Source organism: Takifugu rubripes, chromosome 11 (assembly GCF_901000725.2).
Source record: "Takifugu rubripes chromosome 11, fTakRub1.2, whole genome shotgun sequence".
NCBI classification, from domain to species: Eukaryota; Metazoa; Chordata; class Actinopteri; order Tetraodontiformes; family Tetraodontidae; genus Takifugu; species Takifugu rubripes.
The window spans coordinates 1,889,204-1,944,746 of record NC_042295.1 but is presented as its reverse complement, the minus strand read 5'-3'; the positions used below and the strand labels follow the sequence as shown (position 1 = coordinate 1,944,746).

Below are 55,543 nucleotides of genomic sequence, written 5' to 3'. Positions count from 1 at the left end.
GGCCACGCGGGTTCGAGCCTGCCGGGACCTGCCCCGCCGCGGTCTGAGGATTATCCAGAAACAGTCCAGGATGCTGCGGCTCGTTCCAAGCAACCTGCTCCCAACGCTGCCGCTCAACCTGGAGGTGTCCCCGTAGTTATCTAATCAAATTCCTAATGCGGGTAGCGCTAGTGCCGGGATGGTGGTTGTTGAGACATCTCCCGTGATGGTTCACAGAAATCTCAACAGGTTTCTTTTCATCCGCCAACAGAGCATATACTGGTAACAAAACCAGTAAGGTGGCACAAATCACTGTGTGGTAAGGTAATGCTAAACCACCCCCCCCCCACCCCTCTGTTTCATGTGTAAATAGATCTGCCAACTGCGAAGGTGGCGCTCCTGCCTGCGAGTCACTGATTTCCTGAGCTGAGCATTAATGGTTTTGATATAAACTTGTTATTTGGGCGGAAGCAGCACCTCATAAGGGCGCTCCCAGAAGACACGTCCGCCAGCAGGCCCGGTTCGTTGGGTCAACGAACCGGGCCTGCTGGCGGACGTGTCTCACGGGGGAGGATCCACTTACAACAGATTAATCACAGCATTTCTTAAGGTTGCGAGGTCACGCCGGCCATCCTGAATGTGTTCAGTTCCACTTTCCCGAGCCCAAGAACCGTTAAGCCCCTACCGTCCCTGGAGTGAAAGATATCTGCATGTGTGGGATATCTGGCTCTGAGCTGAGCTCAAATCAAATCATTCTTTATTTATAGAGCGTCTTATACAATCAAAATTGTTTCAAGGCGCTTTCCAGAATCCCAGGACCTAACCCCAGACAAGCAACACTGGCAAGGAAAAACTCCCCTCCACACAATTTTCACACAGCTAATATCACCCCACCCACCCAAATAAATCCCCACTTTATTTTGGACTGAGGTGACCTGAAAGACAAGGAATCGCTTCAGTTGGGATTCGTGGAAAAGGGCTGGGAATCATTAATTAATGCTTCATCTCAGGCTCTCCGAATACGTAGGAGTTTGCTGTTGTGTTGTCTTGTTTCTGGCCCTTCAGTTTGTTTATGTTTTGTACACGTGGAAATAAGAAGACCTGTTATAAAGGGACAGTTTTAGTGCTTGGATGTCCTTCCAGGCAGCCTACAACTCGACAAATGGCGTCTTTTCCCACAGCAAAGGCTACAAAAGCCTCCAGGAAGTCTGGGAAGGTGTGAAACACCGGGAATGACCGGCAACATTTGCATGGGAGAGGGTTGTTGTCCTCATTAAAACTGAAGCTGTTTCCCCACATTGATCAGCTGCTGCTGAACATCTGCAGGGGGATTTCCACCGGTGATGGCTCAGTGGAAGCACACACACCCGCACGCACGCACACACACACACACACACACACACACACACACCGTTTATTTTTGTGAAGATTTATTATTGTTTTTATGGCGTGGCTGCAGCCTCTGGAGCAACTAGAACCTGAAAAAAACGATCATGCAGTTTCAACATTAAAGTGGTTTTCGTTGGATGCTGGAAGGGGGAGCTGGGGGGCTTGGGGGGCTTGGGGGGGGGGGGGGGGGGGGGGGGGGGGGGTTACATTCCCAGCGCCGCCTGCTATGTTAGCGCAGCACCTGAGTTCCATCGTGCCTCCATTAGAGGTTTATGGTCTGTGGCGCCAGCTGAAATATCTCTAAATACCAAGTCGTTGTCCATCATTAGCATGAGCGCTACTCGCCTGTCTGAGGTGCGACTCTTTCTGATGTCCAGTCAGTCTTTATTTAGCTCCACATGACGGCTAAGCTAGCAGGAAGACTGAGGCCGTTGAGCTGTCTGGAGGCTGCAGGGCACCTGTGGAGTCATTGTCCTGCGCCTGAGCAGCTACAGGCTCTTTTGTCTCAACTTTGACCCCCTCGGCAAATCAGCAAATTTGGCCGGAACAGATTGGTTCAATTCGCTAGCCCCTTGCATACTAGCCTCCAGCATGTTGTGATAACACAGATGGAGACGCCTGGTGTGGTGATAAACCAGTGAAACCAAACAGGTTTGATCCATAAACACTTGACTTTCCCATCAGAAGCCATGAGAGCAACACGCCCACGTGCACTCGCGCCTGCTCTCGCCAGTTGCAACGGTGCTGCTGGGGCGACCCTGGAGGTAAACGGGGGCCCGAGCGGCGGCACGAGCTTGTTTACACTCAGAGATCAGAGCGAGCATCAGCAGACTGATCAGGTTTGGGTGGATCTTTACAAACGGCTGATGTCAGAGCCACATTCCCAGACTCTTTCACTTTAATGTGCTCGTCTGAGTCACAGGGGTGGGGGGGGGGGTCCTGTCAAAGGGGCTAACCAGCATTAGCGACATTAGCCGCTTGGGCTTGGACAACAGACGGCGCTGGCGTGTGAGGAAAATTACGTTTGCTCAAATCAATATCTCAAATCCCAGTTTAAACCACTTGATGGGTTCTGGGATGTTTAGATGGTCGCTCACCGCTGGGAGCTAACAGACGCGGCGTCGCAGAGCCGAAACGAACAGCTGGGAAGATTTCCATCACTCATCCAGTTGGCTCGTCCAAGCTTTTCTTTTGGGATGACAGAGAGATCCACTCAAGTTCTAACTGGAAGGGGAATGAAACCAGCACCAGCTGAATTCCATCAGGATTTTAAGAATTCCCTCCTTTTAAATCCGTCATCCTCCGAGGGTTTTTCACCTTCCCTGCAAAGTTGGCATTTACTCACCTACTTTAAGGTCAAAGCCGGAATTTGGAGCCAGAGAACGTTGCGATTGGAATGACTTTAAAATGAGCGAGAAACCGAGACGGAAAACCGTCCGGTTCCTCGGGCTCGTGCGCTGTTCCAACGTGCACATATCAATAGGTAAAAGCAAGAACATAGCAGGTGGAGACGTCGTAGCATAGAGGTCGTTTCTGGAGGCAAAAGAGAAAACTGAGATGTCTTTGGATCGATTTCCTTATAAAGGAGCTCCTCTGAAGTAGCCCAGGTGCTAGCATCGCTCACAGTTAGCGCAGGTTTCTAGCAACAATGGACTCCTCTGAAGGGATTGAATTCATCACAACCTCTTCTGGCCACCAGGAATCCGGAAGGTTGAGTGTGTTACAGAAGAGCGGTCACTCTAAGGATCGGATCGTTAGGGACTCGGCCCGGCGCTGACATACTTTCTATTCCGTACAAAGTTAGGAACTAGCAAGTAACGCTCACTTTAATCTGGGAATCCTGCTCAGCTAAGACTGTCGGCTCCCCCTAGTGGCCTGGTGCACTTTTGCTATGGAGTGAATTTGCTGGATTTCTCTCTTGCAGTTGTTTTCTTTTGGGGGGGGGGGGGGGGGGGGGGGGGTTGCTCTGCGATTGTAGCATGATTGCAGGCATCTTGGCCACCATACCTAGCTCTGGGCTAAGCCTTTTATTTTAACTGCCAAGCCGTACGTCAGGAACTCAGTGTTGAAAGAACTGCATCTGCTTTTGTTAGCGCCCTAGAACCAAACACAACGGGCTCTTTATGGGTATTGATGGTGTGACCCCGGTAGAGGGTCTGTGACCCCTCTACCGTCATCTGTAAGTAGGCCCGTGCTGGACCCGTCCATGAGTTCTCCTCTCCACCTGCCAGGGTAGCTAAGATCTCATTGTTCTCGCTTGAGCCACGTTCTCCCTTGGACAGGTTCTTCCTTTGGGGTGTAGTTCCCTACACCCCTGGACAGGCGTTGTGGACCTGCTTGTGTCTCGTGTAAAGCCTCGATGTTGGGCCCCTGCGGTTGGTAGCGCTAATCTTTCGTAGCCACTCTGGTGGCGCTACTCCTTTTCCCCAACATACACAAATGGTGTTAGCAGCTTTTGTTCTGTTTTGTGTCACTTTTACTTTCATTTTGCCTCCGGGGTGCAAACTTTTCACCCATGTAGGTCCAGGTGGGGGTGGGGGGGGTGGGGTGTGTGTGTCTGTGTTTGTAACCACAAACACGGGTCAGAACACTGACCTGATCCAGGGTGTGTGTGTCTGTGCGTGTTTGTGCATGTGGGGGGGTGCGTCTGTCTCTGTAGTCCCCCCCCATGGGCTGTTGTTGCCTGGAGATAAGGCATCAACGACTAGCTTAAGCATCGGACACCAAATATGAAAAATAATAAAAACCCAAGCGAGAAATCGTTAGACTCTGCGTGATGTGGAGAAGCTCTAGCTAGCGCGGTTAGCTCATAAACTTCTCTTTCCGTTACAGCCAGGACCCAAAAGTTCAACCAAAAGTCGTTAAAGTAATCTCAAATTTGACTCTGCCAAAAAGTGATGCTAACATGTTTGTGCACTTTTCACCCCGAGACATTTAATCAAGTTGTTCTAAAGTTATTGGGTAATGTGGTGCTATCAGTAGCTTTCATAAGGTCAATAGCTAAGCAAAGCTTTGCGGAAATGTGGGGGCGGCTTCAGTTACATGTCTGGATTTGTTGTTCTGGGTCGACTCTCACTGATGTCAACTTGTTTTTTCAACTTCTGTCTCGCGGATTAGCTTCCAATTAGCTTTGGGACCATAACCGTTAACTCTTTCCTGCATCATATTTTTTCAAAGTCACTTTTATCGGATTGACTAACTCAACAGCCGGACGACAAAGCTTTAGCTCCAAACGTCGATGCGCCGCGGCGAGGCTAGCCCCGCGCCACAGTTTTTAAAAGCCATAAAACAGGAATTTTGTCCACGATAAAGCACTCCATGAAGTTTTTACAGTGCTTTTTGAGCAGTAAATCTTGAGCCCAGCTTGACATTTTCGCCCGTCAACTGTGACTTTTACGAACTTTTTGACGTTTTTTATAAAAGTGGGACTTTTTCCGTTACCTGGAAGAAACCTTCATTGGCCTGCAGCCCTGGTTCCATCATGCGCAGACATGAAAGGCAACATTTGGGTCAGATCTGTCAGCCCTGGGGTCAAAGGTCACACAACTGTTTTTATTGGGGGGGGGGTTGTTTTAAAATGATTATTTTTTTAAATAAAAACCTGGTTCCTATTTTGCTTCTGCGAACGTTCCAAACTTCCCTCCTGGTTTTTTTTTGTTTTTCCCGAAGGTGTCGGCACAAGTCGGGCTCTGCTTCGTGTTTTCTCATCTGCCGGACCTGCATGTCGGGTCAGATCCGCCTGGCGTTGCGTAACCGCCCTGGATTTCTGCCCCCCCCCCTCCCCCTCATATTTGCCCTTTCCTGCAGTAAATCTGCTCCGAGGCCGCTGGCAGGATTCCCCGGAAAAGAAAACAGCCAGTTCTGTGAGACCGACACATTTTTATTAGGAACAGAATATGAAAATAAATCTAAAAAAATCGGACTGATAGAAGCTCTCCATCCGTTCAGTTCTCAAAAACAAAACAAAACACACTTTCGGAGCCACGAGGAACAAAACAGGATGAAATGCGGAATATTTACAGTTGGAAACCACGGAAACACTCATTATAGAAGGTTGTAGCACATTTCAGAGCCCATTGACAGATCCCTCCTGAAATAGTTCTCCTCCACCGGACAGGCGTAGGGATACTCTGTGGGGGTGTAGTAAGGCGTGTGGTCCGGGATGGAGAAGGCCTCCTGCTGGGCCGGCCAGCGGGGCGACAGGCAGCAACAGTCCTGCAGGTTGCAGTGCGGGTGGTGGAAGTGCTCCGAAGCGAAGCCGCCGTAGCCGGACTCCATCCTGGTGGGGGAGTCGTAGCAGGAGGAGGAGGAGGAGGAGAAGGAGTCCTGTGGGGAGTAGCAGCTCGGGTCCGCCGGGTTGCAGAACTTCAGGGACTCCGGGGAGGAGCAGGCAGCCTGAAAGAAGATGTAGGATGGTGAAGGCAGCAGCAGAGCGGCTTCAGCCCTCTGGGTCGGCTCTCCTCGCTACGGTGACCTCCTCTGGGGGGGGTGGGGGGGGGGGGGGTGTCACTCTGGATTTACAGGTGCTTGACCCCCGAAGAGTCGCTCTGTGATCTCGGACCCGTTTGTGTCCGTGGCTGCACATTAACGCAGCCGAGGTGCTGAAACCTCCGATGGCGAAGGAGGGAAACCAGCAAAGTGACACCAATAAAATCTCGTTTAGATGCCGCGGGATTTGGATTGAGGATCTCATTTTTGCACACGAGATGCCGCGAGATTTGGATTGAGGATCTCATTCCGGGGGCGCGCGCCTAATCTCTGGATTTTTGCACACCCTGCAAAGACAAGGATGCTGGAATATATGAAACGTGCACGTACCATCGCGGGTCCGTAGTAGTCTGCGTCAGAGGAGAGGCCGTGACACCAGGGCGACGCGGAGCCGCCGTATCCGCCCCCGCCGCCCTCCAGGCCGCCGCCGCCGCCGCAGTGGTCCCCCGCCGGCAGCACCCGGTACCCGGACTGGGGGAGGTCGGCAAAGACGCCGTCCTGCATCTGGATGCCGCACCAACTGTCAGCGTAGGGGAGCGGGGCCGCGCGCAGCTGGAGCGCACGCGCGTCAACAGCTGGCGGAGCGGCGGTGGGAGCGGCGGGAGGAGCGGCGGGAGGAGGGTCCAGGTCCAGGTAGCGACCTAAGCGGAGGAACAGAGTCCGTGAAGGCAGCGCAGCCTGATAGGCTCCCCTCTAAATTATGCTGAATTGGTAAATAAATGCATTTTGATGCGTTTGAGCCCCGATGTGTGTGTGTGTGTGTGTGTGTGTGTGCGTGTTTGGGGGGGGGGGGGGGGGGTCATCTGGATCTGCATGATAACACGGTGACATTTGAATGGACCTGTAAACTCGCCGCGTGATGCTGTGATGGCATCAGCGGCGCATTTGAATGTCGCCATAAAAGTCGCGCGGCTGTTATTTCGCCCGTTCAGGGTCCTTTTCACCGCCGGCGCGTCCACGTGAGTACCGGTGCGTTCGTCTGCCACACGCGCGGCTCTGATAGATATGGCTGGATCCCCCGGGATTCATGGGGGGGGGGGGGGGGGGCGAGGAGCCGTTTGACTGACGCGTATTCGCGCTCCGGTTCTGGGCTCGAATGTGGGGAGGTCGAACTTACCCGTGAATGTTGAGGCGCAGAGTTCCTGGAGCTCCAAGCATGCCTGGGATATCTGGGGGGGGGGGGGGGGGGGGGGGGGATAATGGGGGGGGTTTCTGAGTTCAGGTTGCTTCATGAGAAATAGCAAAGACAAATATGCGCTCAGATTTTGCGCCTCTCAGGGGCGGTTTAATGGTAAATAGAGGAGAGGAAGGGAGGGAGGGGGAGGGAGGGAGGGAGGGAGGGGGGACAAGGAGGGAGAAAGTTACCGTTTTGACTTTTTTGCTGTTGGCCTCGCGGGCTCGGTGCCTCTGCAGCAGCTCTTTGACGGTGGTTTTCACCCGGACGCCCTGGTACACCCTCGGCTTATCTGCATGAAGACAACAGCGCCGCCGCAGCTTATCAAACAGTCGCTGTCCAGGGACAATAGCGGGCACGCTGACGGCCTCACGCCCCCCCCCCCCCACCCCCCCTCCCCACCGCTCCTCACCCTCCTCACAGCGGCACTCCCTTTAATACCACAACGTGTGTTTTCTTTGAATTAAACAGATTTTCGTTTATCAATCCAAAACACCGAACTCATCCGCAGTGAAAACTGGAAAAAAAAGTGTGTTTTTGCACGCAAACACCTTCCGACATAATGTGGATGTTTTGTATCTTTATGAATAAAGTACATCTTAATCTTAATCTAAAAAAAAGAGAAATGAAAGTGAAATCTGGGGTTTGATTTGAGTTGAGCTGCGCGTAAAAGCGCATCGCCGTCGGGTCCCGGCGCTCCCCGAGCCGCGGCACCCCGCTGTTCCCGGGCTGAGCTGCCTGTTTCCGGCAGCGCCGCGCTCCGGCCGCGGTCCCGCAGTGTGTTCCCACCGCTGCCGGAGCGCGACCTGTGGCGGAGCCACGCTGCACAGTCCCGGAACAAAAGAGGGGAAAACCGGCGCAAAACGCCAAACCGTGAGTACGCATGAGTGTGTGTGTGTGTGTGGGGGGGGGATTCCCAAACCAGAACCAACCGTAAAAAAATACCACGATTCGGGCAGATTCGCAGTCGGGAATAAGCGAAAGATCGTTTTGATAAAAGGGGGGCAAAAATGCGCCGCGGGCGAACGCGTGGGACGCGCGAACAAAGAGTTGGAAACAGCTCGAGAATAAGCCGCTAAAACGTCGAATTGGTTGCTCGGAGTTTTAGTTGCACTTTGGCTCATTTCGACCGGGACAATTCCCACTAAAATCCCATTTTAAGGCGTCGCGTCACCCGGCGCCGCGAACTCGGACCGCGCCGGGACGATAAAGTTCGGGGTTTTTCCGAACTCCGAGACCTCAGCTTCTCTCGGTTAATATTCAAATCCCTCCTGCCCCCTTTTAATGCCCCAGTCGGGTAATATGGCGCAGTTATCGACGGCGTATTTCCTATAGGTGACTTCGATTAAGGAACTGGGAGACGACGCATAGGTGCGCGTAATGGGGGCCTGAATGCGTCATGTCAGTGACGAGCGTTTGGGGCAAAGGGGGGACACGAAAAAAACAAAAAGCCGAATCTTCTGCTTCGGAGATTCGCCTGATAAATATTCATATCAATTAATGCTGTTGGATGATTTGGGAGCGCGGCGGACGGCGCGGGGAGCTCCCGCCGCCGACACTTCCCCCCCTCCAGCGCGGCTCCCCGCGCCAGCGTCCTGGTGCGCGCAGGCAGAGCGCACAGACGGCTCCATCGCTGCTGTCACGCACTCTATTAAGTATTAGCATTAACCTAAGAGACAGGACGCGCGGCAGGTTTGAGCCGCGTCTGTGGCCAAAAAATCCCCCAAAGTGTCTGAGAAAGTTGCGTTAAATGCGTGTTTTAATGCGGGGAAAACCAAAGTGGATTTCGTCATACAGGAGCCAGGTGTCATTAAAGTGTACAAATGTGCGTCCTCGCGTGGTTAGGTTGTCTAAGTCTCCCCAGAAATGAGTTAAACTACAGTGTTAAAGTGGATTTCCAGGCAGAGCCGGCGCAGCCGTGCACGTGACTCGGCGGTGCGTCTAATTCTGCCTCTAATCAGCAGCTCTTTTCTCCGTTTTCTCTCTTTCAGCAACGGAAAATGCCGCAAAACACATTTGCAGGTGAAAATCCGAGGTCAAACTCACCAGACATGACGACTGAGACGAGCTGCGGGGACCTGGAGCAGACCTGGGAGGCTCTACAATGTCCTTCTCTGCCTCAGCAAAAATGGCCAAGAACGAAATTTGCGCAAAAGTCTCCAAAAATCTCGACACAAACGTCTTCCAGCAGACTCAGAGCATACAACAATATTGTAATATAGCTGGGGACATATTAGTTTGAGATTTTCTCCCTCCATGCCTACTATTTAAAACCCCTAGAACACAATGATTTGACAATGATTTGATTGCGCGTTACTTTCAATTTGAATATTCAGAGGCAGCGGACTTCTATCGATTTTTCATTAAAAATCACCACGCACGGACGTTGTTTAGGGTCTACTTTAATGTAATACAGGCCATTTTCACACTTTGACCGAAAAGAAACCGTATTTTGATCAATTTTATCCTCCTTTTGCAATATCAGAGCATCACACCCCCTTATTGAGCACTGCAGCTCTGGATGCGCCCTGAGCGCGTGCCTGGCACCGCAGCTCGCCCCAGATGTGCCAAGGCGCCCAGACTGACCGCTGCGCGTGCCCACATCACATTCCGGCATATTTTAAGCTTTAATTCGCAGAAAGACACATAAAAATGTGGGGAAAGTGGGCGTGGCATAGTGCAGCAGCCATCTTTGGGAGCGAAGGCCTCGAGCCGCACTCACCTGCGGGAGGCTGCGGGAGGCAGAACCCGCAGCCGCAGAGCTCCGCTGCGGCGGGGGACCGCAGGGAGACTGTGCCCGATGGGGACGGACGCTCCGCGGGACCCGGGTGGGTTCTGAACGGGCCCACCCGGGCCTGAACCCGCAGTGACCGGCTGACTGAAGCTGCCCCGCACTCACCTGTTTAATATTCCAGGGTTTAACGATTCCACCCAGTTTGGCCCTGATGACGGGTCCTAACGGGGCAAAACGCGTCACAATTCCAGCGAAAACGTTATTAATAAGTCAACTTTTATTGCAGCCACATTTGCATTTTATTTCAAGCAGTTGAAATAAACGTGACAACATTCATTAGGAAACAAACATCTGGACACATTTCACTCTTTAGTTTTCTCCCGTAACTATCACCCCCCCCCCCCCCCCCCCCCCCAGGTGGGTTCCTTTATTATTACAGACTAATTGAGCCGGCTGACGATGTTTATTTTAAAATAATAGTGTTTATTTTCTGTCTCTCCGCAGAAACGCACATTTCTCAGCCTCACCGCGGCCTTCCTGCGTCTCGGTGCGCGTGTGCGTGAGTGTCCGCCGCATCTCTGAGGTGAACACTTGCTCATCCGTCTTTCTCTGCTCTGTCCCAGCAGCGGAGACCTCCGCAGGACTGCGGGGCCGCTCCCGCAGCCGCCGCAGCGGCGCCCCCGTGCGGCCGCAGAGCAGAAGGCAGCGGCGACTCCAGGTTATCAGGTGATTAAACGCATCAAAATTCATTAAAAAATAATGTTTAACAGAAGCAGCAGGAAGAATTAACTTTACTTTTATCCCGACGTTTAAATAAACCGACTTTAATCACAATTTACTTGTATTTATTATAAGTTCTGATCTCTTCTAGTGCTCAATAGTGTCAAGCTGGGACTTTCTGCTGTTAATTAAGGTTAATCAGGCGTAATTAATCAGCTCGCTAAACAGGCAAATAAATCCCGTTTAAATTAAAATAAATGGTCGCCAACAAATGAAGTTATAGCAGAATTAAACTTTACAATTAAAAGTAGGGAAAAAGTCGTTTGTACAAATATTTACAGCCCTTTTTTTACAGCCCAGATTGATTCAACCTTTAATTGTTCTTTTTTTGCTGATATTTTCATCAAAATGCAATAAAAAAAGGGATAAAATGTTGATGTTGAAAACATCAGAAAATTCCAGTGATGGTTTTTGAGCGTTTGAGGTTCAGAACTGTTTTAATTGGTCGTTAAATCAGTTTTTCAGGTGTCGAAACAGCAGAATTTCCGATTTTAAGTCTGTCGGAAAACTTTTAAAAGTCAAAAAGGGAAGAAAAAAGCTAAAATCCCGACCCAACGCGCCCCCTCCTGCTCCTCTCAGCTTCAGTCTTTGTTACGGCGCCACCTGGTGGTCAAAGATGGAACTCAACGAATCCGCGTGAAATTAATTTTGGATTAAAACGAAAACAACAACAACGAAAAGATTATTTTTTTTCGTCCAAAACGAAGTCCAGATAACAAAACATCGGGCAGCTGTGGGAGTCTGTGTGGACCCCCCTCCCTGGTCAGAAGGCCCTCCTGACCTCGTAGGGGGACCAGGAGTTCATTCCGTCCTCTTTGGGCCAGCAGGGGTGCCCCTCGCCGTCGGCGCTGAGGCCCACCTGCCCCTCCGGCGTCTCCTCCGTCCCCATCTTGGACACGAGGTCTCCGATGGGGCTGCTCATGTAGGGGGGGCAGGGGAAGGGGGCGGAGGCCAGGGGGTAGGAGGTGCTCGGGGTTAAGGAGTGGTAGTGGGCATCTTCCAGGGGGTGCAGGGCGTAGGGCTGACCGCTCATGGAGGAGGAGCGGCTGGGGGAGCGGTACTGGGACGGACTCCCGGGGGGGTCTGGGCTGGACATGGAGGGTGGAACAGAGGCCAGGCTGGTGGGGCACAGAGGCTCCACCTGGGACACTGGCTCTGGGACTGACTGGTCCCACGAATCCCTCTGAAAAAGACCAGAAAACTGTGACGGGAGGTCCGACAAACCAAAATAAACAGCTGCTCCTTCTTCTTCTACCCCCCCAGACGGACCCGTCGTACCACAAACAGGTGCGAGGACTCTCCGACGTAGCTCGGCAGCAGGGACGAGAGCGCCGACGAGGGCAGGAAGGAGCCTCCGGGGGCGGAGAAGGCGGCGGTGCTGCGGTACTCGCCAAAGGCCTCTGGGTAGTAGCTGTCGATGAGCGAGGGGTACCCGCCCACGGCGGCGGACTCGCAGGACAGCGGTTTCCCTGCCAGCGTGGTGGAGTAGACGTCCGGCGAGAACTGCTTGTTGGAGAAGTCCGAGTCGGAGATGAAGGGGCGCCTCATGCCGTAGTAGCCGGGCAGCACGTGGGAGCCTGGAAGGAGAAGGAAGAACCGTCGTCATCGTAGGAGCAGGAGAAGAAGAAGAAGCCTCAAAGGGGAGGAGCGAGTCTGACCTGGAACCTGGACCAGGGAGGATGGACTGGGGGAGCCGCCCTGGGGACACAAGCAGAGAGCCGGAAAACATCAGCACCTTTCGGACTTCTACTCCAGAGCAGGGTCAGGCGGAGGGGTAGGGGCCAAAGCCACCCGTTACTATAGCAACCAAACCCAGATCTGGTTTTGTTTGTTTGCGTCAGTTTGTTTCAACTCTTGTACGAAATAAACTTTCCTTGTTCCTCGAGCTGCTTTAATCTGGTTTCTGGCGTCCCTCAGGGCTCCATCGGAGGGCCGGTCGTTTTCTCCACGACCTTCTGACGCTCGTTAAACTGCACGTTGCTGGTTTGTTCTGGACTCTCTGGGCAGGAAGTAGTTCTGGAGCCTTTTCTGATCCGTCTAGACCGAGGTCGGGTTTCCAAAAATCTGCATTTTGGGGGGGGGGGACCCTGGAAACCCTGATCAAAGGGCTCCTGGGAACGCCGATGTTCCACAGATGACCTCCGTCATCAACGGTCTGCTTCCTGCTGTGGAACCAGCTGCCCCCTCAACCCGGAGGGGCGGCGCTCCTCTTTGCATACTGCTAGCATGAAAGGGCCGATAGCACGGCCGCGGCGGCCGGGAGCTAACCAAATCCTGAGGGCAGAATTTGAATGTGATTTGCAGGAGCCAAGACTTCCTCCTGCGGCGCGGCTACGGCTCAGTGCGGCTCCGAAGGGAGCGTATGGAAATCAGCTCAGGACGTTCCTGGACCCTCCCGTTCCAAAGCTCTGAGCTCTGACCCCCCCCCACGCCAGGGGGGGCGGGGCTAGGGGGGACCAGATGTGGCGTGATGATGTAAGAGCTCTGCGTGCTGCCGTGTCCTCACACGACCGGGTCAACTCTGGTCAGGGTTTGTTCTCAGCTCAAAGCTCTTTTATTCCCTCACATTAAAGGTGCTAGCAGCTACGCCGCCGCCGCGTCACTAGGCCTCCAAATGGGTCACTGGTCAAAATGAGCTTAGCGCTAGTTCCATGTTTTTAATGCTGTTTTCCAACCTTAATTCCTCAATAATTAAAAAAAAAATGCTTCCTCAACATCTATAAAATTGTTAGCTTATGCTAATCTAATACCCATATGTATGATAGCTGCAATGCTAAAAGGTGGTTCGGAGGGCCGAAGCAGATGAGTGACTAGTGGGGAGACTCCGGCTAATTAAAGCTGCCGCTTGACGACGCCGTATATTAAACGTAGCGTGAGCTACCAGGGCTAGCTAATTAGCTCATTTTTGGCATTGATACTCAGTCGACACCTCAGCTAGCATTAGAGGTCAGTTGGCCACACACGGTAGCTCAGAACAGCTCCAAATAAAATATTTTGCTCCAGGAGCTCTGTGAGTGTTAGCATTAGGACTTAGCTAAGGGATAAAATTATGTTGTTGTTTTTTTAAAAATGATATATTTTAACCACCACGGACAGAAATCGTAGCCTGTTTATTTCTCCTTTGTTGTTATCTTTTAAGAAGTGATGCTAACGCTTAAATTACTGGTATTTGTTTTAACTGACTGAATTAGACAAGCTAATGTTTCATTGACGTTCTCATCACTAACGATCAAGTTCAAACATCTGGAGCTGTTGTCATCTCCTCTGTTTGACCCCTGACGGCCACATTTGCCTCCTTCTCCTCCTCCTCCTCCTCCTCCTCCTCCTCACGCTGGAGGTCGCAGATGAAGCTCGGACGGCGAGCGCTGCTTTGCATCAAAGGCTAGGCTACGCTAGATAAGGCCAATATCCGAGCATGCAAATCTTTTTGTCTTGGAACCAATAAAAAGACAAAATCAATGATCTGACAAGCAGCTGGGGCCGTTAGCAGGTGCGCCGCTAAAGCTAACAAAATGCTAAAGTGAGCTCACGTGTCCCCCGTTGGGGATGGTCGTGAACTGTGGTTTAACGTTTGAGTCTGTGTACACGAACCTTTCACTGCATCTAATGATATTTCCTTTTGTTCGCACTTGGCCCCGCCCCCTCAGGCCCGCCGCCGCCACCGCCGCTGGCCTGCGTAGCTTTAGTGTCGGCATGCCGACGCAAACAGAAGACAAACAGGGAATCTCTGTGTGTCAGAGGGCTTTTGTGGGGATGAAAAGGCCGTCCTGCTTGTGCGAGCGGGCGTCTACAGGCTGCGGTCGCCAGCGTGATGGCGTGCGTTTCTGTGGCAACAATGGGAGGTTTGTCCGCCGCGGGGACAATGCGAGCCGGCAGGTGCGCACGGATCAAACTTTGCATAGGTTGTCCATTCTTCTGCTCCCGTCCACCTCAGCCTTCCCACCCCTCCTCCACCTGCGGGAGCTCACGGCGGCGGCGGCGGCGGCGGGGAGCATTGTGCTCCTTTGTAAGGTCGGCGTAGGGGGCGGGGTCACGCATGGCTGCTCCACAAAACAAACCAAAACATCAACAATGGCGACACCAACGGAACGGCGAAGCACGGCCGCCGTGTTTGGCTTGGCGGGACAAAACGTGGGGACAGACGGACAAAAGGCGGCGTTTGCTCGCCGTGGCGGCGGCGGCGGCTCTTACGTTGTATCGGGGCCCGGCGGTCTGCCGGGAACGTTTCTCAGCCAGGAGGTCTTTGACCGTGTGCTTGACCCGGACGCCCTGGTAGACCCGCTTGGAATAATCTGGAATACAGAAACAGGCGGTGAGTCCCCGGAACAGTCGGACAACAGTCCGTCCAATTTCCCACAAACGAGTCGTCATTTGAATGCGCCACAGTTTTAGCGGCGTCCGGGAACGCCGGCGTGGGAATATCATGGAAATGCCAGGGAACGCCATGCAAATGGGGTCGCCGAAATGAGGCGGTTCACACCGACGCAGAAACCCGAGTGGATCCGACAAACTTCCGATCAATCCGGCAGATTAAGACCTCGACATTCCCAGCAACACAAAAATCAATAATCCCTGCCGAGAGTTTAAAAGCAAGAATTCCGAACCTCTTTGCCCGTCTTTACCTTTAAAACGCGAAAACTTAGCTGAAATTGGAGGAAATCATCAACGAGGACGGAAAAATTAGGAGAGTTTCCGCCCGTAATTAAGGATTAAAAGTAATCCGGGGCCTCGGGAGTTCCCGTTTTCCCTCCTGAGCTCCGGGAATGAATGAAACTCACCTGCCTCCATGGTCCTGGGCACACACACACACACACACACGCGCGCACGTGCGAACACACATCCACACACGCCAGCCTCTCTCTCCTCTCCCCGGCTGTGGTAATTCCCGGCGTGCAGCACCGTTCTGAGCGTGGCGCGGCGGCGGCGGCGCCTTTAACTCCGGCGTGAGGAGGGCGGCACTCCGCCGCAGCCGCCCGGAGGCAGCGTTTCAAAATGACCTTTTTTCCCCACATTTGTTTAATGCAAATCTTCGGTCGGGACGTTTCTTGATGATTTGCATCCGCAGTGGAGATTAGGAGCCGGAGGCGGCGAGAACGGGAGGCCGCGGCGCTGGACGGCAACAGGAAGTGATGCGCTTCGCCTTTGATCCCAGCGCCTGAGCCGCCGGGCTGTTGACGGATCGGCGCGATCGTGTTTACGAGTCGGTGCCAAAGACCCGAAAACCAAACAAGTGGCTTCGCTTCCGAGCTGGCGGGGACAGGAAGTAGCGCCATGCTAACTCGTCCTCCTCGTCAGCGCCGTCACCTCCACAACCTGCTGACCTTTGACACTCGTGCTGGTCTCATCAGGCGGCGGCGGCGGCGTTCCTCAACCGACACCATCAAAGACACCTGAAAGTTGGAATTTTACATGCGAAATGTTAGCAAATGAGAGAGAAAACACTCCCCCCCCCCCACTCTCTCCTTATTTACCTTAAAGTTAGCTGACAGCTGACGTTACCGCGCCGCTTTAATAGCCAAGAAATAACAATCACAAATGCCAAAAAGTGCTGCTCAGGTTGTGAGACGCTTCAAAGGTGACGGCAGGTCGGGACCTCTGAGCTCCTTTTATTCCTCATTTTAGAATAAATAGTTCTCTGTCACGCCACAGAGTTGGACTGTGACTCTGCCGCCCTCCAGCGGCGGCCTGCGGCACTACAGGTGCAGTACCACGGTTGTCCGCAAGAGGGCGCCAAGACACCGGCGGAGGTGGACTGGAGCGACTCAAGGAGAAGGCGGATGTAAACACAAACACGTGACAGGAGGCGGAGCCGCGAGTCGCCTCTATCAGCTGATCCCTTGTTTGTACATTTAATAAGTTTGTACATTTAATAAGTACATTTAATAAGTTTGTACATTTAATAAGTACATTTAATAAATGTGGCTGAACCAGCTCTTTATAACTACAGAGAAAACTAGCCCCACTGTGCTAACACGAGGGGCCGTTTGGCCCATGCTAACAGCTAACAGCGTGTTTTTGCCATTTAAACCCTCCACATGTGCAGCTTATAAACAGCGAGGTTATTTTGGTGTTGAGGGCTGATGTAATATTCCGCCCCCCCCCCCCATCTGGAACTTTCCCTGGAACTGCTAGCGAGGACCACACTGGCGGCGTTTGGCTAGTTACTCGACCTGGCTGCTGCCGGCTGACATCATGACACCGGCGGTAAAAGCCCTGTCCCTTCCAAGCATTCCGACAAAATAACGGAACAAGCTAGCGAAGCACTCCTCTGATGAGCTTAGCCGCATGACGGCAAAACTGAAGTCAAGCCCGCTTTTTTTCCCCCCTGCTAATTAGCTTCAAAAATAACTCTTAGACGATTGAAACGGATCGCCACATTAGCATCACGCATGGAGGATTGTTGGTATTAAATATGTCTCCTGTCCTTGAGGGATCCGACATGTTGAAAGACTCCTGAGCTACAAGTTAGCAGCTATAATAGCATTTGTTTAGAGGGCAAACATTCAGATAAATGGTGCAGATCCATGGTGGCTATAGCTAGCCAGATTCCCGAGACTCTCAAAAGTTTGGGTTAATATCGGAACCTGCGAATCCTCCGAATAATCGAGTTCGGCCGATTTATTCGAATGTTCGCTGTCGGGTGTTTACGTGAAGTCGTAACAGACGGCACCATCGAGGCTAACGGTGTTTCAGGACGCCGTCTTGGACGGCCAAGTGGAATTTTCCCTGAGAACAGAAGATTCCTTCTCGGATGGGGGAGGAAAATGTTGGACGGGATCCTTCCTGGTTCCCGTGTGTTTCTCCCACTAAAAGGGATTATTGTCCCTTCTATCTCATAGAGTTTTGCTATGTTTGCGAGGTCCGGCTGCTCCGGGCCTTCAGGATTCCTCGGGATTCCTGGAAGATGCGCTTTGCTGAGTTGGGTAACGCTAATGTTTGTTTTGGCACGTTAGCAAGAGCTGAGTGCCGCGGGGAAATAACCGTTTCGCTATTTCCATTCATAAACGTGAAAAAGAGGATCTCAATAAACATCTGGTGAAGGTGACCGTACAGCGAGGCTAACCGTCTCTAAAAGGCTAACGGCGCTGCAAATTAGGAAGAAAAACGACGTCGCTAAAGGCTAATGCACGTGATGCACAGCGCACAACAGGTGGTTGTCTGGTTAGCTAATGTGTGAGAACATTGTAGCTTGATGAAGCTTAGAGCACAATGCTATTGAACTGTTTCTGCTATCGTGCTAGCATTGTGCTGGATGCTAAAGCCTCTAAAGTTGTTTCAGAGCACATGCTAACCTGCAGTGACGGAAATATTAACACTCAGTAGTAACTTTTAGCCTCCGGCTCAACTCAGGAGTCCAGAGCGTCGGATTAAACGGCAGATTTGGCCCAATTAGCAGATTAGCAGCAGCTGTAAATATTTACGTTCACCTCTTGACCTCCTGGGTCTGGATCAGGATTCCAGCGGCGCCTCGCTCGGACCAGGAACCGCCCCCTGCTGGCAGATGGGCCGCTGCGAGGTCAGCGGGGGGGCGGGCCAGACGTCATCCAAGGCCGCAGCTGAATATCAGACCTGGAGGAATGTGTGCGAGGGTGAGAGGTGGAGCACGCACACACACACACACACACACACACACACACACACACACACACACACACACACGCTCAGGTCCACCTGTGGGAGGAGCCACCTGCACCTGCTTCACTTCCTGGGGGCTGAGTGGCTCTGACAGCTTCGGGAGCTCTGACCTGGGATCAGACAGAAATACGGGATTCAGGTGCTTCTAACGAGGTCGGGTGCTGATCCGGAACCTGATCAGGACTCTGGGAGGTCCGTTCAGGAGCCCTGACGCAGCTAACCCAGCTAGCAGCAGTGACGGCTGCGCGCTTTTGTTGTCCGGGTTTAATAAAACTACTGACGACGACCAGACTGACGCGAAAAGATGCTAAATTGGCCGTCAGTCGGTGACCGTCAGTCGGTGGATGTCAGTCGCTGGCTGTCAGTCGCTGGCTGTCAGTGGGGGCGGGGCCAAATGAGCCAATTAGCACAAAGAGGAAGGGAGAGAAAGACTGAAAAGAGGAGGAGAAGAATTCCGGGCTCTTCCGTCAACAGGTGGATTCTTCAGGCGTGTCGATCCTGCCGGGTTTTCTAACCCACCGGGAGCATTTCCAGCCCGGTGGGACAGAAACCCCGGCAGGATCCAGGACCGGGTTTGACACATGTGTTACAGTAAAAGCCGCCTCCTGGATCAGCGCGGCTCCCAGATGTGCCCTTCGAACCGTTCCGATGACGCTGGAAAGCTCGGAACGCCTCCGTTTCGCCGCTCAAACTAACCTCGCTCGCTTCACCTTTGATTACGCAACACCTGCCGGCGTGTTTTCAGCCTCGCCGCGGCTCCGCCCACATTTCTGCCTGTGGCCGCGTTCATTAGCAGCCAGCTGCTCCTGACCCAAGGCCGCTCCTGACGTCAGCGCCGCTGGCGGAGGACCGGCGCTCATTCCTGAGGAGAGGAGCATCCAGAACCTCCTCCTCGTCTGTTGTTTACGAGCTCCATCTGCTGACCCACATACTGAAGCAGGTCCAGAGCGAGAAGGTGCTGAAACGGTCCCGGGACGTTTGTGGAATTCTGAAGCGACCGGGATCGGGGAAAAATTCCTCCTTTCATTGGTTCATTTTCCCCTCTGATGAGGAAGTGATGTCGCTGTTTTTGAAACTGTCAGTTGTAGTTTCCCCTCCACAGACGCGCGACTGTAAACGGTTAACCGCGCTAGCATGATGTCATCGATGCTATCCTGTAGCTATGGATGGAAATAAAGACGGCTCGATGAGCACAGACGCGGCTAACGCTGGAAATATGACAAATATGAAGCTGTGGAGGAGCGCCAGCGCTACCCTTAGCGCACATTAACGATAAGCCGTTAGCAAACAGCTAGCAACCGCTCGCAGGCCCGGTAGCCTTTCGCAGGCGCTGTCAATCGGGACATTTTCCTCGTTAGCCTGCCAATGGATTTTCTGTCTAAATAAAGTTGTCACTATATTTTTGTACCACTGACAGTTAGCGGAGGCTAGCTAGCACATATGCTGGTCGACTGGAAAATGTCGCAGGTGTCGCGGGAGGTTTACTGTCGCCTTCCCAGAAACGCCACGGAAAGAGTTCTGGAAGGATGGAACAAAAACTCGTCTTATGTGAGCCGCTGGAGACGCTAACGGCTCGTCCAAGTACCACAGCGCAAGCCGAGAGATAGTCTCCGTGGCAACGGTGGGGCTTTTTTTTCCTGAAAGCTCTTTGGCTGAAATCCTGGACCCGTAAAACTCTGACTGGAATGTTTCAAAAGTGACTCATTAGCGTTGCTGCTGCTACGTAGCGCCGGGACGCTCTCAGAAGAATGCTAATACATTCCAGAGAAATTAGCTGTTTCCGCCCCCCTTTTCCGTTGTGTTACAGCAAACATGAGTCCGTCGTTGACTCATTCCCGCTCTTTGGAATCGGCGATGACTCAAATCTCACTGTTCCAACTTTAGCTTAGCAGAGTTAAGCTAGTAGTTTGGTATCAAACATTGGTTGTTTGTTGCTTGGGGGGGTGAAGAAGAAGAGAGAAAAAAACCAATAAAAGCTACATTTTTCAGAAATGCTAGCACACGTGCAGCCTTTAGCTTCAATCCCGACGTTCCAAACAGACGTTCCCAGAGCGTTCCGCACGTTTCTCCCCCCTTTTTTTTTTTTCTACATCCCAGGATTTTTGCACATTTAAAAATTAAACACATTTTCAAAGGTTCCAACAGCAGCTGGGGGCGGAGTCTAGACCGTGACTTCCTGTTAGCTTCTGAGGAAACTTGCTGGGGTCGTAACCAGATGCAGATCAGACGCAGCCGACACGTGTTGCTGCCTTTGAGGGATGATTTACGGAGCGGGAATACCAAGTTTCCAGGAAATCTGTTCTTTTTTAAATAAAAAAAAAACAAACGTTCTTTTCTGTGTTCTAAGTGAAGGATAGAAACAAAGAAGATCAAAGGGGAAAGACATCATTCATCTCTGCGCGGTTTTAGCCGCAGTTTTAACTCGATAGCGTCTGGCGTCAAATTGGCCACGTTGGCAGAGAGAAAAATACAGAAAAATATAGAAAAAAAACCTGTTAAAATAGCCGCTAATAGCACCTGTAGCGCCCCCGGTGGCCGACGGCAGCTATAACACCCGCTTGTTTTTACTTTTGTCACTCTAGTTTTGACCAAACTGGACTACTATCTAGCTTAGTCACCCCAGTGGCTGCTACAGTAGTAGCTTTAGCTTTAGCCATTAGCAAGGACGTTGCCTTTCAGAAATCCAGCTTGGCAACGCAGAGGAAACTTGTCTGAAGCTGTAATTTACGACGAGAACACGTCGCCCAAACGTCTCGGGGCTAAATTCAGCTGCTGGCTCGGCTTTAAAGGGAAGAGCGAAAGCGTTTGGCAAACGGCGGCGCCGCTAAAAAGCTTCACATTTTGTTTGTTGAACCAGAACAAACTGAGGCTCCGGCTCGGGTCTATGAGGGCTCACGTGGACAGCAGGTTCTGGGAGCCGGGTCCCCTAGAGTCCGGACCCTCTAGCGACCTGGCTCGGGAGCCACGGAAGCACCGGAATACCAAGCTAATGTCGCTAACCTGCACTGCCTGGACTTCTGGGACGGTAGCTAGCCGGTTAGCGCAGCATGAACAGAGCTCGGTACCACTTTCCCGTTTGGCTAAAACTGGGATGAGCTGTTTAAAAGCGTCCCGGCAGCCAACCAAGATTCCGGAGCCAAATTCCTGGGTAATAAATCAGGCTTATGTAAGCAGCGGGAGCGCCGCGAGACAGCCTCACGAAGCACGCGCTTCCCAAACATGCTAAACTGTAACCAGACTTCAAAGCCGCGACATTTCGGGATGTTGGAATCGCCAAGACGAATGCGAGGAGTGTCCGCGGCGGCGTTCCGTGTCTCCGGTGGAGCCGAACGCCGCCGCTACGAGGTTTCACCAGGTGTTAAAGTCTCCGGGCGATATTTAACGTCGGGCTAGGAAACATATTTCGTAGAGACAAAGTGGAATCATGGGAAAAAACGTTTCCAAGCTAATGAAGAAATCTGGGATGACTTTGGTCGGCTTATTAACGTAATACGCTGTTTAGGCGTAACGCACGAGATGGGCGGGGCCTAACGTAAAACCCTACGCCACCGTCTTGTGTTGGTAGCTACCGCGTAGCGTCATGCTAACCATGGTCAAAAATCCACGACACGGACGACACGGTTTTCCCTCGACTCGCCGCCTGATCACATGGTTCAGTTGCAACAGAGGATCCCCAACCCGCCACAGCCCGACATTCCCAACTCCGGGAATACCGTCTGTTCTTTAAAACTACGGTGACCCGTCGGTAGCTGCCAAGTAGCACCCTGGTGTCAGGAAGTTCCCCAGTGGAACGTTCCATCACGAGGGCAGGAGGGGTGCTGACAGACCTCGGAAATCCACGGATCCAAACAAAGGATCCCGGAGCTCTTCCCTGTCCTTCCCTGGCCTCCGGGGGCGTCAGCACAGCCTTCCCAGAGTGTTCACCTCCTCTTCCTTCCTGTAGCCGCTCCGCCGTGGGACGTCACGTGATCGAGGAGGATTTTACCCTGGAATGACGGCTGGATGTTCCGTGTCTGGCTAATTTGAGGGTTTTCCGACACGAGAGAGGAAGATTAAGGTCCGGAGCCGTAGTGGAAAGAACCAAACAGCCAGCACAAGTCTGGGAAGCTCATCAGGAATGAATGGAAACTGACATAATACTGTAAGTGAATGAAGTGGACGTGTTTGTGGTGCGGCACACACACACACACACACACACACACACACACACACACACACGCTGTGGAAAAGGGGGATGTCTGTCAACGCTGCCTCCACCTTGGAAAGTTAAAAACATAGATTTCGCAACGTCGGGAGCGTCCGGCCGCCCTGAGGTCATTCCGCCCAACACGGAGCTCCAGTGTCCGACTGGCGCCCGATGACGGCCGCCACACGTGGAACGTTCCGCTCGATCCGACCCCTACGTTGATTGGGAATATGTGACAGTCGTTTTCTTTTCCTGGCAGCTGGAATCAAACGCCCCCCCCCCCCAAACGTAAACAAGCTGCGAACGCATTTTTGGCTGCGCGGGACCGAAGCGAAGGCCCGGAGTTACGCAACGGAGCGGCGGCGCGTCCAGAGTCAACGGCGTTCAGCAACGCTCCGTCTCGGATCGTTACATAATCGGAATCAGAAATATTCTCCGTCTCCAGGGACGGTTCTCGGAAGACGGGCTTTCCTTTGATGTCCCTTCCTCGGCTCAACAAAAGCTCGGTATAAAGGGAGTAAATTAGCCCCATTAGCGACCCGGAATCCTCAAATCATCGGAAAATAAGAAGGGAAGGGAAGCCCCGCCTCCTGGTGGGCGTGGCGCTCTTTAAACTACATTAAAGTCCTTTTACCCATCAAAGCGAGTAGCGCATACACCGATAACGCTAAGCTTAGACCTAGCCGTTTTTGCCTGACACCAGATGCCAATGCTAGCGATGCTAGCCAAAGTCGATTAGCAAAGTTACCGAAAGCAAAGGCGGAGCAGCTGGAGGCGACCCGGAGCAATCGGATCAGCCTTTCAGGGGAAAATGGGTGTTGACAGAAGGTCAGGAGGCGGGGTTTAGCAGGGGGCGGCATGCTAGCGGAGTCGAGTTTCATCCATCGTTAAGTCGAAGCGATTAGCAGCTACGCAGAGTTGGTTTAGTCCGACTTGAACAAACCAACCGGCTCCCCTCGATGACCAAAGAGAAACGGGTTTAGACTAGTTTTTTATTTACATCTGGTACTAAAAAAAAAAAAAATGATATATTTATATATTTCAAAGGGAAAACAGGACATCAGAGCCAGAACACGATCAAAGAACAACCACAAAGTCCAAAATACAGAGTCGGCTTTTCAACACGATCCAGTTAAAACAATCAACACCACAAAGGGCTTGGCCCCGCCCACTTTTAAATACAGTATCAAAGACACGGAACACAACACCTGTCAGGTGGTCGTCAACAGTAGAAAGGATATGCAACAGCGTGTGAGTGTACGTACTTTTCTATAGATTTATATACAGTCACAACGTTGGCCACGCCCCCAAACTAAACGCCTCTATTCACATTTAACAAGAATATCGGAAGATGCCAGAAAACAGCAAAGATACAAAAGTCACCAAAAATACAGTGTGTATAGAAATATATACGCACACACACACACACATTTACATATATATATATATATCTATATATATATGCCAATATAAACAGCTACCGCGGTTTTATCTTCGGACTGGAAAAACGTTCTACAACATCGAGTTTACGCTAAAAAAAGGCATGTTCCGAAAACACTGCACACAAACGGGCAGAAGAGAAGGAGGCATGCTAACCGACGCTAACCCCGCGCCGTCAAACGCACATGCTTTAGCTAACGGGGGCGGAGCCTCTTTTGATTTGACCTTCCGTCACATTTCAAGGACACGAGAGAATACATTCGTCTTTTTTTCTTTTCTTTTCTTTTTTTATGAGTTAGCATCTCGACACAAACTTAGCGTCCATTTATTGCACACAGTGATTCACAAAAATAATCTGGGCACTTTTCTGACAAACAGCAGCATTTCTATATAAAAAAGGTTAGTTTGTTTACAGACATCGGAGAAAAATGGATGAAAAGCAGGACGTAGAAATGGAGGATAGAAAATTTTCTCGTTAAAATCGGCCATTGTGCAACTGGGGTCGATAGGTCCGTTAGCTAAGGCTAGCCTCTTAAACAACTTAATCCAACGATTATCTCTTTGATCCGTGTGCAACTACGGATTGCCGCTGCGAAATCCGACAATATTTGGTCCTACGGGAACGATGATTTTCTGCCGGTTAAACCGGGCAGCGCGGCACCTAGCGCCGGCGGGATTAAGACAGCTCTCAGTGAATGATGGGGGCAACGGCTACTTTAGCCTTTACGCTGCGAAAAAGAAAAAAAAAAACACGTCGCAGCTTTCGTGGTGCAAAACGTGACACCTAGCGGCTGAGATAGCTGCGCTGGCTTTAGATTTCTTCCCAATTTCTGTTAGCGATCTTCCTCGGAGGTTTTAAAACGCAGGATTTTCTTAAATGCTAGTGTCTTGTAGCTGCTATTTTTTTTCTCTCGCTATGCTGTGCAAATCTGGGGAGTGCAACGTCTTTTTAACCCCAGAAAATATTAAACTCGGGGTTAGCGGGGGGGTAAGCCGATGACCCCTAGCATCGGCTGCTAGCTGTTGCTAATGGAGACGAGGGATACCCAAAAACATGTGACGGTAATAATCATAATCTCAACACTTCTGACCACTTGAGCTCGTACATAAATGCTACATTAGCGTCGAGGAGGAAAACGCTACAACCTGGACGAGAAACGTACAAAGTTTTGATCTTTTGAAGCTAATTTTTATGATACAGATGATCGAGTCGACTCATTTCAAGTTTTTAAAATCGATTTAAGGGAAAGGCGAAAGGGGAGTGGCTAAAAGAAATGCACACAGCGGACGGTCGTACGCACAACAGCTGACAACCAGCATCCAAATACAAAACTAGCGACAAGTGTTAGCAGTATAGATAATAAAGACATTGAACACTTCAGCGACGCCGCTGACGGGAACGCCGTCCCGGGAACGCCGTCCCGGCCCGACCAGCTAGCGTCACCACGGGTCAAACACCACGATCACGTTGATTCCGCTCAGTTCGCAAAGACTCCGGCGGCCGCCTGGCTCACGCAGGAACTCTCAGGCACTTTGCTAAAAAAGGGGGTGGGGCTAACGGCCGGAGGCGGGCCGATCGCCGCCTCGCTCGTCCCACGTCCTCCCGTGTGGCGTGATTGGTCAGCGGGGGCGGGGAGGTGGCTGGGATCACTCCGCGGTGATGGAAGCCAGCTGCCTGCGCCGCCGCTCTTCGTCCGGAGAACTCGCTCCTCCGCCATTGTCCGTCTTGGCCTCCGCCGCCACGTCCGCCTTGGGGGACCCCTGGACCTCCAGGGGGTCCAGGGGCTCCGGCGAACGGAAGTCGGTAAAGTTCTCACAGTTCTGCGTGGAGGAGGAGACCTGGGCGATGACGGGCAAGTGGACCGAGGAGGAGGAGGAGGAAGAGGAGGAGGAGGAGGAGGCTAACGGGGCCGCGGCGGCGGAGGAGGCGGCGCAGCCGCCCGGGAAGGCGCTGGGATGCTGGGACTCCTCCAGTTCATACTGGACTCCCAAGGCCTCCTCCTCCTCCTGAACCTGGCTCAGGTAGTCGGGCACGAGGAAATCACTGCAAAGACGGAAACAATGAGTCCTTCTGGAACCCACACAGGCCTTTTTCTTCAGCATTTTCCCAGAAATATCACCCAAAACTATCGTTTAAATACGTTGAGGCCACGTTTAGGCCTCTGAGATGGTTTGAAAGCACCACACACACACACACGCACACACACACACACGCACGCACGCACACACGCACGCACGCACACACACACACGCACACACACACACACACGCACACACACACGCACACACGCGCACACACACACACACACAGGTGAACTAAACTAGCACTAGCTCCTCTGGGAGGCTAAAGCCGCTCCCCCTTTTCTCCCCGTTTTTCCGACAACTCCCAGACGCTCCTGACCGTTCCTGTTATATAACAGAGGAAAGAAGCAGCTCGTGGAAACTTTTAATTATTAAACCCCTCTGGGGCAGAGATGACAGCTGAGCGGCTCTGCGCGATCAGCAGCTTCCATCTCCGAGTCTCCTTTGTTTTATGTGGAGCTGAGAGGATTTTCCAGGCCGTTACGATCCCAGACCTGCTGCCGTAAAAACCCGGGAGTCGGCGTCCGCGCTCGAGCGCCGCCGACCTGTGAGGGCTCGAGTTGATTGGGAAGTGGAAAAGTCTGAGGAGCGAAAACACTCCCGGCTGTGCAGCCGCCGCGGCTACTGTTTAAAGCTAATATCGGGGAAAATCCATCTCCGTGGAGACAAACACACTTAAGGTGCATTAAGCTGCTGTGTGGCCAGATGCTGGAACACACACACACGCTAACGCTAAAGCACGTGTGACGGTGCCTCAAGTTTGATACCAAACGTTTGGAAGGATGCTAATGCCAAGACAGCTGCTTAGCTTAGCATAATGATGCTAAGTTTTTGACCTTCCCAGGTGGATCTGGACAGGCGGTTTAAGGGACTGAGCGTTCCTGACGGTGCATACTTGTTATATTACCCCCCGTTTATGCTATACATGCTAAGCTAACAGCTGCGTATTCCCATCCACCACCTTAATTTCCATCCACTTCCTGTAGAAAGAGAAAAAAGTGAAGCTGGGCCCTGGAATTAAATGGAATGAATGCAGACACACACGCCTCCACCTCCCGTCAGTCATCTCAGTCACGACAGAAGCAAAAGAAAGCAGAACAGAAGCAGCGACAGGGTGAAATGGACCCGCGGTTCTAGAACCCAGACTGCAGTAACGTTCTGATCCAGGTGGGATCTGAGTGAATGATGGGGGCCAGCGCCCCGTGACTCCTCACCTGCTCTGGAAGTAGTTTGCTAGTTCGGACGCCTCATGGTTCAGACTCCTCAGGTGTACAATTAAATTGCCAGAGTTGGTGAACATGGCCCCGCACGTTTTGCACTCGTAAATCCGCGGCTTGCGGATTATGTGTCGGGAGACCCTCATGTGGTGCTTATATTCACCGAAGGACGTGAATGTGGCGCTACAAATCTGGCACCGGAAACAGCGTTTACCTTCGTGCTTCAGCCGATGCATCTTTAGGGAGTAGGCCCGTGTGAATTTTTTCCCACAGCGGTCACACTGGAAAGGTTTAATGCCTGCGGGAAGATGGGACGGAATGGGGGGGGTTAGCATCCGTACAGCAGCGTGCTAACACCTGGTTTCCCAGAATGCATCAGTGCCCCTACAGAAACCTGCTGCACCACCAACGTTAGCTTAGCGGTGGGAACCGGCTTTGACGGATTAATTCCGGGGACCTACCGGAGTGAATGAGCATGTGCTGCTTCAGGTTTTGAATGCGTGTGAATCTGACTCCGCAGGTGGGACATTGGAAGGGTCTGTCGGGCCCGTTGGTGCTGGACCGGGCCGAGGGGCTGATGTACAGGTGATACGGGTACTGAATCCCTTCTAACCTGAAACACAGACGCCGTCAGAGTCAGTCGATCACAGCGGCAGGCAGGACTCACTCATAGTGCGTCGTCTGTTCTGGCACTTCAGGGGACGCCTAAATTTATGAGGCGTGGCTTCAAACGCCTGCTCGGGACGCACCTTTCGTCATCCTCGGCGTGGCTTCCGCTGTTCGGGGCGTTCTGCATGGAGGGCAAACCTTCAGACATGCCCTCATCCATCGATCCTGCGGGGAGGGGGGGGGGAGAATTAGTCAGATCGGCAGTTCAAATGCTGCAGTACCACCGGACACCTGTAGGGGGCGGTGAAACGCGGATACCTATAGACGAGGACTGCGGACTGATGAGGAGCTCTTCCTGGACCTGCTCGCTTCCAGGAACCGTCTGCTGGTCGCTCAGGGAGCTCTGAGAGGCACTGACCGGCTGCGGAGGTTCCTGGACCTCCTCGTCACTCAGGCGCTCCACTTTCACCCTCACGTCTTCCTCCTCCGCCGCCACCGGCGACGACGCCACCTTGGAGCTCTCGCAGGCGAGATAGTCGCCGAGGCGCCGCGCGACCACCACCTCCGACGTCCCCGCGGCGCCCTGATCCAAACAGCGGGGGCTCTCCGGGAGCTTCGCCTTGTCGGAGTGGAACCGCCTGTCGATGCCGAAGGGAAAGGTCCACGGGAAGGCCAGGGAGGACTCCATGGGCTGGGCGGCGCCGTCGGAGAAGGACGGCGAGGGGTTGGGGATCTGCGGGGAGGTGGTGACCATCTGCGCGCTGCATTTGAGCGGACTCTCGGGCGACGCCATCGTCATGAAGCTCTTGCGCTTCCGCCGAGACTCGCGACACACGGGGACGTTCCTCTCCATCACGCTGCAGTCGGAGGAGACGGGGGACACGCTGCCGTCCAGCGGCGTCATGGCGCAGTTGGACGAGGCGCTCTCCGCCGGCGCCTCGTGCGCCTTGTCCACCTCCATGTTGCCGTTGCTGCCGTTGTTGCCGCTGCTCGGGCTCCACAGGATACTGGACTTCATGAACTCCGAGCACGTGCTCGCCACCGCGAACATCTGCATGTAGCTCGCCGCCGCCAGGACGTCGATGATGTTCTCCGTGCTGATGGACAGCGTCGACGTGTAGGCGTATTCCAGCAGCGGAGCGAAGCCGCTGACGGTCACGTGGTGGAGGTCCAGCACGAACTTGTCCTCGTCCTCCGGCCGGCCCAGGAGCTTAGAGCGGAAGAACTCGCTGCAGCAGGCCAGAACCACTTTGTGGGCCAGGAAGAGCTTGTCCTGGACCCGGATGGTGACGTCGCACAGGTGACCGTCGTTGCGTAAGGCGTTGAGCTTCTCCAGCATCTCCTGGCTGTGGGAGCTGGAGCTGTGGGTGAAGGTCTTCGCCCCCATGGTGGAGTCGGGTCTCCTGTGAGCCGGAACCAAGTCCTGCAGAGGAGTTAGAGGAGGGAAAACTTCGGATTTACGTCAGATCGGCGTGGAAACAGAGACATCAGCCTGCGCCACATCGTCCCGCCGTAACGCTGGTGGGTGATGGACTGAGGTGCGCTTGGGGGGGAGGTTAAGAGAGGGTACGGAACAGGGGGGGGGGGGGGACAAAACGCCGGGTTACGTAAGAACAATCAAAGCAGATGCGCAGCGATGCGAGCCAGCCCCATGTGGAGGCCAGGGCACTACAGGATGCGCAGCAGCTGTCTGGACTCTCTGAGGCATGAGATTTTCCATCAAACAAAGGCTGAAGTGAGGGGCTCTCGCAGGGAGCGCTCGCTCCGCTTCACGCTCAGGCCCAAGGAAAAGTACACTCGCTTCCGCGCTGCCGCGGCTCAGCCAAGGGGGAGTGAGTTATGGATCAGGTCTGTGCGGGAGGAGCGGGAGGGGGGTTGGAAGCCCATCCAAAGACCCATACCTGACTTAAAGCCGTGGAGAAATAATCCATCAGAAATAACACACTTCAGACGGCGGACCTGTTGCCGCCCGGGGAACACAGAAGCTGCGGATTGTGAACAAGATGGAACTCAAAAGACATTCCCAGGCCCCAGTTATCCCATTAGCAGAGTCAAGCGATTTCAATGGTTACCTGGTGGAGTCAAACTTTATGGCGAGTTGGATTCCTTTTTTTAACATAAAATAATGCACATTTGCTGTGACACAAGTGGGCACCTGGTCGCTAAATAAAGGGAGTGACTTGATGCTGTGTTTAGGGAATAATAACGATCCATGGATTGAGTGAAGAAGCTTTAAAACACTGGCATGTTTGGGTCCGTGGAACTGGGAAAAGCCACCAAAAAGAGCCGTTTCGGGGGCTCGTTGGCAGGGAGGCGTAACGTTAGCCTCAAACCTGGCACCTCTGTTTCCATCATATTATGGAAGAATATCAGCGCAGATCTGCATCGTCACGCACTGAAGCGGAATTCTGGGGGGGACACGAGAGGACAAAGGCTGCACACGCACGTTTGTGTCACAATATAAAACTACAGGAAAGTGGATTTAATTTATTCACTCTAGCAAACGCTTGCTAGTCGTCACAAGTTGACGCAGCCGCGGAGGAGTACATCCGGTTGGCTTTCAAAATAAAGCTCACGTGACGTAAATGGCAAAGAAAAGCATTGAATTTTACTCTTAAACGTGTCTATAAACCCCGCACGTTCTCGAAGATGTACACACGCATACAATCTTAAATATTCCGCCTTTAAAGGGACACTAAAAGCGGCCGATTCCGCTTCGCTGTTTGGGTTTATTTTGAAGTCCCGTCATCCGAGTTTCCGTTTCCACCGCGGTGAAACCGACGCAGCTGTACGGCGGCTAGCCGCGGTTAGCTCCCGAGCTAGCGCTAGCGACAACGACGCACTTCGTCTCTTTGACAAGACCGGAACGCAGGCGACAACGTCGCCGAACGGCAGCGCTCGCATCTGGGATAACGCTGTCGGGCGGAGCCGGGGAAGGGGATTTACCTTCTCGGAAGGGGGCCAGTGGTTGTGTCTGGGCCTCTGGACGCTAACGGCTCGGCTGACAAATAAAGCAGCGGTAGCTGAGGACAGCGGTGCGCTCTGCCGCTTCCCTCCGATCACTCACATTCCCCCCGCTTCTCCGGCTGTCGTCCGCCCACCAGCCGCCAGAAACACCCAATTAACCCCGGGCCCAATTCACATCCCAACAGGTGCAGGTTGAAAGTTTAGCGGCGGGTTTGTTTTTCTTTCCATTCCTTTGTGCCCGCCGTTGTCCTTTCCCACAATGCAACGCGCGCCTCTAACGGTACCGACCCAGGAAGTGTCGCGTTCAGCCGCGACGGCTGCTCTGGAATTCCGACTTTTCCCAACAAATTGGACCATTCCCGTGGCGCTTCCCGCAGCTGTGCAACGTTTTTACACCATCCCCTACTGTTCTTCATCTTTAGGGATGTTGGAAAGAACCATTTTTATTCCTCTGGTGAAATCTGGCAGCACAGAACCTCATCTAGATTCGTTTTTCTCTTATTATTAAAGACCAATATTGATATTTACGCACCGGCCGAGGTCTTATCAAGACTGAAATGACAAAATGTCTCTCAATAAATGTAGATTCTAACCATTCTTTACCTTGCATTGGCCTCTCAACCATTATTGTCAGGACATCCACAAACACGGGGAGGACTGATGGAAGCAGACCACTCAGGCTTGTGCATCATATTGTGGGCCTATCTGTACATAAAAACATCTCCTCGGCCCACTCAGCTGTGAATAATCCTCCCCGCTGAGTGTGTTATTATAGGTTGTCTGTTAAAGACGTCTCAGCAGAGAATTTATTCCAGTATGGGAGCAATAAAACCCGCTTCACTCTGCATTTAAAAAGCTGGCAAACGCCCTAAAAGAATTCCACTTGTCTGGCCTTCATTGGTGGGTTTTTTTAATGGCCCGCGGTGCTCGTAAAACATGCGATGGACAAATATGGAAAACCTGAACGTTTGTCTGAACCGGCTGCTCGCAGTATCGCTGCCGTTGCCCCCGACCCACCAAAGTACAGACGATAAAGGATCAGGATTTGACATATATGTGTTTATTTGACCTTTCGTATAGACAAAATCTCAATGACAGCAGCCGTGATAATTACACGTCCAATGTAAAAATCTTTACAAAAATAAATAGCTAAAAAGGAAGCTGCAATTATAAAATAGTATGGTCCTTCACTGAAGGGATATCGGCCCGATGCTCTTTAGTTTTACAACAAATCAACGACAGGAATGAGGAAATCAAATATACACATCTGTGAAGTCTGGAAGTGAATAAAATTAATGGGCGTCTTTCATATACAAGAGATAATATAGTCCATCACTTAATAATAACACCTCCCCCCTCCATCAAAATGGTGCGTTCCAGTATCGCAACGCAGCTGAGACTCTGCTAATCCACCGGGTGGGGGGGAATTCACGGTTGTGGGGTTCCTGGAAATTATTGCGGCTAATTCCGTTAACGCAGCAGCTAACTCCCATAAAATCTACTCGTCTAGTTAGCTTTGACACGCTACAGTAGCCCTGACTACTGCCAGATGTAGCAAGAATGCTAGCGCCGAAAGTAAAACGGGGCGTAAAATATCGGGAATCAATCACACAAACTCATCTGGTCGACCAGTAAACATCTCGACGGGGCCCCGGTGGATCAGTTCGGTTTAGTTTATATGCTGCAGCCACGATTTAACGCAATTACAGCTAAATCCGAGTTTCCATGACGACACACAAGAGCTTATTTGGGTTGTGTTGGAGTATTGCGGCGCAGGTAAATGATCTCGTTGTGGCTAAATTAAAAGACTTTAGCCAGAAAGGTGGGAAAAGATTAGTTTTAGACGCGGGGCTAGCAGATAGCACATGTACATCCTGAGGTAGATCACCATTATTTTAAATCTCAATAGTGGTTGTCCAACGTCACCTGATGGTGGCAGCATATTTGGGTGAATTACGGACGGACCGCGAGACCATTGGCTCGCCGTCGGGGTCACCGTGGCGTTTCCGGGCCCGATGGATAATCCATCGCCGTCGAAACCGACTGGACGTAAAGTTCCCCGCACAGGCGTTCCTCATAAGCACTCGTTGTTGTGGCATTCCGTGGAGACCGGCTGGGGTTTTTTGTTGGGGTCGCACTTCTCCGGCTCGACGGTCTTCCCCGTGTAGTCTATGCAGAAGACGCTCCGATGGCGTTCCCCGTGGCCACAAGTTCGCGAGCAGGCCGACCACGGCCCCATCTGCCATATGGGGCAGGGCAGGTCGCCGCAGGCCTTGATGTCCGTGGGCTTCAAACCTCTGTCGCAATGGCTGGAGGAGAACCCCGCGCTGTCCTTGCATTCCACGTTCCTCCTGGACCAGCCGGATCCACAGCTCTTGGAACACTCGGACCACTCCCCCAGCACCCAATCGGGCACGCCGAACGGGTGGATCACGTGGAGCGACGGCGACGGGGCCTTCTGCTCCTTGGACTTGCTGAAGGTCACGTCTCTGGGGATGAAAAAGGTGTACTTGACTTTGGCGGGGATGACGTCGCCGGCGGTGGTCAGCAGCTGGATGGTGATGGCCTCCTTCAGCTGCCTGAAGCTCTGGATCCTCTCCAGGGTGGTGGAGGAGCCGCTGTACTTTAGCACCGCCCCCAGGACGGGAATGTCCTGCTCCACGGTGGAGATGGAGTAGTTCCCGTTGAGGATGTAGCTGCCGCCCTCTCTCTTGATGGCCAGGTAGTTCCCGTCGTGTTTGAGGCCGCGGTGACTCCGCTGTTTGATGTCGATGTTCGTGGCTCCGACGGGGATGGTGATGATGTCGCTGTAGCCGTAACTGCTGGGGAGAACGAGAGAGCGGTGAGACGGTAGCGACCCCAACGCTAACGCTAGCTACAGGAGGCGGAGAAGGTCGTCCGCGGCTGGTCGCTCGTACATTTCTTTGTTGTACAGGCCGGTGATCTTCCTGCAGCTCATCCCGCTGCCCCCACACTCCCCGCACTTGTCCACCCGTATGTTGGACCCGATCACCTTGTCGCAGCCCGCCTTCACGCACTGGCCCTGGACGCACACCGACGTGGTGTCGGGGCCACAGGTCGTCCCGTCGATCACCTGCTGGAGCAGGAAAGGCGGTCTGATCGGTAAAACTCGTTCACTCGGGACGGGTTCGCCTCCGTTGCCCGACTCGGGAAGCGTTACCTTGGACTCAAACACCTTGAACTCGCTGCTGCCTCTGGCTCTGCAGAAGAGTTTGCATCTGTCTCTGGGAGAGACGCCGGCGTACTTGGGGATCCACTCCTTCATGTGTCCGTTGTGGTCCAGGTAGTTGGGGCTGTTGTACTTCTCGCACTGCTCCTCCCTGAAACTCTTGGCTGGGGAAGAAACCAAAGGTTTGAAGTTGGCTATTCATCATTTTCCGACGCCAGCATTGGCCACTAGGGGGCGTCGTGTGCTCGAGAGATGATCTGTTAGTCGGGCGTGATCAGAGAAGAAGAAAACTCACCGCTGTGGTCGGGGCAGGCCTGCGTGTTGCAGGACTGGTACTGAACCCTCTGACCCTCGCAGTACTTGCCTCCGTTCCGAGGCTCGGGGTCGGTGCACTCCCTGTAGGAGAACTCCACCCCTCCCCCGCACGTCCTGGAGCACCGCCGCCAGGGTCCCCACAGGCTCCAGCCGCCGTCCACAACCACCTGCAGCGAACCAGCGAGGAGGGAAGAGGCAGGAAAAAACAGAGCGGAGCAGTCGGTCAGAGCTCGGTGCCAAAGGCAAACTCAGCTGTGCAGCCGAAACCACAGTCTGGGCTCGTTGGGTTTGAGGCCGCCGCCTGCTGGCACGCCGCGGCTTCAGGCTAAATCCGTGTTGAAGTTCGGCACGCGCCCGCTGTCTGCCCCTGCCCACATTCCTGCCACATGTGTCACTCACTGCTGCTGGAAGCTGCCGTGCTTTAGCCCTCAGACCCAAATTGAAAACGCGTGCTGCCCGTGAACGTGGGTGTCCCTTCCAGAGGGTTTAATGAATTTGGCTAAGCTAACGTCCCGACGGCGGAGCGTCTGGGTCCATAAACACGTGCGGAGAGGATATTAAGGCGGGCAAGCTAAACTGAAACGCGGAGATTTATAAACGCTCCTCGAGGAAATATAAAAATGGCCGGATTTAGCTTGGATTTAGCTTAGAGGAGCGCCACCACAGGTTAACCTATTAGCCGCTTTAACAGCTTTAACATCTGCAGCTCTGGTTCTCTCTTACCAGCGGCTGCATCACCTCCTGGGTCGGCGTGCACGCCCCGTGGAGGCAGGTCCTGTTGGGGCCACAGGGGGTGCCGTCAGCCCAGGGTAGGCTCCCGTTCCTGGTGAGGCACTGATGCGTTCCGTCCTCCTGGCACCACAACTGGCCGCACGCGTCGTTGTCGGAGTTGTTGGGACAGTGGAGGAAATCCTCCCCAAAGACCTGCTGGCACTGCTGGTCCAGGCTGTACGTGGCCCCCGGCAGCTCCCTGGGGAGGGACATGGTGTTGTCCGGGACGTCCAGCAGACAGTCTCCTGTGGACACGGTTAGCATGGTCAGAAACGAGGAGGCTGGTTTGTTATCTCGCGGCTAACGCTGCAGCGCTAACTCTGATTCCTCCCTTCAGCCTTAGTTTCAGTCAACAACGGTGACGTCAGCCGCTCGAAATGAGCGCGCACGTGACCTCCTGTGGAGGCCTCTTCCAGCTGATAGAGAACACATTTCACCGACAGGCTGTTGGGGGGGGGAGACAGGAAGGAGTCCGCGCGTGACTCAGTGGAAAGAGAAGGTTCATCCTCCGTCGAGCCGGGATACAAACAATGAGACGCAAAACACGACACGAGGAGAGGAGCCCCGGGGCGAGAGCGGCCATCCCCACAACCCCTAATTTAAGGGGCGTGGCTTGCTGGGGCAGGAAACGCCACAGTGGGAGGAATAAGAGTGTTTTATTCACCCCTGACTCTGAATCAGCTCTAATAACAGTGTGGAGCCGTGGCAGGCGGCCATGTTGACCCCGAATATTTCCTACCGTGTCCGTTGTCAAAGAACTCTGTGACGTAGAGGGCGCTACAGGGAGACCAGGGCGCGGTCTTGTTGAGGCTGACCAGCACAGGGGCCATCAGGAAGTGGCCACCCAGGTCCCCAAACAGCCTCTGGCAGGTCTTGGAGTCGTCGTGAGGCATGCTCAACACGTGTCCTGAACCAAAGGAGGAGTCGTTAGCCTCCACGTCGCACTTGATTCATGCTAATGTGGTGATAGCATCCTTCGCCCTCACCGAGCTCGTGCGCAGCCGTGAAGGCGGCCTGCAGGCCGTTGTCCTCGATGACGGAACAGCTCCTCTTGGGGTCGCACATCGTCCCCACGTCGGCGACGCCCAGCGTGTCGCAGCTCTTCTGCCCGCAGATGTCCTGCAACACACCGCGGGAAACAGTGAGAGAGCCGCGCTGACGTTAGCGTGACGCTGATGCGAGGTGCAAAAAGCTGACGAGTCCTTTTTATTTTTTTTTTATTGAAGGCAGCGACGGCAGATGTGCGCAACCACCGAAACGTGACCGCTTTTATTTTCACGCAAGAGGGCTCATAAAATGCGTGTTTACCCGAAGGGCTCATGGTTTCAATCAGCTCTCGAGGAGAAACTGTTTACTTGGAGGAGCTGCAGAGTTTATTAATTCACTTAGACCCTAATGGAGGCATGGACCAGGATGAGGACGTCGCCTGGCCGCCAGCTGCATCCCATAAACACTCAGCTGAGACAGTTTTTCATCCCGTTGCTGGAAACTCACGACTGAAACGGGTCTAAAGCTAGCGCAAGGATGCTACATGTCCCGTGTGGCGGCTGCAGCACAAGTAAAGGGTCACGCTAAGATTCTAGGACAAATGCTAGCCTAGCTGTAGCTGGGTAACTATGACGCTAGCAGCCCCCGCCTGGTGTAACAACCTCTCGGATGTTCCGTCACCAACTTTCCCCGCGACGGTCTGCAGCCACGCGAACATTAGAACGCTCGGTGGCTTCAACGCCGCCGGCGGCGGCGGCGAGTAAACACGGCGGCGTGCTCCAAAGAGTAAATATAGAAGTTTGGCGGCCAGCTGGAGGGAATGTTGCACGCATGATGAAACTTCCCGCCTATTTCTGTCCACTCGTTGGGATGACGTTAGCTCGGTGTCTCCGTTATGTTAGCATGCAGCGGTGGGGGAGCGGTCATCGGGGCTGCGGCCTCGCTGCATCTGGACCCGCCCCACCCGCCGCCACAGAGCGGCGTGACGCCTGCACGCCTTGTGGCGGCGTGCAGAGCTGCAGCTGCAGACGCTCCCGCAGAAATGCAGCAGTTTCCACTACAGAGCTGCAGGGTTGAATTTCACAACAGTAGCGGCGGCGGCGGCGGCTTACATTCTTAACCCCGCTCTCGCCGCACGCTGACCGTCTGACAGCGCTGGGGCTGATTTGTGGCCGCTGTAAAGTCAGCTCATCCGTGAGGAGCCTTCCGTCCTCTGAGCATCAAAGCGGAGAAGGAAAAACAAAGCGGCCGTGTGGCGGAGACGGTTTCCACCGTCGGACGCCGCCTCGACCGCCGTGACCCGACCGCTAAGTCGCGCACGCTTGGCTCAGCAGCAGATCTGGGGTCAGATCATCCAGGAATGTGGGACAAATAGGACGTTTGGTGAGTTGAAGCGCTGATAACCGCTTTAAAAGAACAAACCCGCCTGATTAAAGGGGCTAATTTATGGCCCGTTGCCGTGGTTATTTTAGTTCGTCTGGCCTCTCGGGGGGGACTTTGGCGAGCGGACTGATTTAGAGTCACCCGAGACTCGCGAAGTTTGTTTATCGGTCAGGAGAAATCTTTAAAAATCTGGTCCCGAGCTCTGCTAGCTAACACAGGCGACCGCTAAACAGCCTCTGAAGGAGCTTCAGCCTGATTGGTTGGAATTCTGAGGCCTTTTTCCTTCTGATTTTAACCTGAACGTTTTGCTGCCATCTGCTCGGTGACCTTTGACCCTTGAGCGGTTTGGCGTGGTGCTCGGCGGCGGCGCCGCTGCACGTTAGCGCGCGGCGGCTCACCTCTCTGGTGAAGAGCATGGCCGTGTCGTAGTGCTCCGGGTGCCTCTGGCTCGGGGAGTTGAAGAGCTGCTGCCAGGAGCAGAAGTTCCTCAGGGCCACGCCGCCGTTGCTGGAGACCTCCGGCCCGACCTCCTCGTCCTCCACCACCAGCATCTTCACCAGAACCAGGTTCACCGAGTTCTTGATGCTGGGGTGCTTGTACAGTTGGGCGGCCATGGACATGAGGGTCAGGATGTAGTGCTGAGGGAGAGGAGAAACAGATCCGGTTAGAGGTGGATTCTGAGGATTCTGAGGATTGAGGCGGTTCCGGATCACGCTGGCCTGTTCTAAAGCAGATCTGTTCCTGGTGTGACCCGTCTGGGTGGTTCTGGGAGGCTCTGAACCAGACAGAACTTTCCTGTTTTACGTCATGTTTCTGAGATAATGCTGTACGGAACAGACTAAACACGGGCCGAGCCTGGTGGAGCCAAATGGTGAGCAAGTTCTGAGGAATGCTGCAGCATTTTGCACCTTTCTACTGTCTGGTCTCCTCCTCGGAACCAGCCGACACCGGCGGCATTTTTCACCTTTCTACTGTCTGGTCTCCTCCTCGGAACCAGCCGACACCGGCGGGGAACCCAACGCGTTTTATGGGGGGAATAAAGGAAAAAGGCCGCTGACGTCGGCGGTATTTTTATCTTATCTGCCACGTTAAACCTGCTGAGGTGGGCCTCGGGCGCGTGCGCAGGAAAGAACGAGCTGTCTGACCTTTATTTCATCTCCATAGAAGTGGGTCATGCTGGGGTCCGCCACCACCAGCGTCTCGATGAACCTGGGCGCGGAGACGAAGCGCCTCCTGCGCGCCTCCCTCCGCGCGCCGCCGCCGCCGCCGCCGCGGCCGCGCGTCACGCTCCCCCCGCGGCGCCTCTCAGCCGCCGCCCGGTCGAACAGGATGGGGACGCGGTGGCTCCTGGAGAAGGTTCTCCTCTTGATGACGTGCAGCTGCTCCGCGGGGTCTGGCCGCGGCGCGCCGCGTACTTTGGGCTCGATCAGATACTCTGTCCCCCCCGTGATGAAGGAGCCGTGGATGCCGGAGCAGAGGCTGACGGAGACCAACGAGTCCTGCTCCTCATCCACGGTCCCCGAGTAGAAGCAGCCCCTGAGCTGCTCCGCGCTCTCCTCAGTCCGGTTCACGGAACTCCGCGGAACCGCAGCACCTGAGGCGCGGAGGCGCTGGATGGAGAAGGAAGGCGCCAGGAAGCTGGTGTCCGGGACCAGGTTCAGGGTCATGTCCTTCCCGAAGGCGCTGAGGAGGAAGCTCGGCTGCTCCTCGCTCCGCTTCCAGAGGCGCCCGCCGCCGCCTTTGCGCGTCCGCACAGGTAGAACATCCTCAGAGTCGAACGGGGCGCAGAGAGCCGCGTCCGTGACGCACAGCAGCAGGACGAGCTGCCAGGAACGCATCTTCAACTCGCTCTCAAATCGGCTCAAACTGGTTCCCAGTCTCGGTCCTAAAGTCCCCTTGTGTCGTACCAGTCTCCAACCCCGCTACAGTCTGGACACATCGGGGGTATTTATACTCTCTGCTCGTCCCTGGACACGAGGGAGTTTATTTTTGATACCCTCGGCTGCTGGAAACTCTCCTCCCACTCGCACTTCAGCAGATACTGGCGGATAAAGCGGATCCAATGAGGGCGGGCGACACTCCCCCCTTCTGAAATAAACCCGCTCCTATTATTAACCCAGCGGCGGCAGGACATCGACACCCCCCACCCCCACCCTCGCCCCCACACAATGGAACAAAAGTGCAGGGGGTGACCGTCACCGTGAACTCTGACAAGTATCAATCACATCTTTGTTTGGATCCTTTGTTTATTAGCAATAATAATGATAATAACAATATGATTATTATTATTATTATTATTATTATTATTATTATTATTATTATGTCATGTTTTTAAAGTGAAGTTTGTTTCCTGCTTTGTTTAGAGAAAACACCGAATATCTTGTTATAAACTTAAACTCTTCTTTTCTGACGTGAAGAATCGCGGTTGCAGTTCTACTTTCCCGCCGACAGGTGGCGGAAAAACACCACAGACGTGTTTGTGGTGTGACCCGCGGCCGCCGGCAGAGGGCGCCGCGCGGCCACATTTCCACATTTCCACGCTTTTGTTCAGGATAAAAATGCTTTTCGCGAGTTTTTCTGCCCTTTTTGTTTCTCTTTAACAGTCAAATTCGTAGTGTTACTGTTTTGTTGACGCGCGTGCGTGAATTTGAAGCTAAACTTTCATATTCGAATTGACACCCTTCTGTTGCTCTGCTCTGGGCGGGGGGGGGGGGGGCGCTAATGCCCCCTCACACCCGCCGCGCAGCAACAATAATATTTGGAAAGTTACAAGTGGCCGCGCGCACACGCGCCGCGACGCGTGACCAATGGGCGCGCTCTCTCTCCCCGCACGGGTTTCACCTGACACTCCCGGTTTAAAGCTCCGCGCCTGCGGGGGCTGCGGGTCAGAGCGGAGAAGGTGCAACATGGGAGAGAAACTGGGGGGGCAACTTTTCTGAGGACGCTCCGTGCGCGCCGCGTGCCCGCAGACCCGCAGACCCGCAGAGATGGTTCCGCTCGTCGGCGCCCTGCTGATCCTCACAAAGTTGCTGCTGTGTTGCGGACCGGTGCGGTGCCTGGAGGTGGATTTCTGCAGCCCGCAGCGGGCCGACGAGCATCCGCAGGGGCGCGCGGAGCAGGCGGGGGATGGGGGGGTCGTCTTCAAACTCCGAGCCTTCACGCGGGATTTGTACCTGCGCCTCACGCCGGATTCTGGCTTCCTCGCGCCGCCTGAGAGCCGCGCCGCCGCCTCCGCCGCCTCCGACCTGCGCGACTGCTTCTACTCCGGCGACGTGAACGCGGATCCGGACTCCTTCGCGGCGCTCAGCCTGTGCGGGGGTCTCAGCGGGGGGTTCTCCTACGACGGCATGGAATACTTCATCAGCCCGGGCGGCAGCGCGCGCGCCGCGCCCGGAGACCCCGCGGAGAGGACGCACGTCATCAGCCGCCGAGGACGCGTCGACCCGGGCGGCAGCGCGACCCGCCGGTGCGGCGTCGCGCCCGGCGGCAACTTCAGCGCCTCCCTGGAGAGGTACCGACACCTGAGCGAGACGGTTCTGGGGGTGGCGGGCAGGTCCAGGAGGTTCGCCTCCATCCCCAGGTTCGTGGAGGTCCTGGTGGTGGCCGACGAGTCCATGGCCAGCGCTCACGGGGAGGACCTGCAGCACTACCTGCTGACCCTCATGTCGGTGGTGGCCCGGCTCTACAAGCACCCCAGCATCCTGAACCCCATCAGCGTGGTGGTGGTGGGCGTCATGGTGCTGGGGGGGGCCGACAAGGGGCCCAAGGTCTCCAGCAACGCCGCGCTGACGCTGCGCAACTTCTGCTCCTGGCAGAAGAAGCTGAACAAGCACAGCGACAAGCACCCGGACTACTGGGACACGGCCGTCCTGTTCACCAAGCAGGTAGGGGGGGGGGCAGGGGGGGCAGGGGCACCTGGGCCAAAGACCGGGGCCTCGGGGGATCAGGAGGGCCTCCAGAGACCCTGACAAAGAGTTTTAAAGTTTAGAGGAACATGGAAAACATCTCAGTTTGGGGGGGGTGGGGGTTCGCATCAGGTCATGTTATGATTCTAACGTCCTGGTCCTCCAATTCGAGGCTTCAACCAGAACATCTGAAAACAGGTCCAATGTGCATCACCATCACGATAGCCGTGTCGGCTGCTAGCGTTAGCATCAGAGCCCGTTTGACGCCAGTTTTCCCAGTTTCTCCGACCGGGACTTCAGGAAAAGCAAATCCCAGCGACCAAGAGCTGGCTCCACGTCTCGCTGGTCTTCATCCACTTTGAGCTGTAAAGCTAATCAAAGCTAGTCCCGCGAGGCCGCCGGCCGGCCGGCTCTGCTTTCCATTAGCTCCCCTCGCCTCTGTGGTGCAGCAACACGCTAAAAGCCCCCAGTTCAAGGTCAGCGCTGATTGTCTTATTTACACCGAGGGTAATGATTCGTGGGAACGCCGCCGGTCCGCGCGGGACATCCTGAGCGCAGCTGTGGCGATGGGAAAACCGCGAGTGCTAACGGTGGAGGGCGTCCACGGAATGTCAGAGGACTTGGACAAGTTCCTCCTCTGCACTCGTGTGGAATTCTGACGTAAGAGCGAGGACGGTTCCAGGAATCTTTCCTCCGATGAGTCACGGCGGTCCACCTGGCTGCAGCCGAGCTAGCAGGGAGGATGGTCGCGCTTAGCGTTTCGCTAATAATGAGCGTTGCCGAGCAATTCCTGTGCTTATCATCTTATTTCAGAGCCCTAGCGTGTTGACTAATTCGCAATAATCGTGGAAAACGTAAACATCGAGCTAAACTTTAACATCTGCGCGTTAGCATGCCCGGAGCTTTAGCGGTAAGGACCTGTTCCCTCGTGTCGGTCTCTTTACCTAAACAACAAGAGGAAGTCCGCGGTGGGTCGCTCGGTATATTTGAAGAAGTAGCAACAATAAGCAAAGCGGAGTCCCATGTGCTTCGGCTTAGCCTGTTCCCGCTAAAGGTCAAGGTCAAACTTCAACCCTCACGTGTCCCCAGGATCTGTGTGGAGCCACCACCTGCGATACTCTGGGGATGGCGGACGTGGGCACCATGTGCGACCCCAAGAGGAGCTGCTCCGTCATTGAGGACGACGGTTTGCCCACAGCGTTCACGGCCGCCCACGAGCTCGGTAAGGAAGCGCGCTAACAGCTCACATGAGCTTCGCGCTAAGGCTCGCGTAGATCCCACGGCTAATGATTTCTACAGGTTTTACGCACGTGTACGTGCAAGCTAACGGGGTTGCTATCCAACGTCTCACGCTGAGCTAAAAGTACAAGGCTGCGGTTTTAGCGGTTTTAAGTCCGAACACTTGGACTTAATTGCACACACCTGATGTTCTGTTTACAAATTAGCATCCTAATTACGGGAACAATCAAAACTAGCATCTGTAGCATCTGGTCTCTGGGCAAAGGGGGAGATTTGGCACGGTTTCAACAATGCAGATGCGGAACCAACTAGCCAGCGCTAAAAAAGAGACATGGAAGTTTTTTATATGGTTAGACTATCCTAACCTTTCTATGTGATGCTAACATATAGCATATTATGGGTTGCTTAAGCTTTGTGTCATGGGGCAGTGATAGTTCCTGAGAATACGCTAACCCTAGCTCCTCGCTAAAATGCCAATTTCTACGCATTTTTCCCACTCCCTCTTTACGAAATGAAATTAAAAAAAGCTAGCGGAGCACGTGCGCGCATTGCTAAGACAACCCTCAAAAACACCAGTTAAAAACGCCGTGGTTCAGGGGGCTTTAAAATAACAGCAGGCCCCGGGAGAGCTCTCGGTTTACGTACGTTAAGTAATTACTTCTCATGATCCAATATGTTTAAACCCAACTAGACCCCCCCCCCCACCAGAACCCCCCCCACGAGATGATTTCCTTGGAACTGAATTCCCTGTTGCTCCAGAACGTTCCCATACGATGACATCAGCTCCAAATCCCAGCGGAGGTGGCGTTGCCCTCAAACACGCGCTGTTTCCCCGTTCGCTAATATTAGCATAGCGTCGGAATCTTGGGTGACCTCATGGCCTCGTCCCCCTCAGGACACGTCTTCAACATGCCCCACGACAACGTGAAGGCGTGCGAGGAGGTCTTCGGGAAGCTGAAGGACAACCACATGATGTCGCCCACCCTGATCCAGATCGACAGGAGCCGGCCCTGGTCCGTGTGTAGCGCCGCCATCATCACCGAGTTCCTGGACAGGGGTCACGGTCCGTAAACACTTCCTGGATTTGTCTCATCTGGTAGCAATCTCACTTTTAGCTAAAGGGTTAATTTTAGCTTCACCTTGAATGTGGTTAAGCGTTATTAACCAATTTCAGGAATTTACGTAATTTGGTTCGTCTTTGGGTCCAGGACTTGTTCTGTGGTAGCTTTAAGGTAAGCTAGCGTATATGAGACGCTTTGATCTGACATCAAAGTGTTTCTAATGGAAACATATAAAAGGAGATGATTCTGCGGAGGTTTCACGTCTGGAGCTCATAGTTTCAAACAGCGTTAGCGAGGTTAGCGGAGGAGCCGAGGAGGATCCGAAACCGTCTTTTCAGTCCAGTTCACTGTAAACAGACGGAGTCTCTGGTTCCAAACAGCACTTAAAATGGGACGTTTTTATGGGGACAAACTTCTGGATCGGATCTTTCTTCTCTTTTTTTCGCTGATAAACTCGGTGACACAAAGTCCTCGAGAGGAGCCGATACTCAATCTCTTTGGCAGCTTAGCTGGACCTAGCAGGAAAAAGCTAGTTATAAAGCTAGCTAGTAAAGCTAGTAAGATAAAGATCACTTTCTTAGCAGAGAAAGCTGAAACGAGGAAAGACTACCAGTGGGACCAGTATCAGGAACCGGGAAGTACCAGAGCTAGCTTATGTCAACCGTAATGACCAATGAAAAGTCCCCCTGGACTGACCTTTGACCTTTGACCTCTGCAGGGGAGTGTCTGCTGGACCCGCCCCAGAAGCAGCTCTCTCTGCCCAACAACCTGCCCGGGTTCAGCTACAACCTGCACCGCCAGTGCCAGCTGGCCTTCGGGCCCGGCTCCAAGCCCTGCCCCTTCATGCAGCCCTGCTCCAAGCTGTGGTGTACTGGGAAGGCCCAGGGCCAACTGGTCTGCCAGACCAGACACTTTCCCTGGGCGGACGGCACCGGCTGCGGGGACGGCAGGGTCTGCCACCGAGGATCCTGCACTGCCAAGAACAGCACCGCCCAGGCTAAGGTGAGATAGTGCCCCACATCCCTGTCCAGTCCTCCCAGTTTCACCACTGTCTGATGCCCTTGGGTTCTGTTTTACCCTGATCCAGGTGAACGGGCGCTGGGGGGCCTGGAGTCCGTACGCCGGTTGTTCGCGGAGCTGTGGTGGAGGAGTTGAGCTAGCCAAGAGGGAGTGCAACAGCCCCACGCCTGAGAACGGAGGCAAATACTGCTACGGCCTCCGTGTCAAATACCGCTCCTGCAACCTCAACCCCTGTCCGGACGCAGGTGCGCTAGCCTGGGCAACCGCTAACGTAGCTCCTCCCCATCGTGACTAGCAAATGAGGCAAAACCCGTAAATCCAGATACTTCTGGGCAACGGGGAGGTTTCTCGAGGCTCGTTTGGCGGATTCATCTGCTCTTTCAAACAGTTTGCAGTTTATTAGCTGACTCGCTTCCAAACAACAAGAGCTAGCAAAGCCCGGCCAAGATAGCGTGCGTCTGCCAAGCACGTGGGAGGGGCCCTCGCCCTAAAGACCGGTTGTACCGATTAAAGCGAAAAGTGATGCAAAACACGCTGGAATTGGAACCAAGTGTACAAGCTAGCCAAGAGCCAACAAGCTATCTGACCATTTGGCCACGGTCTTAATCTAATATGAGGTACGGAAAAGTCAGCCAGGGAATGTTTGCAGCGACCTCCGGGGTTAGCATTAGCTTTATTAGTTGGCTGGCTGCTGTGGCTCAACCAGAGCTGGTTCTTGTTCACCTCAGGGGAGGAACTGTGCTGTTCTTGAGGACACCGGAGAACACGTAGCGATTCGGAATACCCTAAACACGATCGCCAAATATTGCGTTACCCAACGTCGGCGTTTTGGGTTTTTTTTTATCTCCAGGTAAGAGCTTCCGGGAGCAGCAGTGTGAGGAGTTCAACGGCATGAACCTGAACACCAACAGGCTCGGCTCCTCTGTCGTCTGGGTCCCCAAATACTCCGGAATATCCCACAAGGACCAGTGCAAGCTAATCTGCCGCGCCAACGGGACCGGATACTTCTACGTCCTCGCTCCGAAGGTAAGAGCCCCACCGGCTAAATGTAGCGACGCAACACAGAGGCAGAAAGTCAAAGGCGTGTCCGACCTTGCAGGTGGTGGACGGGACGCCGTGCTCCCCCGACACGCCCTCCGTGTGCGTCCAGGGGAAGTGCATCAAGGCGGGATGCGAAGGCAAGCTGAACTCCAGGAAGAAGTTTGACAAGTGCGGCGTTTGTGGCGGGAACAACCAGGGCTGCACGAAGGTCTCCGGAATGTTCACCAAACCCATGTGAGTATCCGACACCTTCCGGCGGCGTGGGGGCTAGCCTGGCCTGGCCTAGCCTGGCCTGGCCTAGCGTGGTCGTGGTCGTGACGCTCCTCTTCTCGCCTTTCAGTCACGGCTACAACTTCGTGGTGACGCTGCCCGTCGGCGCCGCCAACATCGACGTCCGCCAGCGCGGCTACCAGGGAATGATGAGCGACGAGAACTACCTGGCGGTGAGGAACCGGCACGGCGAGTACATCCTGAACGGCAACTACGTGGTGTCGGCCGCCGAGCGAGACCTGCTGGTGAGGGGCAGCCTAGTCCGCTACAGCGGGACCTCCTCCTCCGTGGAGACCCTCCAGGCCGTCATGCCCTTGAAGGAGCCTTTGACCGTGGAGGTTCTGTCCGTCGGGAAGATGACGCCTCCGAGGGTCCGCTACACCTTCTACGTCTCCAAGGAGAGCAAGGAGGAGAAGGTGCTAAGGAAGGAGGAGAGGAGCCACAACAGGATCCTGGAGGGCGGCAACAAGGTGGAGCCGAAGATGGGGAAGAGGCCGGTCAGCCGCTGGGTGGCGGGAGGCTGGGAGTCGTGCACGGTCACGTGCGGGAGCGGCCTCCAGAGGCGGCCGGTGCTGTGCCAGAGCGCCGACAAGCGCGCCGCCATGGACTGCGACAGCGCCGAGAGGCCCCAGTCAGAGAGGGCATGTGGAGATCCGTGTCCCATGTGGACCATCGGGACCTGGTCCCACTGCTCCAAGTCCTGTGGGCGGGGCTTCAAAAGGCGGCAGGTGCGCTGCGAGACAGGAAAAGGTGTGAATCTGCCCAGAGAGCACTGCTCCTGGAAGAGGAAGCCTCAGGAGCTGGACCTGTGTTACCTGAGGACATGCTAGGCCAGGGGAGACACCAGGACCAGTATCTGACCAGAACCTGCCGCCCGAGGCCAGAACATACCTGGGTTTGTCCCGTGGTCAGACTACCTCCGCCGTGGCCGTCGGGCAACGTACGAGCAGCAACAGAATCCCGGAGCAGAAGGGAGAGAACTCGGAAGAGGTCGAAGCTCCGCGGATGCTAAACTGCTAAACTGTGAATCCGAGTACTGTAGCGGACCCGTCTCAGTTATATCCTTCCAAGATCACATGTATCCGATTTACTTGATCCAGTTTTTATTAACAGCGACCAAAAAAATCTGAGAGGATTTTTTTTTTATACAACTAGCTTAGCGCAGATGTTTACGTCTTCTATATCCTGAATGTTGGTTGTTTGTTTGTCCAACGTCGCCCAAGAGGTCAAACCATTAGCACAAAGTCTGTTAGCTTAGCAGCTGCAGTGGAGTCTCCTTGTCCTCATGCTAAGCCTGTTAGCTTAGCTCTCATTTGTCTATGATTGTGTTGCTAATCACAACAACAGTAGGTACAGACGGTTTCAGTAATCTAGATAATACATTAGCACAGAAATCACATGATACTTGATCCCAGGCTTGCTAGCATGGTGGTTGTTGAGTCAAGTAGCAACAAGCTAGCTGTAGCCTGGACACCTGTTTTTGCTAACGACATCTTGTTTTATGTTGAGGTTGTTTATACCTTCCTAACCTCTGCTAGCCTGAATGAAACTCTGTTAGCATCCAGCTAACTGTGGAGCACAAACACATCAGGTCTGTGTTTTTCCTGTCGGTTCTGGTTCTGAGGGTCCAGTTCCACCCCCTGAAGCTGCTGTTGTAGAGTCCGGACCACGTTCCCGCCTGTATACTATGTATACATTCATGTATGGAATAAAGTATATGCTGATCCAGCTCGTCTCCGGTTCTTCTCCTGGGACCCGACACGCATCCGTCCGCTCCGGTCTTGCTGATTCAGGCAGATCCGGCGGTCCCGCCGTTGCCGTGGCAACGCCTCCGTTAATCCAGGGCTCGCCCCCTAAACCCGCCCTATTGTAGGACGGACAACCCGACGGCACGGATGAGTTGGCTAGTTGGGAACGTTTGTTGCTAACGCCTCAGGTAGCGGTCCGATAAAGGTGGCTAACGAATGAATCGGGCCGCAGGTCTCCGTGACAACAAACATCTGGAAATGTTTGTGGCAAGTCCAGATTGGCCAAAGTGGGCGGGGCTACGGGCAGGTTCGGTGTCGACTGTGGCGAGGAGGCGGTCCGAGACCTTCCGAGGGATCCGGGATTCTGTTCGACCATTAAAACGGGTCTGGGAATGAGATCAGCCATGACGTCTCTGTTCCACCGGCCGCCGCCCAGCCGACCCCCCCCCCCCCCCCCACCAGTAAACCAGCTCCACCATCCTGGGCCCTTCAGATGGACCCGGTGGCACCCTGAGCGGATCAGAGGACAGGAGAGGGGGTGGTCCTCTCCGTGGGGCCCCTGGCCCCCCTCTACCACCAGGGACCAGTCCCCCCCTTCACATGGGTTAATGTTTCCCAGTTCCTGGAAACCAGTGAGGCTCCCAGCTAGCCTCTCTGGGGGGGCGGAGTCACCGAACAGCTGATTTACTGGCTGCTGCCACATCGCTGCTAACCGCTAACACGCGTAGCTTTAGACTCCTGGATTATTGGGACTGTTGCGGTTAAACTCGCAGCCACATCGGTGGAATCTGACGAGAATCGGATCAGATTTATTACCGTTAGCATTAGCAGTTTAGCTCTGCCTGCTGTTTATAGCAACTCTTCCTAAAGGGGGCGGTCCGGAGACGTCTCCTCGTTTATCTCCTCGCACATTTACGTCGGGAGCAGCGGCGTAAATCAGCTAACAGGTCGCGGTTATGGTGCTAACCGTGAAGAATCCGTCGCTTCATGGTTTCCAAGAGCTACCAAGACTACCGGGAACCAGCGAGCAACCATCTAAAGCTCATAGTTGATGTGTGAGGTCAGAGGTCAACGTCAGAGCAGGACCGTGACCTCTGGTGGCTGCTTAAGCACATTTTAACCCAGGCGATGTCTCTGCTAGCAGACGTTAGCATGCGTTTCCCTCCCACACGGCGAAAAAAGAAAACATAACGAGGCTAAATGGGGGTATTTCCAGCGCCTACATAGATTTACGTTGCCGTGGAGACGCTGCAAAATAAGGGCTGGGCGAGGTTAGCCGCTGCGCTAATGTTTCAGCCGTCATCCTGTAATGAAAAACAGGAACGCTACACTAAAAAAAACAGCTTTTCACTGGCGCTTTCATGCTTCCCAGGGCAGAAACGACAGTTTCACGATTGAGTTCTGACCCGGAAAAACACACGTCCGAGGTTCTGGGAGGTTCTGGGAGGTTCCGTTGCTAGCTGATAACGGTCAAGCTCCCCGGGGAGCGGCGCCGACAGTGAGTGATTCAAAAGCTCGCCCTTTGTTGAAGAGACGGAGCTGCGGAGGAAGATCCCGGAGCAGATGCTAGCACGAGTTAGCGCAAAAGCTCCTTCACACCAATGTAGAACACTAACGTCCTCCTTGCTCAGCAATAATTAACACGCTAATCAAGCTCACATCTCATGTTCTTTCCTCCCTAAAACTCTATTGCTATTAAAAAGCTTGGCGCCTGCTATGCTAATGCTAACAGTACTAATCTACTGCATCAGTGGTTTGTCGTGCGTAGCATCTGTGAGCAGATCTGTCCAGGGGGTTCTGCTTACTCATTAGCATCTGTCGCCGCGGCCGTAATCGCAGGTTAGCGCTCGATTACGTAACGCTTTTGTGTCGTTTCACCTTTAGCCACGCGCCGTAAACGTGCCGCTATTTAATAGCACGCTAGGATGCTCGGAGCGGTAACGAGGTTCTACGGTGGTCGTCTCATGCTAGCCGCCGTCTGTTTCCAATGTGCTGTGTATGAACACGAGGAGGCTTCGTGTTTTTGGTCGTACGAGGTATCGGGTGTCAGAGCGGGAAGCGCTGATGTAACCCGCGCGGCGGCGGCGGCGTGGTGCGCGGAGATGTTCCGCTAGCACCTGAGATGGTTTTGGGCTCTGATGAGTCACTTCGTTTAATGACTTTAATAATTAAAACCACAGCGACGCTCAGCTGAGGCTAATCCGGGGTTATTGCTAACAGCTGTGACAACTTTTCCTGTAAGAGACACTGAACAACGGCGCGACTTTAGCAACGAGAGTCCTGCCGTCATCCTCCGACGGCTCCCTCTGACCAGAAAAGGGAAAAAAGAATCTAAGGAACTATGCTAACGGGGGGGGGGGGGGGGGGGGGGGGGGGGGCAAAAGTTCAAATGCTAAGAAAGGAATTTGTTTGGATTTGCTACAAAAACCCGGTGAAGGAGGAAAAAAAGCAGCGTTAGCATTAGCTCAGAGTGTTCAGCGCCGCCAGCTGGGATGAGCTGAGAGTGAGCTAGCGCGGTTCCTGTCGCCGTCGCGGCTACAGAAGTGACGTCCTAGCTTGGACCAATGCTACGGTTAGCATACACACTATTTCAATGAGAAATAAACCACCCTTCCATCAGCCGTCCCTTGTTCTGTCCCGTGTTGACGTTGCCGTGGTTACGGCCGTGGGCCGGTTCCTGGTCTCTGGAGAACCGGGACCACTTTGGTGGCTCGCCATCATCCGTGCCCCCAAACCGCCGACTCCAACACGCCTCGTTAGCCTCGTTAGCCTCGTTAGCGACGTCCCGCTACTTCAGCTTTGATGCCTAATTTGTTTACAGGCCTGATTGGATCCAGTTGATCCCTTTAATGAACTTTGGCGCGAGGAAGCGGGACGCCTCCGTTAGGCCACGCCCACCACCAGCTCCTCATAGTCCACACAGAGTCGTTTTACTTCCTCGATGACGCAGCGTGTGGCTAATGTTAGCCATAAAAAACGCAATATCTGATCCTGCTAGTTAAAGCAAATAGGAAACATTAGCATACTCGCAGCATTAGCGATCGGCTTTAGCTTCGGATTAGGGTATTTTCTGAAGGAACGTCGTGTTTGTAGCTAACAAGCTATGAAGGATGAGGGTGCCGTGAGGAGGCGGGGTTAAGTGATGTGGGCGTGGCCGAGCCCAGACGGCGTCTCACAAGGCGATGAGCGCTAGCGGTCAGCTAACATTTGCTGGGAGGAGCCCCCCACCGCAGGGCCGTAAAGAGCGCTAACGAAGTACCGACGGAGTTTTTTGTAAAACTTTATTGAGCATTTTTACGAGTCAATCGATCCTGTAAAGAGCTTTAAAGGCAGCTAATGTCGGCCGCGCTGCCGTCGACACCTCCGTGCTCCAGGTCCAGGACCTGCTCCGACTGGAACGTGGCCCCGGGGGGGAGGGCGGGCGACCTGACCCCCCCCGGGGCAACAACTTCCAGAGTAGAAGGAGGCTAGCGTTGACGTTGTGACGTCCATCAGTCATACGGCTGCTTGTAAAGTAGCGACTAGGACCAGGCCTGTGTGTGTGTGTGTGTGTGTGTGTGTTTGAGTGTGTGTGTGTGTGTGTGTGTGCGTGTGTGTGTGTGCGTGTGTGTGTGTGTGTGAGTTCTCGCTACACAATTGCACGCTAGTATTTGCATGCGCGGCAACACCTGGTCGACATTTGTTGTACAATCAGGCCTCACGTCCTGACTTAGCCTGCTGGGCTAGTAAACAGCAGGGGGGGTTAGCGGTTAGCTTTTACAGCCGCCACCTGCTCCTCGCGGGCGCGAGGCGGACCGCCCTGTTGTGATGTCATCGATGAGGGTGTCCTCGCGGAGGGGTCAAAGGTGACGTCCAAGTTTGGGATGATTTAATCCACAACGTCCTTTTAGCCGCAGCAGCGCTAGCGAACGGTCGGTATTTCGGGAAGAAGAAGAAGCGCCGCTCGAGGCAACACTCAGACGTCAACGATGTTTGCTAGCTACCCGTCAAAGCCGCTGACTGACGCGTCCAAAAACAGCCCCGGGAAGTGAACCTTCATCTCCGAGAGGCTCCGCCCACTCAAAGGCCCTTTGTTGCCCGATAGCAACACGGAAACATTCACAGAATGTAGCGTTCCACATGACTAGCAGCTGTTAGCAATTAGCGCAAAGGGAAGACTCACAACTTTATATCTTCATCAACTCCAAAGGCGACAAAGAGTCGCTAGCTGTTGAGCACTGCTAGCTACAGAGGAAGTACACTCCCAGAAATGTAGCAACGTAGCACAGCGGCTGTGTGTGTGTGTGTGTGTGTGTGTGTGTGTGTGTGTGTGTGACAGCCAACACGCTAGGTAACGTTCAAGTGCTACTTCAGAAAGGAGGACAAACGAGCGTCCGGCAGAGGACCACCAGAACGCGTCGTAGCGAATCTTAGCAAAATTAGCATCTCGGTAACGCCGATAGAACTCGGACCGAACACGATGTCCGTTTGCGCTCCCACTTTAAATCATTCCGAGCTGATTTTCCCAACGTGGTAAATCTGCCGTTATTGTCATGTGGAAGATATTAGGGGGTCCCGGCGGGGGCGGGGGCCCCCCCCTCGCATGCTCCGTTAGCTTAAACACGTCGTCTTCGTTCTGTGTCATGTTCCTGCGAGTTCTGGCTGTTTTTTTTTCACGCTTGTACACAATAAAAGTGTCAGTTGGCGTTAGCGCACCGCTCCGAGATGCGGGAGCGCCTCGTTTATTCGGAATAAGAATCGCTACAGCGGATAATCGACGCGAAACCACGACAAGTTCGCTCGCTGGCGGCTAGCTGGGCCGGTTTGACTGGTAGGTGCCTGTGCGCTAGCTTCTTTTAGCTAAACCTCCGTGTACGCTGTTATCTGCATAGCTACATATTTGGCGGGCGAGCTTTCATCTTTTCTTTGATGTGACGTACCTAGCAGCGCGGGGTGCAACAGAGGCAACGATGCGGCGCCAGGTTGATGTTAGCGGTTGGCTAATCCTGTGAGCGCAGCGCGGGCCGGCGACCTTTGTTCCGGAGAAAACCGAGACGGCTTCAGGAAAACACGGAACACGTTAACGACTCGCAGCGCCGCGGCTCTAAAAGCCAGATGTCGTCGTTGCTGTCAGACGAAGCTACGCTAACCGAGCCGAGCGCGCGGCTGGCCGACACGATGACATCGCGGTGTTTTACGTGCGCGCGGTGCCGTCTGGAGTAGCGTCAGCTGTTGGCCCGCGGACCCTCCGTGACTGATGGCTAACAGAACCGCTGGCACCGGCGTAGCGCCAGCTGTGCCGCGGCGCTACGCAGCACGCCGCATTCCTCCGTAAGTGGGAGACGGAGGCGCTGAGTGTTGTGGTCACACGGAACCGGAGCGCACGTGTGCGCGACGTAGCTTCAGGTAGAGCGACGATATCAGGCGTCACATCTGTTCTTCGTTAGGAGCCGACTACGTCTCGGTTGTCGTAGCAACATATATCATCAATGTTTGCCTGAGGGTGAACGGTGGTGTTTAATCATCCTGTACGCTAGCAGGACGTTAGCGCGCCAGAACATCGGTAGCAGTCAAGCGTGACGGGTATCGCATTACTGGAATGTGTAGCTACCCCAGGCCCCGCCCCCTGCCCAGGCCCCGCCCCCAACTGATTTCTTCTTCGGTGAACGATCAGGTGACTCACAGACGAACCCCTCGGTCATTAGCCCGATATTTTTAGCTAAAGATTAAAAATGTGGCATTTTTCAAAGCTAACGCTAACGCTACAGTTTTAGCCTCCGGCAGGAACGAGATTCTGCTTGTTTTGGACGGACCGGCTCTCCTGGGGGGGGGCATCAATCAGGGGGCATCAATCAGGGGGCCGTTTCTAAACAACAACGTTTACGAGATCCGTCGGGAGGCCTGGTCTCTGGTCCTGGTCTGGGTCTCTCTGGCTCCTCTGTTATCTCAGCAGCTCTAAAACAGCCCCCCCCCCCTAAAATATGAGCTGTGGTTGGACCCTCCCCCCCCCACGCCCCCCTACATCAACACGACTGAGGCTCCGGGCGACGAGTCCAGTCCCATAAATCTGAGGTACAGACGGACGAGATAACGGTTAGATAAGGACGACAGGAGAGGGCGGAGCCACGGGGGGGGGGGGGGGGGGGGGGAGGGGCTCCGATGGGTCTGGAGAGACGCCGTTCAGGGAAAAACAAGTAGGGAGTTTCTCCGTTTAACCCTTTAAGACAAACATGCTAGGAGCCTCCAGGGCCTACACGGACTAGGCACCTACACGGACTAGGAAGCTCCAGGGGCTAGGAGTCTTCAGGGGCTAGGAGCCTCCAGGAGCTAGGAGTCTTCAGGGGCTAGGAGCCTCCAGGGGCTGGGAGCCTCCACGGACTAGGAGCCTCCACCCTCTAGGTGCCTACACGGACTAGGAGCCTCCACCCTCTAGGTGCCTACACGGACTAGGCGCCTACACGGACTAGGAGCCTCCAGGGGCTAGGAGTCTTCAGGGGCTAGGAGCCTCCAGGAGCTAGGAGTCTTCAGGGGCTAGGAGCCTCCAGGGGCTAGGAGCCTACACAGACTAGGAGCCTCCACGGGCTAGGTGCCTACACGGGCTAGGTGCCTACACGGACTAGGAGCCTACATGGACTAGGAGCCTCCACGGACTAGGAGCCTACACGGGCTAGGTGCCTACACGGGCTAGGTGCCTACACGGACTAGGAGCCTACACGGGCTAGGAGCCTCCACGGGCTAGGAGCCTACACGGGCTAGGAGCCTCCACGGGCTAGGAGCCTCCACGGGCTAGGTGCCTACACGGACTAAGAGCCTACACGGATTAGGAGCCTCCACGGGCTAGGAGCCTCCACGGGCTAGGAGCCTACACGGGCTAGGAGCCTCCAGGGGCTAGGAGCCTCCACGGGCTAGGTGCCTACACGGGCTAGGAGCCTCCAGGGGCTAGGAGCCTCCACGGGCTAGGTGCCTCCATGGGCTAGGCTAACGGCCTAGGGTCCCCTGAGGGTCCTGGTGTCAGACGTCTACAAGTTGGAGGACCAGACAAGCCTCTACAAAAGGAGTCTGCGGACAGGAAGTGACCCCGCAGGTGTGAACCTAATGTTCCTGTTTGCTAACCCTGACTGACAGCTGGGCCGCGTCGGGCCCCTGTTCCAGTGTTCTGCCTGGAATGTGCAAACAGGCACCGCGGCGGTGACGCCACTGTTTCTCTCCAGTGTACCTCGCCGCCATGGCAACCGGGGGGGGGGGGGCAACTGACGGATGAAGATGGGGTGGGGGCAAGTGCTCACCTGCCCCCTGACTCGGGGCTTCCTGGTGATTTCACAAGGAAAACATTTTTCTGTGGTTTTTACTCATCGCCTCATCACGTTAGCGTCCACGTCATCGCGCCGGCGGCGTCGCTAAGATTCCAAAAACGTTAGCATCAGAGCGGATCAGAACCAGGGTCCAGGGAACAGTGTTGACCCCGAGCACTCATCGCTGCTTAGCGTGTTGCTATCGCCGCCAGAGCACAGGGCGGTGTTCTGGCGCCATCTAGTGGTCGCACGGACAACAAGGTTAATTAGCTCGGAACAAGATGCTAATTGCTGTTCAAGCATTACAGAAACTCTGTGATTAATGTCTCTTTCGTGTCAGTATCCTGGTATTAAAACACAACTGTTAGCGTCTTGCGTGAATGCTAGCGAGAATGCTCACGTTTTGAACCTAGCTTTAGCAGTAGTGGGATTCTCAATTCTCATAAAAGCAACAACGAAGCTACATTCAGGCATCTAATGTTCTTGAGGACATGCTAACATTGCTGCGGTAATCTTGGTACCAGCCTGAGCCTACACAGATGCTAAAGATGCTAGTTTGCAGCTAAATTGTCTGTGCATCAGTGACCTGATGTTGTTCTACGTGAGAATGAAGCAGAAGTTTAAAGTGAAAGCCGTTCCGACGCATTAGCATTAGCATTTTT

The 55,543-nt window shown here is 54.0% G+C and overlaps 4 protein-coding genes across 8 annotated transcripts; 1 reads left to right on the top strand and 3 right to left on the bottom strand.

The window, feature by feature from the left end:
- Nucleotides 1-10,634: 10,634 nt before the first annotated feature.
- Nucleotides 10,635-15,849, bottom strand: pou2af2 (POU class 2 homeobox associating factor 2). The gene is made up of 5 exons (XM_011618089.2): nt 15,323-15,849; nt 14,736-14,836; nt 12,203-12,242; nt 11,823-12,121; nt 10,635-11,727 (listed from the first exon to the last, which is right to left on the bottom strand). The coding sequence occupies exons 1-5, from the start codon at nt 15,330-15,332 to the stop codon at nt 11,308-11,310; spliced, it is 870 nt and encodes a 289-aa protein (XP_011616391.1). The 5' UTR covers nt 15,333-15,849; the 3' UTR covers nt 10,635-11,307.
- A 7,494-nt stretch (nt 15,850-23,343) lies between these two features.
- zbtb44 (zinc finger and BTB domain containing 44) lies at nt 23,344-30,954 on the bottom strand. Of its 2 annotated transcripts, none has more exons than XM_003977018.3 (6): nt 30,660-30,954; nt 28,032-29,136; nt 27,854-27,938; nt 27,566-27,717; nt 27,102-27,402; nt 23,344-25,849 (listed from the first exon to the last, which is right to left on the bottom strand). In XM_003977018.3, the coding sequence occupies exons 2-6, from the start codon at nt 29,098-29,100 to the stop codon at nt 25,453-25,455; spliced, it is 2,004 nt and encodes a 667-aa protein (XP_003977067.1). In that variant the 5' UTR covers nt 29,101-29,136; nt 30,660-30,954; the 3' UTR covers nt 23,344-25,452. The 2 variants fall into 2 exon arrangements, with proteins under 2 accessions (XP_003977067.1, XP_011616392.1); XM_011618090.2 differs by having other exon boundaries at nt 25,682-25,849; nt 27,319-27,402.
- Nucleotides 30,955-31,718: 764 nt separating this feature from the next.
- LOC101071992 (A disintegrin and metalloproteinase with thrombospondin motifs 8) lies at nt 31,719-39,551 on the bottom strand. Of its 4 annotated transcripts, none has more exons than XM_029843655.1 (9): nt 38,472-39,551; nt 37,725-37,964; nt 35,943-36,075; nt 35,696-35,863; nt 34,909-35,201; nt 34,166-34,352; nt 33,862-34,034; nt 33,599-33,777; nt 31,719-33,502 (listed from the first exon to the last, which is right to left on the bottom strand). In XM_029843655.1, exons 1-9 carry the CDS (start codon nt 39,162-39,164, stop codon nt 32,755-32,757), a joined length of 2,814 nt encoding a protein of 937 aa, XP_029699515.1. In that variant the 5' UTR covers nt 39,165-39,551; the 3' UTR covers nt 31,719-32,754. The 4 variants fall into 4 exon arrangements, with proteins under 4 accessions (XP_029699515.1, XP_029699517.1, XP_029699516.1 ...); XM_029843657.1 differs by having other exon boundaries at nt 33,599-33,774; nt 38,472-39,492; XM_029843656.1 differs by having other exon boundaries at nt 31,719-33,499; nt 38,472-39,487.
- A 517-nt stretch (nt 39,552-40,068) lies between these two features.
- On the top strand, nt 40,069-47,590 carry LOC101072208 (A disintegrin and metalloproteinase with thrombospondin motifs 15). Its single transcript, XM_003977020.3, has 8 exons — nt 40,069-41,210; nt 42,321-42,453; nt 43,366-43,533; nt 44,250-44,533; nt 44,619-44,796; nt 45,402-45,577; nt 45,651-45,826; nt 45,933-47,590. The coding sequence occupies exons 1-8, from the start codon at nt 40,314-40,316 to the stop codon at nt 46,690-46,692; spliced, it is 2,772 nt and encodes a 923-aa protein (XP_003977069.2). The 5' UTR covers nt 40,069-40,313; the 3' UTR covers nt 46,693-47,590.
- The last annotated feature ends 7,953 nt before the right edge of the window (nt 47,591-55,543 follow it).

Bases quoted from the DNA above. Each gene is read 5' to 3' on its own strand.
- pou2af2 (XM_011618089.2), bottom strand. The intron at 12,122-12,202 runs GTCAGACTCGCT...TTCTCCTTCCAG, and splicing joins CTCCCTGGTCCAGGTTCCAG to GCTCCCACGTGCTGCCCGGC. The intron at 11,728-11,822 runs GTACGACGGGTC...GGTCTTTTTCAG, and splicing joins AGTCCTCGCACCTGTTTGTG to AGGGATTCGTGGGACCAGTC.
- zbtb44 (XM_003977018.3), bottom strand. From the start codon at position 29,100: ATGGGGGCGAAGACCTTCACCCACAGCTCCAGCTCCCACAGCCAGGAG. The intron at 27,718-27,853 runs GTGCGTCCCGAG...TCTGTGTTTCAG, and splicing joins CACGCCGAGGATGACGAAAG to GTTAGAAGGGATTCAGTACC. The intron at 27,403-27,565 runs GTAGGTCCCCGG...ATCTTCCCGCAG, and splicing joins GCACATGCTCATTCACTCCG to GCATTAAACCTTTCCAGTGT.
- LOC101071992 (XM_029843655.1), bottom strand. From the start codon at position 39,164: ATGCGTTCCTGGCAGCTCGTCCTGCTGCTGTGCGTCACGGACGCGGCT. The intron at 35,864-35,942 runs GTGAGGGCGAAG...CCTTTGGTTCAG, and splicing joins CACGGCTGCGCACGAGCTCG to GACACGTGTTGAGCATGCCT. The intron at 34,353-34,908 runs GTAAGAGAGAAC...GGTTCGCTGCAG, and splicing joins AGGAGGTGATGCAGCCGCTG to GTGGTTGTGGACGGCGGCTG.
- LOC101072208 (XM_003977020.3), top strand. From the start codon at position 40,314: ATGGTTCCGCTCGTCGGCGCCCTGCTGATCCTCACAAAGTTGCTGCTG. The intron at 41,211-42,320 runs GTAGGGGGGGGG...ACGTGTCCCCAG, and splicing joins CCGTCCTGTTCACCAAGCAG to GATCTGTGTGGAGCCACCAC. The intron at 44,534-44,618 runs GTGAGATAGTGC...ACCCTGATCCAG, and splicing joins ACAGCACCGCCCAGGCTAAG to GTGAACGGGCGCTGGGGGGC.